At 33.0% G+C, this 72089-nt stretch overlaps 3 protein-coding genes across 4 annotated transcripts; 1 reads left to right on the top strand and 2 right to left on the bottom strand.

Annotated features, from left to right (window-relative positions):
* The first annotated feature begins 37296 nt into the window (after positions 1-37296).
* Positions 37297-44197, top strand: LOC133673189 (casein kinase 1-like protein HD16). 2 transcript variants are annotated; one of them, XM_062093900.1, is made up of 16 exons: positions 37297-37929; positions 40328-40465; positions 40564-40637; positions 40767-40836; positions 40944-41005; positions 41091-41162; positions 41380-41474; positions 41588-41654; positions 41779-41908; positions 42028-42246; positions 42406-42533; positions 42762-42936; positions 43094-43184; positions 43267-43424; positions 43528-43716; positions 43800-44197. In XM_062093900.1, the coding sequence occupies exons 1-16, from the start codon at positions 37522-37524 to the stop codon at positions 43857-43859; spliced, it is 2136 nt and encodes a 711-aa protein (XP_061949884.1). In that variant the 5' UTR covers positions 37297-37521; the 3' UTR covers positions 43860-44197. The 2 variants fall into 2 exon arrangements, with proteins under 2 accessions (XP_061949884.1, XP_061949877.1); XM_062093893.1 differs by having other exon boundaries at positions 42394-42533.
* A 334-nt stretch (positions 44198-44531) lies between these two features.
* On the bottom strand, positions 44532-49049 carry LOC133683514 (protein SAWADEE HOMEODOMAIN HOMOLOG 1). Its single transcript, XM_062106779.1, has 9 exons — positions 48902-49049; positions 48587-48672; positions 48408-48453; positions 48180-48318; positions 46872-46932; positions 45817-45868; positions 45583-45726; positions 44892-45011; positions 44532-44747 (listed from the first exon to the last, which is right to left on the bottom strand). The coding sequence occupies exons 1-9, from the start codon at positions 48926-48928 to the stop codon at positions 44703-44705; spliced, it is 720 nt and encodes a 239-aa protein (XP_061962763.1). The 5' UTR covers positions 48929-49049; the 3' UTR covers positions 44532-44702.
* An 18196-nt stretch (positions 49050-67245) lies between these two features.
* LOC133697763 (flavonol synthase/flavanone 3-hydroxylase-like) lies at positions 67246-69535 on the bottom strand. Its single transcript, XM_062120524.1, has 3 exons — positions 68912-69535; positions 67790-68150; positions 67246-67515 (listed from the first exon to the last, which is right to left on the bottom strand). Exons 1-3 carry the CDS (start codon positions 69448-69450, stop codon positions 67291-67293), a joined length of 1125 nt encoding a protein of 374 aa, XP_061976508.1. The 5' UTR covers positions 69451-69535; the 3' UTR covers positions 67246-67290.
* Positions 69536-72089: the final 2554 nt, after the last annotated feature.

The following is a 72089-nucleotide window of genomic DNA, read 5'->3' as shown; positions in this document are numbered from 1 at the left end:
CAAAAAATGGAACAAAATGGAACAAATTTCATCTCATTTTAAATCTCGGTCCGTTCCGGATTTTTCAGCTAAATTCCGCCCGGAACGTTCCGGTTTCATTCGACATGGTCCGTTCCGCTCTTGAAAAGCTATGAATCAAATTGAACCTTGTTCAATTTCATTAATTAAATCATCCAATTAGAAAAAGCTATTTTTCATTACTATTTTCAATAACAATGATATTAATAATAATATTGAAAATTATTATTACTATTTTCATTAACAATGATATTAATTTTTTAAAATTAGATTTATCACTAATATATATGGTTTATATTCATGTTGTTTTTTTTATGTTTATACTTTGTAGGAATTTGAGCAAAACAAGGGATGCTTTAGATTCCATTAGCCTTGATAACATTAACCTAACTTTATATTTAAAATATTTGTGTTAAAACATTTTACTTTTATAATATTTTGATATTTTGTTTAAGTTGAATTACTTTAAGTTAAAGATCTATTTAATCTTGACTATTTAGAAATATTTTAAATTTTGAAATTATATTTGTTTGGCATTGTGTTTGTATTGCATAATTTATAATTAATTTATCTTAAATTTGAATTATGTTTGTTGAATATATATATATATATATATATATATATATATATATATATATAGTACAACCCCGAAACGGCACGCCAAAACACTTCAAAACTGAAACATTCCATTCCAATTGAAAAAACAAAACACCTATTGAAACGGAATTGACAACCTTGGTAGAAATTATAGATTCGGGATACATGGAGGAATTTTAGCATGAAAAATTTATTTTTATTAATTTATTTATTTTTGAATAATTATTTTTAATTTGAGTTTGTTCTGCCCTATTAGACATTGTTTAAGGGTTTATTTCATTATTGGAATTATGTTAGTTAATTACTAGTTTAGACTCATTAGCTTGCAACCTAAAAGGGGTTGATTAGGGTTACTAGTTGAGTTATTATATAAGATTTTGTAAGTTGAAAATTTCAGCAGCCATGAATTTGTGAAATACACTTGTATTTTGCGTGATGCAACACGTTTTCTTTGCTGAGAGAGAATAAATTTGACTTATCGAAGATTAACTAGTTTTGTGGTGTCATTCGCATACTTAGGGTTCTTAGATACAAGATTATATCTAGGTGTAAGTTTTTTTTCAATACCTTTGATTTTTAGGTGCATGGTTACCTCTGGGTCAAGGTTCTATCAAACTTGATTTTTTATTTTCCGAGTTGTTATCTACTTTGTTAGAGATTGCTTGACCATGTGATCATAAGTTTCGCATCAATGACCATGACCATATATGATTGATAAGTGGTAAGTGATGAGGCTAATACTAATAGGCAAGTATCTTTATAGTTCTGAAAATGATTTAATTGTTTGTTATCCATTATGGAAAATTATAATGTGTTAGTTTTATTGGTCTATAGTTACTACTATATTAGATTTTGCGACTACATAATTGAATTTCATTCCCAGCTTGTTATACAATTGGGTATGCCATTTTACAATTATTGTTAAACTACATAGTTTTGGCTAGTGCAACGATTTTCATTTTTGTGATTTATAGTTATTTTGTCTAAATTATAGAAAACATTAAAAGACATGAGAAAATCATTGTAGCCTATGGTACTTTAGATTGCTACATAGCTTTTTTTTTTCCTTAGGCATTTTCTCTTTGTTTTCCCTTTTAGGACAAAATTGATGACCAATTTAAGTGAATTTGTTAAGAAATGACATAATTGAAAGTTTGAGGACCAAAGAGAAAAAAGCAGAGAAAATGGGTGGTAGTTTCAAAATTGGCGCGAAATGTTTACGTTAGTCCTCTTACTTTTTAAGTGATAATTTTTCGGACCCTCTAGATTTCAAACAATAAATCTTGCTCCAAAAATTCATTTTCCTACTTTTTTTGGTCCCTGATTTGAGATTGAAGAGAAGAGGAGAGAGTCATTAAATTATGGTGGTAGAGAGAGATAGTCGTTGGTTGACACTAATTCTGCCACAAAAAAGGTTGATTTCAGTGTCCACATGTTTCATTTGATTAGAGAAGTTTAACTTAGGTATTCTTTGACCTTAAAATTTCTTGAGAAAGTATCTCCGACATTGGAAAAAATTTTAGTTATAGATTTTTTTTTAATTTTTGGACCAATTTTTGGATTATTTGAAACCATGAAGGGGTTTATTTAGGTTTTAAGTTGTTTTTTAGGTTTTTTAGGTAAAAAAGATAGAAAAATGAATTTTTAGGATTAAAAAGTCCCCCAACTTTTCAATGACACCCTAGTATTTGATTTCTAGGTTGCAGATAATGCTTCGTTTGTTGATGCAAACAACATGTCATCTGCCTTATTCTAAATTTTTTTTGTTTTACACATTTTAATATTGAAAAAAAAGTCTGATGCTAGAACGAAGCCTTTTTTTAAGGGCCAAACGCATGGGTAGGCTCACGTGCCTGACTTGTTACTTTTTAATGTATTTTCAACCCCTTAAACTTTTACACACACACACACACACACATATATACACATTTGATTGTGGTGATTGTGGTATCTGAGGTTGGGTTGCTTCTTCAAGGATTCAATCTTCTAGAAGGATTATATCTTTTCATTGGATTGCTTTTGGGATAATAGTATTTGAGCGGGATAAATCTATTTGTAGGAGTGTTTCTACTTTTTGGGATTGGAATTTTTGTTTACTAGCAAAGGCAAAGAACATGGCTTTATAATAGATTTTGAATATAAGAGCAACAAGAATTAATCCTTCAAGCATATCGTAATTAATGATTTTTATTTATAGTAGCATACTTTGTAAGATATTTTTGTCTTTGAGCGATATAGTTAAGTTTGGATAGCAATCAAATGAAATTAGGTCGCTGCAAAGGCTAGACTCAATAGAACTTAGGAGTGAGTTTTGGAAGTTTTGGAATCTAGCATCTTGAGGACAACTAGAATGGAAGTGTTTAAGCCTTTTTTTATAAGGGCTTTTATCCCAACTTGGACAAGGCCAATGTGTATGTATTTGTAATTTCTAGATGTTTTTGTAGAGATTTTTGGGAGAGGAGTTGGATGGTTTCAAAATGTTTTTGTATGCTGAATATTTTTTTCCTCAGTTTTTATTGTAAAATTTGTGTTTTAGAGACCTTTCAAATTTTCCAATCATCAATGTTTTTTGTAAAATCCTTAATTGTTATTTCTTCACTTTATACAATCCTTCTACTTTTAGAAGTTTTAGAGGTAGAAGAAGCTGAAATAGAATTAGTTTTGTAGAAAATAGAATCCATAATTTGAAAAGATAAACTAGAAAACAAGCTACAAGTTATATGAATTTAGTGCCCTAATTACTCAACGGGACTTACATCATTCAGTGGCATTCACCTATTTGCTAATGGTCTCTCGTCTCACTTGGGTTTCTGTAACATATGTCACTATTTCTACCCAGATCCTAATATGCTCTGATACCATATAATTAAAAGAATAGGAAGAATTTCCAAAATCCCTTCTATCATAATATTCCTTATCGCACAAATCTTTCTAGAAAATCTACATTCGATATACTAAGAAAATCTACATCATATAATCAAAAGAACATAGAAATAGAAGAAGACACAATACGTGGCATTGTTACACCTGAGAATGATCTTTAGATCGGGTTACAGGTTTCTAGCCGATATACTGAGTTTGGAAAAAGTAACATATTTCTGATGTGAATAAAAAGGCAAGTCAAAGACAAGATCCTCTACCAAACCCAAAGCATACTTAAATTTGTAGAAATATAAATTTTGCAAGAATGTAAAGAGAAATAGAATCTTACTTAAATTCGTATTAGAAATCAATACATGAGATATTGATTACAAGGGAGATATTGTTTACCATATATTATTTTAGGAGGAAAATTGATGTTCTGATGTCCTTGATTACTTTATGAACATTAATCGTCTTGCCAAACCTTTACATGACAGGTTAAAAACTAACCCTATTCCATGGTCTGATACCAATATCAACCTTGTCCGCTAAATCAAAAAACAAGTACAAACTATCTCACTTCTCCATTTAACTAACCTCTTAGCTCCAAAAAATGAGTTAAATGTCTTGACTTTAGAAAAACAATTTGTTCTAAACAAAACTCATTTTAAAAATGATTTTTATGGCAACCACAATTCCGAGAAGCGATCTTGGTTTTTCGAACACTTTCTTCAACAAAGACATTATCCAAAAACAATTCAATGATTTTGTTAAACTAAATAGAATACAAATTTTATTCTTTGACTGGTTTGAACTTTATTATGCATCAGGACATCATGTTACATATCCATTTGCATCCATTAAATATGCATGTCCAATCACCACCAGAAGCAAAACACCAGTATGGAATCTCACTAGTGGACCTCCAGTTGAGTCTGATCATCCACCCCTAAGAAACATCCAACTAAACCACAAAGATCAAACTGTCGATGCAACACCGGTGATGATACCCTTACAAACACTAAACACATCATCCAACAAAATAACTTTACCAATACCAACCTGATGTGCATCATGGGAATTATAATCCATCTTGTAAAGCTAAATCTAATATGCAAGAGGATTCAGATGGTCCAATGACAAGAGCAAGAGCAAAACAACTACAAAAGACCTTGACGAGTCAAATTGGAATGATTGAAGTTGCGTCAGAGTTAAAAATTAGCAATCAGTTTGAAATTGGTTTAAGGATGTTTATTTGCCTACAATTGGAACTTGGAGATGGAAAAAGCCCTTAATGGTTCTTTTGATGCTGGGCTACTTGAATTTGGATTGATATGCAAATAAGTGAAGGAATTGATGTTGTTTATGGTCAGAACAACAAATGAATTTAAACCTGAATTTGAAGCCATCCATTGCATGTGAAAACAAGATTAATCTAGGTGGATTTCAAGTTCAGAACGTGTTCTTTCTAGATTGTCCAACCATGATTGCATTGGACTTTTGTGTAAGAAGTTATAGTAGTTTTAAAATTGGTCTGTTTATATTAGAAAGGTCAAAAAACATGTGCTAGTTAATTTGTCTAGGTTAGTTTGTCAAAGTCTATTTTTTGGGCTTGACTTCTACCATGTTGAATTTTTCCTAACTTGGAGGGATGTTCGAATTATAAATATAGTATCGGAATATGTAATAAATGACTTTTGGCCAAGATTTGAAACTTAATTCAGAGAATTAAGAGTTGTTCTTCCAAATTGATTTTGTGAAGAACCCTACCTGACTTATCACTCTTCAATCACAAAGAGTGTGGCGTCAAAATCCTAGATTGATCTTTATGGTGTCCAGATCGACTTATCAAAGTATCATTTTAGTCTATTCTCCATCTTATTTACCTTGAAATCACTATAATCCAGCCTAAACACCAAAAAAAAAACAACACAACCAAACCCATCCTTCATCCATTTTTGTTAGATTCATTGTTGCTGATTTTTGAACCATTGACGACACATCACAACCTCAATACCTTAGGTAAACAGCTTACCCAACTAGAAAAACAAATACAAAGAACCCCTATTACTTCGATTGATATCAAAACATCAGTTAACCTACAACTAAAAAACTCAATCTTCAAACCTTACCAGGTTACCAAGACAAGCCAAACACAGATCCAAGAAAATCAAATAGATTTCCTTAAAGCCATCAAAACACATTTACAACACCTTGACGGATCAACTCTAATTGTTCCAAACACATCTCAAACAACTAACCCTTCTAAATCTACAAACCAAGTAAATACCCTTCAAAATAGCCTTGTATAAACTTTTGATGAGGAACATTTCAAGATCCACCTTTTGAGCTAAATAGACTTACTTGGCAAAACTTTAAAACAACCAATGCTCCAGATATTTCTATGTCTATTGAACCAACTATCCTAAACCAACATAAATATAATGTCTCTTCCCTCTATAAATGAAACATGGATGGAATGTTCGAATACAACTTCTTAAATACCCTTCAACAAATGACTGTGGCAGCTAACGCCTATAAAACCCAAACAGGAACCCCAGATAAAGTCATAGCTGAACTTCTTATTGATGGCTTCTCTGGCCAGTTAAAAGGATGGTGAGATTACCATCTCACTAAAACAGACCATTTACAACTCTTAAATTTTATCTCAACCTATGAAGACCAAACACCCATCCTTGACCCTTTAGGAAACATCATCCAAGATGTTGTTTGAACCCTTATTCTTACCATTTCCTTATATTTTGTTGGAGATCCTTCCCATCTAAAACACAAGAACTGGATTCCCTTGCTAGAGATTACAATTAAAGAACCATAAACATACCAATGGAACAAACAATTTTGAACAGAAAATCAAACGAGAAGAAAACTTTCGTTTGAAAGAAGTAGGTTGAAAATTTTGTTTAAAATGGAGATAACCATTTTCAACCAAGAGGTGGTTTTTGAGGAAGTCAATTTGGCAACCAAAGTAATCCCACCATTGAAGGAACCAAATTGGAAGCTTTGTAGTAGTCATGGAATTATGAAAGTAGAAAAGTCAGGAATGGTTGTGTTTGGAATTTTGGAGAAAAAAGGCATTGAACCAGGCATGCTGGTAGTCCCAGTATGTATAAGAAAGGCTGGTGTTTGGGAAGGAAGTATGGAGGTGTAGAGGAAAATATATATATATATATATATATAAAGGATGTTATTTAAAGTCTTTTTTATTTGACTTGAAAAAAAAAAGCCTTGTTTTGTTATCAAACTTTAAAAAAAGTTAGCCCTATTTTTTTTCCAATCATATGCTCCATCTATTCTTTTTTTAAAAAAAATAAAATTATTATTTGATATAAAAGGCTTTGTACACATCTATTTGGGGTATAATTAAATGAAACATAATTTTGGAATTAAAAAGTTGTTAAATCTATTGAGTTGTCTGATCCGAAACACGGGTTTGACATGTTAACATGAGTCTTTTTATCATCTTTTGAATTAATTATTTTTATTTTTAAATTCATTCTTTAATATTGAGTTTATTGTAAATTGGGCTTCGCAATTTATTTCAGTTTATTTTTTTTATGAGATTATCACGGTCTCATCTTCCACTTCGCGATCTAATATTTAGTTTATTAACTCTACTTTACCCAAGTCAATTCAATATGTTAATGTCTCAATATTTTTATACAAAAATTTCATTCAATATATGTTAGATTTTGAATTCATGATTAAATTGTTTTCTGTTAGAAAACATATTAATGATGCCTAAACATGTTTTTTTTTTTTTGCATTTGAAAAAAGATTAATCTGACTCACCTTTCTTTGCATTTTTATTGCTAATATTAGATTCAATAAAAAGTTGATTCCAAAAAATAAAGTTATTGAATACAATCGAGTCCATTGCCTGTATTGCAAGATTATATATCTTGATAAACCTCTATTTTTTGGTTTAGTCTTTAGTAGATTTTTTTTTTCCATTTATTATCATAGATGATGTTTGATTTATTTAATTAATACATAAGGTTTTCAATTTGCGATTAGAATTTTTTCTTGGTAGGTAAAAACATGTTATAAACGCAAGCATATTTATATTTTTTTTGTGTTGAAATTGTTTTATCCATACATGATGAAGTGTGAGACACATAGCTAGTGAGTACTAAAGCTATTGAATTATGACTTGTATTTGTTTAAAATCTTATGATATGTATAATGATAAAAGCTAGAAGTTAGAAGTCATATTATGAGTTTAAACTTTGAAAAATTAATTGTGAAATTCAAATGCTTATTTTGTAGTTGTTGCATTTTAGAAAACTAATCTCCTTTTGTTTGACATAGCCTAATATTTATATAATTGAATTCGATCTTCACGAGCATAATAACTAGAGATTGTAAAAAATCAAATTAGCTTATGAGATGATAGTTTAAGAACATTCTTCATTAATGATTAATTAACATAAAGTAATAGAGAAGGTGAATTTACTAGCATAGTTCACTAGAATAGTGCTTTATTTTTTTTTTGTTTTTTTAATCTCATCTTTTAATAGTGGGATTGTTAGGAATTGTACTTTATAATTTTTCTTTTGCTTTGTTTTCTATATGGTTATTTTAGTTTTATGACCTATGTTGTTAGTTTATTAGGTTAGCTCGGGTTGACTCAGGTAATTTTTTTCTCTCTTTTTAATGGCTTTTCTTCAATTTCAACTTTCAACATTGGGATTCTTTTAAATTATGATTCATAATTTTTTTTAATTAATTTTATTGGGTTATCGTAGTCTCATAACCCAGGTCATGACATGACAGGTTAACTCGGGTTGACTAGGTTGATTTAATACATTGCCATATCGATATATGAAAAAAGATGTCATTGACACGATCAAAGAGTTGATGTCTTATCCCAAGTGCAGGAGTGTCAAAGTAATAAATAACCCGACAAGACCGGGGTCGAACCACAGGGAGGTGAATTATATAAATGATAAATATTAACAACAACAACAACAACAACAACAATGATGATGATGGTGATGATAAGTTAAAGAGGACTTTGAGATGTAAGATAAATGTGAAGATTAAACAATGATAAAAACAAATGTCAAGGTTAAAGGATCCACTAATAGTATTAGAGATAAGTAAAGTATAAACTCTTTATAAATTATCTACATGATCATATTAATCATCTTATTTACGTAACACCATACTTATAAATTTTATCAGGTATTCATGATGCTAACTTATGTTGACAACAAATCAAATTCCTTTCATAACAACGATGTCGGCTGAAGACTATGAAGGATCAAGTATTTGATGTACCAAATGTTATACAACACAAGTCTAGATTAACCATTTAACAAGCAAGGTATTAAGAATTAATAAGATAAAAATGTAAGACATGTTAACAACAAACTTTCTTAGCTATAAACATTAAAGTCCATGTTGAGTTTATATTATACATATTCTAATACCATTAGTGAAACCTTTTCACATTGACATAATTAACTTAGCTAGACATTATGAAGAAGAAAAACATAAATAAACAATATAAGAACATAAACAAGATATAAGTTAACTAAGTACAGTAAAGGAAATGAAAAGCATGAACAAGAGATTAATGAAAGTAAAACTTAAGCATTAAAAAAATATAAAGAGAGAGAGCAAGAACATGATCTTGATCTGAAGAACCAAGATTTCTAAATGAATGGCAAATGCCTCCTTTTATAGGCTAAAATTCAGAACTATTCATTTGGTAATTGATTATTGATGTAATGGCCAACTATTGATTTAGTGGACTTGGTGAACAACAGCACTCAAGCATTTTGGCTGGATGAAATAACATTGCTGCAATCAGAATTTGATAAAGTGTTCTTCATGAAAGTTCTTGGAAATCATCTTATCTTTCCACCCATAAAAGTTTAGAGTATTTGGATCACTAGAGCTCGATATATGGCTAAAATACTAAGTGGTGCTGCTGGTGGACATGGTGGATAGCCCTCAAGCTCTTGTCTAAATGAAATGTCATTGTTACCATCAGAATTTGAGTAGGTCTTCCCATGAAAGTTGTTGGAAATTGTCTTTTCCTTCCAACCACTAAATTGCATGCTATTTTGCCTTCTAGAACTCCAGATATGGGTACAATTCTGAGCAGTGTTTGGGTTGAATTGCAGGACAAATTCTGACTTTTCTTTTGTGGCCAAACTTTGGATTTGAAAACGACAGATTTGGGTCTTCCACTATTCATGAACATTGTGGGCCTATTTCTTAACTTTCTATCCATATAAATCAAACTGAAATCCAAGATCTACAGCTCCAGATATCACCCAATAACTGAACAGTGTTCCAATTTGAATTAAATCGATATCTCCTTTCTAAGCTTAGCCTTTTCTTTGTCCTTTCACTTTCAATAGTTAATCACATCAATCAATCCTTTGAATTGTGAGATATGCCTGCATTTAAATGAGCATTTACCATAAATTAAAGCTATCTTATATTATCGAACTTGTTATTATAAAACATGCTCTAGTTAAGGAGTTATTGATACTTCAAGTGCAAAAAGATGATATAAAACCTTGATAAAAATGTACTTTTAAGTACTAATCAGTCATCCAATATATCATCGTTTCAATATTAAAAAAATATCATCTTTAATTTTTTGTTAAGTCAAACTATATTGTTACCGGTTATCTAGGTTGCTTTTAAATCGGTCAATTCAACTAGGTCACATCGTGTCAACCCCTACATGGTTTAATTTAGGATTGAGCTTTAAGATTTGTTATAGTTTTCTTTCTATAGAATTATCATCGTCTTAAAAAAGATCCTAACGTTGGATTGATGTTTAATTTTGTGAAAACAATATATTGAGAAATGAGCTTCATGCATTATTTCAATTTGCTTTTAATGGAATTATTATGATCTAAAAAAAAACAATATTGGCATGAGGTTGACGCTCAATTTTGCAAAACAAAAAAAGATTTAATTTTATTTTTTATAGGCATTCTATTTTTCCAAGGTCCTTTGATTTTTTTTTTCATCCTTTAACATTATATTGATTTGAAACTGAGTTTCATAATTTATTTTAATTTACTTTTTATATGGTTATCGTGGTTTTGAAAAAGCATTCCATCATTAGGTTAATGCTCAAATTTACAAAAAAAAATTAGTTTTATTATATGTAAGTTTTCTCTTTTTCTAAGGCCCTTTATTTTTTATTTTATTTTCATACTTAATATTATATTGATTGAGAATTGAGTTTTTATAATTTATTTACATTTTCTTTATAAAATACATTTACAATACTTATACATTTTTTTTATGTTCAATTTATTTTTTAATCCGACATGCAATATAGTGCATGCTAATTATCTAGTTATTACTATAAGGTCTTCAAACATAAGTAGATTTTACTTATTATTATCAATTAGGTGGCTTGTGGAGTTGTGTTGTCATTAGTTTTCTAACTAATAAGTTTCATGTTATATTGATTTGAACTTGCTCAAATTATGACTTTATAATATAATATCATTGTCTGCTCGTAATGCTGAACAATTTTATTAGAAAAAAGTCTCAACAAGTTTCTTTAAATACTAGTGAGCTTTGAGTCCACTTATAATATAACATGGCCTTTTGTAAATGATTCAATTATAATTATTTATATTAGCTAAAGTTGTATTCTTAAGATTTAATAAAGAGAAACTTAATATCAATTTATTTCAAGTTGTTATGAAAATAACTTTACTAATGAGAACAATACCTATATAGAGTTTATACTCAAAATAAATAATTTCAAGTTAAGATGGGTTTATATTTTTAAAAACTCATGAGATAAAAAAAATGAGAAAACTAAGTTAGCTCACTCTTTGAAAAACACAATAATATGATGCTTTTACAAAGCATAGAATAAGAAAATGAGAAATGAGAGGGCTTAGCTCTAGGGATAACAATTTAATTTGAACCCAATGGATACCGATCCAAACTTATTTGACCTTGTAAACAATCATGCCAATGATCAAGCTTCTCTAGTTACAACTGAACAATCAACAAGAGAAGATTAGCCAACAATTAGTCAATGCCCAAGAACCTGCTGAGGAAATCAAGTCATAACAGATAATCAGTCAAAGCTAGAATTATGGAATACACACTGTCATTTCTATAAATAGACAACTTGTATTTTTGTATATAAACTCTAAAAGTGTAATAGATAAAATAACTGAAAAGATACATATACAATATAGAAAACTTAATCATTTTGTGGTGTTGTTTCTCTTTTATGGCATCAAAGCATTCCAACCAAATTTACACATCAATGGCACAAAAATTCTCTACCTCAAATGGTAATCTCATTGTTGTAAACACAAATCAACTGCAACAACTCACTCCTTCCATTTTTCCATCATGGAGTGACACCTTCAAATCACTCTTTCAAGGATTTAATATGTAGGTCTACTTGGATGGAATGATTAAGTGTCCTTCAGTTCTAACAAATAGCACGGAACCCACTACTAACACAGCAGCCATGTTATGGTTTTGGCAGGACCAACTCATTCTTAATGCAATCCTAGCCTCAATTTCTGACAGCATCTCACCTTTAATCGCCACTACAAAAACCTCAGCAGAGTCTTGGTTAAGATTGACATGACTTTATGCAAATCGATCTCGCACAAGGGTTATGCAGCTCAAGGAATCTTTGACTCTACTTCAAAGAGGAGATCGATCTGTTTCCAACTATATGCTGGCTATTCATACAGCTATTGATGAATTAACTATGATCGACATGCCCTTATCAAATGATGACATTACACTTTATACCCTTAATAGTCTTAGCAATGAATATAAGGATATCATACTCTCTATACGAACCAGAGAAACATCATTATTATTTGAGGGACTACATAATATACTCACAACACATCAAACTTACCTAAAGAGAATCGAAGCAACTCAATCACAACTCATGGCCATGGCTAACAATACTTAACACAGTGCTAGTCATTATCATCAACAACAACCAAGAAACTACCAATATAGAAACATGCAATGAGCTTGGCGGTATCAAGACATCGATCAACACCACAACAATCAATTCCAAAGGAAGCCAAAATGTCAATTCTGTGAATTATTTAGCCACATAGCAAAGAAATGCCTAAAATTACAACTTGTCATAGCTAATTATGTAAGCAAGTCAGTAGACACAAGAAAATGGCTCCTGAACACTGGTGCTTCACACAATATCACCTCTAATCTCTCAAATTTATTTATCCATCCTGAATATGATGGAATAGATGTTGTGGTTATTGGAGATGGCTCAAGTTTACCTATCACTCATATTGGCTCTCTTATCCTTAACCATAAAACTCACAAATTTTTTTTAACCGATACTCTTTGTGTTCTAAACATCCAAAATAATCTTATTTTTATGCATTGCTTCACTAAAGTAAACAATGTATTGATTGAGTTTCATCCTGACTATTTTATTAAGAAGAATAGGTTCACAATGGCGACACTATTGTAAGAATGGTGTGAAGACAAAGTGTATTCACTATCCACCCTCTCCATATTACATAAAATATTTGCAAACCTAAATAAAAGAGTATCTAAAAACCCTTGGTATTGTCGTCTAGGTCATCCTTCAAAACGAATAATCTCCCAAATAACAAAATCATTCCATTTATTTGTAACATCATCCTCTCTAAATCATGTTTGCAATTCTTGTTGTATTAATAAAAGTTAACAGCTTCCTTTTAGTATAAATAGCATCAAAAGCATAAAGACCTTGGAATACCTCTATTCAGATGTCTAGGGACCAACTCACACTCCTTCCTACAAAGCTTTTAAATATTATGTCATTTTTATTGACCATTACATATGCTATTGTTGGTTCTTTCCCATGATTCTCAAATCTGATATCAACATTATTTTTCCACAGCTTCATGAACTGTGTCGCACGTCACCCGCGCGGCGTTGGTTGACGATTTTTCACTTGTCGTTGATTTGATTGGTTCGTTGGAGTCGCCACCTAGTATTTAATTGAGGGCTACTAGGAAACCCGGGTATACTAGTCTTGTCAAAGATTCGCGGGTAAGGGACTGGTTGTGGTTAGGGAAGGTATTAGCACCTCTAACGTACCTTACCTGAGGTAAGCTGCTTCATGGCTTTCACATGTTAAAGAAGTTTTAAAATTTTATCTTTTCATCGGATATTAGAAATACAACTTACGTATAAGTTAATAATTCTGGACTGCAAGCAAATCAAAATATTAAATTCTTCTTTATTCTTTGCAATTTTATCATAAATAAAAAAACAAATTCATAAAAAATACAAACAACACATTCACTTTCACTATATTTTTTTTTCTTTTTTCTTCTCTTTTTCTTTTTCCTTTTCTTTTCTTTTTTACATCCACATTACAAATTATAAAAATTCAAAACTAAACAAAAATTACATTAAACCATTTAAAAATTACAAATCAACCCCTAAAACAACAGGAATTGCAGGGGAGTCCTTCTGGACCATAAAAATAGTGGCGGCACGTCGTCTCCACGCGCCACCGCCACTGGCGGTGTGTGAATTCACGCGCCGCCTCAAAAGCAACCAGGAAACAGGACAGTCGAGATTAGCTTCTTTTCCTCTTCCCTTATGCACTAGAGGCGGCGCCGTGACCTGCAAAACAACGAAAAAACACAACAACACAATCGATTCTCTCCTTCTTAGATCTGTTTCTTCCTCTTTCGGATCTGCTTCTCTCTCTTTCTTCAGATGGCAGATCCGCTGTGAGAGAGAGGTCATTGTGTTAGGCTAAGGTGGTGTGCCGCTGCTATTGGAGGGTCTGGCTCGATCGGGCAAACTGGCCGGCGACGGTGTAGAAGGATGAGCGACGGACAGATCTAGGGTCGTGGGTGCTGCTGTGCTTGGGCTACTGTTAGAGGAAGAAGGCGGACCGATTTGGGTTCTGGGCGCCGCTGTGCCGGGCTGCAATCGGTTGGTTATGGTCGAGGATGGCAGCTGGAAGGGAAATGTAGTGGTGGCCGGGGAAGAGAAGCCGATAGGTCGGCTGAGAGAGGAGAGTTCTGGTGAGGGGAGGGGCGGCTGTGATGTAGGTTGAAGATGAGAGGGACGGTGACTGTGTTCTTCTCAATCGGCTCAAGGGAAAACAAAGGAAGTGAAGGGCTTTCTAGTGGCGGCTTGAAAGGAGAAGGGATAGGGGAGCGAAGTGGCTGCTCTGGTTTGGGAGAAGAAAAATTCAAGCCAGGGGGCAGTGGCTTTAGTTTCTTGAAAGAGATAGGTTTAGGTTTAAGGTTTTTTATGTTTTTCTTAAAGATGTAAAATCCCCCCCCCCCTTTTGTGAATGGGTTGAAAACTCTTATTTATAGCAAAAAATGTTGCTAGATTTTCAAAATTGATCCCTCAACTTCTTGTTTGTAAATTTTGATTTTTTCTTATTTTTTTGGATTTTTCTTATTTTTTTGGATTTTTCTTATCAACATCACCTTGAATGAGGAAAATCGATGATTTTAAAAATAAAGCGTTAAAAGTCAAACGTGTTCCCAAGATCTTTGAAAATTTAAATTATTTTGAGATGATACTGAAAATGCTAAAAACGATGCAAATATATTTAAAAAACATATTTTTGTTGTTTTTTTTGTTATTTTTGAATTTTTCAAAAATTTTATCAAAACATGGGTCAAAAATTGGGTAGCAACAAACTGCTTGAAATGAAATTTGAGTTCAAAATCACACACCTCTATTTAGACAATGGTGGTGAATACACAAGCTTAAAACCTTCAATAAACATGGCATAAGCTATCTCACTACTCCCTCATACACTCCTGTATATCTGAACGTCAACATTGCCAAATTGTTGAAATAGGAATGACACTACTTACCCAAGCAAATCCACCCCAAAAATTTTGGTGTCTTTCTTTTCAAACAACAATTTACCTTATCAACAAACTTCTTACACCTATCCTTCAGAACAAATCCCCTTTTAAATGCTTATTTAACCAACCACTAAATTATAATAAACTCAGAATCTTCGGTTGCCTATGTTTCGTATGGTTAAAACCATTTAATTCCCACAAAACATAACCCAAATCCAAGTCATGCATCTTTGTAGGATACTTTACCTCTTAAAGTGCATATTTGTGCTTGGATCCTCAAACACATCGCACCTCCATATGTTTGCATGTCTCTTTAAATGAAGCAGAATCTCCATCCACATCTCTCTCACCAAAGCCTCCATTAGACCACTCCAATCACTTCAGTCCTAGCCCCACTATTCTGCCGTTACACACCAACATTACCCCCACTGTCACCGTTACTTCAGATGATACTACTTCTAATGTTAATCCAACTCTAGAAACCTCATATTCAGATATCCCATCTTTATTCGTTGATACATCTGCTCTAATAACATCCTTACCCATTGTTGCCTTACAACCGAGTCCTTCCATTGATCCATTTCCATCCTCTACTCAACGTACTCATCCCATGGGCACTAGAGATATAAATCACATTCACAAAACAAAAAAGTTCTTTACTGCTTGTTGCTATCCATTTGTTTACCCCATTTTTTAAAAAAAAAATAAAAAACCAAAACATAGCAAAAAAAACAACAAAAACCTAAAAAAATTATGTTTTTGACGTCTTTGCATCACTTATAACGTCTTTTTCTACGTGTTTAATTGTTAACGCATTTTTTAAGTCGACATTGAAGTTCTTTTTTTCTTCAAAAAAATCAAAATTTACAAAGGAACCAAATGTGAAAAGAAAGAAGTTAAGGGACAAAATTGTTTTTAGGTTGCTTGGTCACCAAGTTTGCTTGAAGACCAAGCAATTGAAAATAACAAACTTTTTTTACCATAAACACATAAAAAGGGGGAAAATAAAATAAAATTTCCACACTCTTTCCTATAAAACACAAAAAAAAAAAACATAGCCTCCATTATACCTAAAACTAGTCATAGCCAACATGAATCAACACCTACTACCCTTCAACCCCCGACCCCCAACCTCACCACTAATGACTTATAATCTTCCCCACATAGACTAACCCCTTTCTCTTTCTCACTTCCCTCCATCTTCTCTACTCTAACCACCCAAAGACCTCACAGTCCAAGATTTTCCTGTTTTTCTTTTACATCTTAAACAATCTCCCATAAAAATCCAAATTAAAACCAATCCCTACAAAAAAATAAAAACATTTATTGCTTCCACTCACCATCTCCACACACAAACCAATACCACACACACCCCAAAGCACTCTCCTAAAAAATCCAAAATAAAAGCATTAAACAAAAAGAAGCGAAGGAAACATGTCTTCAGCTCTCTCCTTTGGGAGAAGATAAACAACCACTCAAAAACCACCAACCACCAGCAGTGGAAGAGAGACGGTGACACCCACTGTCCGGCCATCTCCAGCTCTGTTCCCTTCACCATGGACAACAGTTAGCAAGGCCAGTCACCTCGAGTAGAAACATACTCCACCAACACTAAAATCCTGACAATAACACCAGCAATAACCACCCTCTTCATACTGCCAGCCCAGACATGGCAGAAACCTAGCTCCACCTCTTCTCATCTAGCATAGATGATTGCAACAAAAGCACCATCAAAGCTTCTCTCTTAGTCACTATACTAACCTCTACTCCAACAACCTGAAGGACATCTAAGACCACCATTCTTTACTCTTCTAAATCCAAAACCAATAACCCAGCAAGTTGTCCCTTCTCCTCCACCAAACCAGTACAACGTCGCTCCTTCCCACCACTATCGACCCTTTAGCAAAAGTGCCAAAACTGACGTAGCACCCCTTTCATTTATTCTCTCATCCCCAACAATTTCAACTTCTTCCTAACAAAATTGATAACCTCTCTCTCTCTCTCTTTTTCTCTCTCAAGCCTGAGCTCCTTCGCGTCAGCATCCTCCCCTCTGACAACCTAAAAGCAAACTCAAACACCAACCATTCTTTATTTTTTTTAATTATAATCACAGCCCTCATTTACAGCAGATAAAGAAAGAAACATGTCTAAAAAAAGGGACAAAAACGAACTGCTTTCAATTTTTGTTTTTGCAAGTGACAATGAGATTTGCTACCAATACAGGAAAACAAAAAAGAAACACTATCGATCAACATGATTTCCCTTCTCAATGATGACGACACATGGAACCACACGTTACTGGTGGTGGCGGTGCGTGAGACCCACATGCCACCACTATTCTTGCACTTCTAGAATTTTCCAGTAGAGTTCCTAGGTTTCCAGCAATTTCTCTAGATTAATTTCTGAATTTTTAGAGGCCTATTTTATAAATTATAAATGTTTAAAATGTGTGTGTTTGAATTATTTTGAATTTTGGTGATTTGTAAAAATATAATTGTTGGGTGTGTGAGTAAAATATAGTAAAAGGAAAACATGTGTGTGTGTTTCATTTTCTTTTTATTACTTATCTTCATTTTATGATAGAAAAGATAAAGAGATAAAAAAAAAAATTTCTAATTGCATTTGGCTAACAATCCTAGAAAATAGTTTGAGCATTTATTTTAGATTTGAAATACTTTTGCATGGATTTTACAACAAGTTTATAAAACTCCAAAAGATTTTGGCCTGCATTTCAAAAATATCAAAACAAATTGTTATATGTATATAGGATTATGAATTTATACATAAGATATATTTCTAATATTAAATAAAAAACAATTTATTTTTATATTGGTATTATAACGGTGAGGTTTTTAACTTGATAAGATAATGATATCCTTATCGAAGAAGACCTTTCTTAAACCTTAGATAGACAAATGATTAGAAAACACAATAATACCTTAGTTTATATTAGACAAACAAACAATGCAGCTTACTTTAGGTAAGGTGTAGTAAGGGTGATATATCCTCCCTATACACAACCAGTTCTCTTATTCAGATTTTGAGACTAGTTAGGTGGATATGTCATCCCTACATTACTATTCACAATTTGAACTCAAATAAGGATAAAAAGGAGGCAACATCATTAGATAAGGTAAGCATTCAACTTTGATTAGGGGGTGCAACTCATTGAGCACATTCTCTCGTCTCCTCTTCCATTCCAATTTTATTATTATCTTTTGCAATGAGTGTTCATTATGCATTCTTTTAAAGCCATTTACTAGTTTAAATGCAATATATGCTTTTTTTTGTTCGATCATGCCATGTTTTATTATGTATGTGTGTTTAAGTGTTGTCCAAGGTTTAGTGGAATTCTTGGGATTGCTATTAAGATGATAAATGTTAGGTTGAGATACATTCTTAGCATGTTTTGATGTTCAAGATAGTCAATGAAGTCAATATGGCAGTATATGTTGAAAGTTTGGTTATTTTCTGTCTCTAATGTTCTTAGACCATTGTTAGTGGTTAGTTGGGCTTGCTTAAGCCAAATACATGTTGTTTATGGTTAAGAATGTGAAAAACAACCTTTGAAATAGTATTGGAACATGTTTTTGGTTTGCTATAGGACATAGACTATACTTATGGTTTTTCCTTTGATTTCTAATTTCTTGTTGTTTTAATTGTTAAAATAAGTTGTTTTAAGCATGCTTAAGCTTTAGTTGTTAAGCCTAGTACATTTTTATGGGTTCCTAATGCATTGTTTTTTGGGTTTGGTTGCATATTTGTCATTCTAAGTCATCTAGGCATTTCTACATTTACTGGGCAGTGTTCATGGGAAGAACATTGCCTTGGCTACATGATTTGACACCTTTACTGTAATCTAAATTTCTTTTGCCTTAATAACATGTATTTCTTGATTTTAATCTTAGGGTTTCGATTTCAAATTGAAACCTTTCATGATTAAATTGTAATGATTTAGTGATAATCGAAGTGAATAAGTTTTAGATTATTGATCATTGCATGATTTATAATCTTTTTATGCCCCTGGTTTTGCTATATCTAGTCGATGATGAGAGTTATGTTTTCTTGGTTCACGAAGAACATTCATCATGTTCTTCATTCTGTGTGTTTGATCTGTTTTTGTTAAGAAATTTTATGTTTTTCATGTTTTTTTAGTTGAATTTATTTTTAGATATTTACTTTGTTTTAGGTTTGTTTTTGGGTTAAACCAAAGTTTTAGGTATGGTTCATGGTCAAACCAATGATTCGGATCAACCCGATCGATTTGACTTTTAGTCAATTAAGTTAGGTCTTGTTTGATTGACAAGTATTTTGATAAAGGATTTTTTTGGCTAAAAGACGTGTTTGGCAAACATGTTCTTAGGCCTATTTTGGTTGTTTCATTTAAAGAAAAAATGATTTTTTTTATCAAACAAGCCCCAAAATAAATTTCAAAAAATTCTAAAAATTTTCAAGGACCATTTTAAAATTATTTGTTTGTCCCTCACATATTTTCTCAATCATTTCACTTAATATCATGGTTGTAGACTTGTATTGTAAGATACTAACCTGGTATTAAAAATACCCATTTTTCACCAAAATTTTAAAAAAATCTAAAACAATTCCTCATTTAAAAAATACAAAAAAAGTATATGCTTTATTTTGTGTGCATATAGCCAAATTCTAAAATTTTCATGTAAAATTTATATAAAAAAAATAAAAATTGCATTTTCATCATACTTTTAAAAATACAAAAAAAAATTAGTTAATGGGTGTCATAACCCATTTTTGAGTTATTCCCAAATTCATTTCCTTTTCTTCTAAACCCCCCCCCCAAATTGTGCTGTTTTGAACGGCATTGTTCTCCTTCTTCCCCTGCACATGCAGAGGCAGGGAAGTAGAAGATTTTAAATCGTCTTTCCCCCTCTCTCTCTTTTCCCCTGATTTGACCACTCATTGACACCACCCATACCCTCACATACCCTACCACCACGCCGAAGAAAAGACAGGGGCGGCATGCCTTGCAAACATGCAGCCGCCCTACGCCATCCTACCCTACACCATGACGAGATAGGGCAGGGTGCCCTTTCTCCCTCTACCTATAAATACTGAGAGGTAGAGAAAAGAAAAAGGGGGAGGAAAAATTTGAAAAGGGTGGAAGAACAGAAAAAAAAAATACAAGTAGGGATGGGGGGGATTTGGCAAATAAAGACAATAAACAGGGGGTTTTAGAAGGAGAAAAAAGAAGAGAGAAAGGGAAAGAACAAACAACAGAGAGGAACAACGAAGATGGAAAGGAGGGAGATTGTTTTTGAAACTAGATAGGATAGAGGTATAGGGGAGGAAAAAAAAGACAAAGACAAGAGGAAGAATAATAAAAAACAGAATAATAGAAGGAAAAAATAGGGAGACTTGTGTCTTTACACAAAGGAGAAGAAGAACATCAGCAGAACAATTGTCACTCTGCTGCATCGCCGACAACACCGCCGCCATGAGTCACCAGCATCGCCAACGCCGTCAGCAAGTCTGCTCCCCCCTTATCTTTCTTCTTCTTCATTTCACCTTACCTCCACTATTCTGCAAAGTGGAGAGTGGAGAGTGAATTAATTCATTATCCATTGTTCACACGCAATGTGAGTAGTGGAGAGCATCTCCACTGTTTACTGGGTCGGACAGCATTGACCCAGACCAAAATGGTTAGGCTTGGTACGGTCCAAAAAAATTCAAAACAAATTCAAAAAAAAAACTACCAAAAATCCTTTTGAAACATTTATGATTTTCCCATGTATATTTTTATTAATTTTACTTAAAATTAGTTTGTATTTTTATACTGTAAAGATACAAATCCGGTATTAATATACCGGTTTTCAGCAAAACATTACAAAAAAATTATAAAACAAAAAAGCAAAAAAAAATGTCTTGTTTTCATGCATACAGCCAAGTATCTCAAAAAATCATATCGTATTTTCATACAACAAAAATTCAAAAATATGTTTTAGCATGCATTTTGGCTTTAATAATCAGTTTATTAAATCCATGAGAACTAGGTCAATATTTCAAAAAAAAAACCCAAAAAATATTTTGTTTTCTTTTAATATCTAGGATTATGAATTTATACGTGAAACATATTCCTGATATTAAAAGGTATTTCTTTTATAAACGTTAGACTGGTTAGGTTTAACTCGATAAGATAAATATCTCCTTACTGAGGAAGACTTTTTTTAAACTATAGACGGACTAACAATTAGAAATACAATAACACCTTCGCATATATCAGACAATTAAACAATGTAGCTTACCTTAGGTAGGGCATATTTGGGGTGCTAATACCTTTTTTTTACGTAACTAGTCCCTGTGCCCGATCTTTGAGACCAGTTAGGGTTTCTAATGACCAAAATACTAGGTGACGACTCTCATTCCCTCATTCCACTCATAAAAGAAAACAATTCCTTGTCTATCCCCTACTTTCCTGATCTTTCCAGGATAACAAAACCTAAGAATGGACGATCGTCATCGACGCCGCACAGGCACGTGCAACAATGGGTATCAGAATAAGTTTGCGATTATCCATTAGGATTTTGCCAATATTTCAAATAAAAAACCTTTTTTTTCTTGGGTTTTATAATAGTTAGTTTTTAATATGATAAGATAAGAATCTCCTTACCAAGAAGGACTTTTCTTAAATTTGAGACATACTTTTCTAGGCTTTTTATAATGGCTAGGTTTTAACTTGATAAGATAATGATCTCTTTAATAAGGAGGATTTTTTCTGAACCTTAGATTGACTAACAAATAGAAACACAACTTAGAGCAAATAACAAAATAACTTATTATGTCTTCCTCTTGTACAACTAGTCCTCTTACCCAGACTCCTGTAGACCATTAGGTTTCCTATTGACCATAATACTAGGTGGTGACTACCTTTCCTCTTATTTTATTGATAAAGGACATGAATTCCTTGTCCTTTCCACCCATAATATTGTTTTTTGTTCTTTCTTACTTATTTTATTTTCTAAATTCATCATTCAACATTGTTTTTTTTTTAAAATAGGTTTTGTGATTTTATCATTTTCTTTTCTATCGGTTATGCGAACCTCGTGATCACATGGTCATACAACTCATAATCAATATTGAGATTTGATCCTGGAAAGTCAAAATAGATTTGATAGGAGTGTGATACAATGGAAACCTGCCTCAAATGGTTTATTGGTTTACGCTCTAATGGTTTATTCACAATATTCCTGACTCTGGCGTCAGTGAATATTCAACTACGGATAACTCCAACTCTGGCGTTGGTAACTATTACGTAGTTATAAAATAAATTTAGATCAATATTTTTTTATTCCTGACTCTAACGCTAGTGAATAAACAAAATAACTAAATTTGTTTTATTACGCGTTCACATATTTTTTTATTTCTTATGTAGTTAAATAAAAAAACAAAAAAAAACAATTAAATCAGTGTTTTTATTCCTGACTCTAACGTCAATGAGTAAACCAATAAAATAAATTTTATTTTTCATACATGCACATATATTTTTTTTATTTTTTCTTGCTAAATAAAATAAAATATAACGAATAAAAATAATATAAATTTAAACTAGTACTTTATTTCCAACTCTAGCGTTGGTGAATAAACCAGTAAATTTATATTATTTTTATTCATGTATACATATTTTTTTCTATTTTTTTTATTTTTCTATTTTTTATTATTTATTTTTTTATATTTTATTTTTTTGGGGCTGGGCTAGACCCAGCCGGCTCATATGGGCTGGGCTAGACCCAGCCAGCCCAGCCCGGTCACTAGCCCAAGCCAGTGACCCGGCTGGGCCAAGAACGCACACTCAGCATGGTGGGCGTATTTAAAAATTGCAAGTGCACAGTGACTGTGTAATTAAAGATGGCAAGAGAAGGAAAGATGCTGGTGCAGTAGCGGGGGCGAAGATGAAAACGAAGTTGTATCAGAGATGCTCCCTCTGTTCCTCTTTTCGTCTGTTTTTCTCTCTGGTTGTTCTTTTCTTCTGCTCTGTTTCCTTTGTTCGTAATGTCTGGTCTCTTTTTTTATTATTCTTGTTTCCCTGTTTTCTCTTTATCTCTCTGCGTCCTGGTTTTCGTGTTCTGGCCCCTGCTTTTTCTGTTCGTTCCCTTTCTCTGTGGCCTTCTCTGGCTTTTATAAAGCCAGAGGATGGTCGTTGTTCACATGTTCGTGCCTTTTTTCTCCCCCTGGCTTTTTTCGTGTTTTGTCCACAGTTTTTCCTCTGGGTTCTGCTCTTTCTTCTCTCTCTCGTGGCTCTTTTTCTTTAGCCTCCTCTGTTTCTTTGAGAAGAAACAGAGGAAAGAAAGTCTGCTCGTGGCTCTCTTCTTGTCTCTGTATTATGTCTGTTCGGAGGGGGAAGGGGGTGGCGCAACCGGAGACGAGGTTGGCGCTCCTGTGTTGGCTGGCCAATGCGCCTCACTGTTTTTGTCTCTCCAGTCTTCTCTCTCTCGGTTCCCCTAGTTTTGCTCTTTTTTTTTCGTCCCTTGTGCGCATCCCTTCTCTGGCTTTTATAGTCGGAGAATGGCATCTGTCTCCCTTGATAATGAAGACTCAGGACCGTTATTGCAGGAGTAGTGATGGCAGGGGCGTCCGTTTTCTCTGGTTTGGTGAGCGGAAGAAGACGAACGATTCTCTTTGAAACGACGCCGTTCGATTGTTAATGGCCATTTGCGTTTTGGTCCTTGAAGGTTTGAAATTTTCATACGCAAGCCACTGGATAAACTTTAATTGGACCGCTGCATTTCAGCACCTTTTACAAAACAGTCCTTGGATTCTAATCTGTTGCAATTTGACCCCCAATTAACCCCAAACTTTGATATTTCTTTAACTGTCATAACCCAATTTTTTACTATTTTTATTTTTATTTATTTTATTTATTTTATTTATTGAAAAGGATAAAAAAATGATGAAAAAAATAATAATAATGATGATGGAAAAACAAGTAAAAAAAAAATAAAGAATGAATTAAAATTTGGTTTAAGGGCAACATGATTGGAAGCTTAAAGATTTAATTAATTTTTTGTCTTGTTTAATTAATCAAATCGAGGGTTTAATTGGAGAATTGATAAGTTTTGAGACTTAATTAAGCTTGAAATTAATGTATTTCATCCAATCAAGGGTTTAATTGGAGAATTGATAAGTTTCTAGACTTAATTAAGCTTGAAATTAATTTAATTCATCCAATCAGGGGCTTAATTGGAGAATTGGTAAGTTTTAGACTTAATTGGACTTTGGATTTAATTAAATTAGTGAAATCAGGGACTTAATTGAAGAAATAGTAAAGTTTGAGGTTAATTTAGGGTCCAAATTGCGACATTAAAATCCAAGGACTACATTGAAAAAGGCGCGCAAATGCAGGGGGCCAATTACAGTTTAAACTAGGGGTTTAATTATAAAAGTTTCGAAACTTCACGGGTTAAAACGCAAATGACCATCTCATATCCCAAATTGTGTCGTTTTGAAGGGACGCTATTCATCTTCTTCTTTAAACCAATGGCCGTTTTCCACAGTAAAGACCAAGAGACGTTGTAGCAGTAAATCGTCTGTTAGTCTTAGTTATGGGCGCCTTAATGGTATTCAACCCTCAGCCTACCGCTCGTTACCACCCGTCGAGCCCTATATAAACCGAGCAGCACCGAGAGCAGAGATTGGTTAGAGAGGAGAGAGAAAAAAACATGAAACAAGACAAACACAAATAAACCAGAGGGATTCATAAGTTTTCTGGTTAAACCCCAGACTAGGAGTGAGCCTTCCCCTCACCAATACTGACCTAAAACAACAAAAACAAAATTGATCGAGAGAGAGCATAGGTTCGTTCTGAAAACAGAGCAAAAAAAAAATGAAGGAAGAATAAATCGAAATAGAGACGCAGGAAAGGAATACAACGTGAAAAGCAAAAGGAGTAAGAAGAAATTCGAAGGCAGAAGCATCGTCCACAGCAATCACGCGCAAATTCCCTGCAAACGAACCGGGTAAGTCTTCTGCTTTGTTCTCCCCGTTTTGCCTTATTTCATCTTTCTCATCCGTGTTTAATTCCATAACAGGGCCATGCATGCGTGATTTAGATCACACGTGCCTAGTGTGGCCCAGCCGGGTCACTGGTTTGGACCAGTGACTGGGCTGGGTCGGCTGGGCTGAGCCCAGCCCATGTGGGCTGAGCTGGGCCCAGCCCCAAAAATAATAAAAAATTAAAAAAAGAGAAATAGAAAAATAGAAAAAATATGTTTAAGCATGAATAAAAATAATATAAATTTACTGGTTTATTCACCAACGCCAGATCGGGAGAAAAATACTGGTTTAAGTTTATATTATTTTTATTCATTATATTTTATTTTATTTAACAAAATAATATATGTGCATGTATGGAAAATAAATTTTATTTATTTATTCACTGACGTCAGAGTCAGGAATAAAAAATAATGATTTAATTTTATTTTATTTTCATTTACATAAGAAATAGAAAAATATGTGGATGCGTAATAAAATGAATTTAATTTATTTGTTTATTCACTAGCATTAATCTAAATTTATTTTTATGGCTACGTGATAGTTACCAACGCCAGAGTTGGAATTATCCGTAGTCAAATATTCACTCACGCCAGAGTCAGGAATATTGTGAAGAAATCATTGGAACGTAAACCAATAAAAAATTTAGCATTTTAAGACAAAAAACAACAATGCAGTTTGCCTTAGGCAGAACGTTTAAGGGGTGATAATATCTTTCCTTTTACGTAACCAGTCCCGAATCATAGAATCTCTGTTGACCAGTTAGGGTTCCTAGTGACCATAATACTAGGTGGCGACTCCCCAAACAAAACATTTTTCCCCTAAAAGAACAAGATGCCAGGAATCTGTTTTTTCCATAATCTAGAATTTTATTTTGTGGGCCGCCGCGATGTCGAGGGCGACAGAATGGCGACTCCGCTGGGGACCTAGGACTAAGCTTTGTTTTTTTTGTTTTCTTATTGCTAAATATGTTTTTTTTTGTGTTATTGGTGTTTATCAAGTTTTTTTGTTTTATTTATTTATTTATTGTTTATTATTATTTATTATGTATTTTTGTGTATTTTATTTTATTTTATTTTTTTATTTTTGTTCTTTTTATTGTTTTAGCATGCATAATTATTCATATTTATCACGCATATATGTTAATATGAACATCATTCAAGCTCGTTTTTTATATATACGTGTGGTACCAACTTTAAGATAAGTGGAGGAGTAACGACACCGCAATGGCTTTAGCCTGGGTAAGGCTCGCGAAACCATCCAACTCTCGCATGATTTGTTTGCTCGATAGTGGTTGATATGCCAAACTGATTTTACTCAGGGCCTCTATCTTCACGCTGCTTGTAAATCTCATATCAACCTTTCGAGGGCAATCACTGAGCATGCGAAAGACCTTTGAAACTAGATAGCCAAACTACCCAGATACATTTAATGGCTAGAACATATTCTTTAGGTTGGTCCCTGTATAATTTCACTAAGATAAGCATAACATTTAAGCATTTTCATTACAGGACTTTCGGGTGACATAATGATCGTTATTCGGGAGGTAACCACTGTTGAGTATGGACTCAAATCTGAATCCTTGCAAATGACCGAGGGAGACTGCCCTAGACCAACTACCAGTGGGACATCGCTACTCAAAGATGTCAGGTGCATAATAAATGACACTAGTAGATTGTTTTCACTCACTAAGTATCAGATAGATGAAGCAGAATTTGCTATGAAGTATGAGAGGATTTTGCACCTTTTGAAGGTGCCAGTTTTGCCATCAGTTATAAAAGCCATGATACATTTTTGGGATCCTGATTACCGTGGTTTTACTTTCCAAAATGTCGACATGACACCTACCATTGAAGAGTATAGTGTGTTGACTAAATTCCCTGAAGATGCCTACAAAGTGTACTTCCACCAGAGAATTGACGACACCATGGATGAGCTTGCCAAACTGCTAGGGATTCCTCAGCTAATACCATATAGAGAGAAAGATAACTCTGGGGGTCTTAGATGGAAACGACTAGAGGAGTTGTTGATTGCTAAAAAAGCTAACCTGGGTGCTAAATTAGAGAAACATAGAATATTGGCTTTGGGAATATTTGGTTTAGTATGTCCCTCTACTACGGGAATTATCAGTTTGGAAGCTGCTAATTTGTTTATGGAATGTGAAAAGACAAAGATCAACTCGTGTGCCTCAAGGCACCAACACTATTGAAATGAAGTAGAATAACGTCACGAAGCCAGTTAATATTCGCTAAATTAGATTTAGTTCATTCAAGAATTGAAGAACGCAAGAATTACTTTTACATGTTAAAACTGAAAAATTTAGAAGTAATATTTATCAATAACTGCTAAAATTTAGGTTACATGAGTTTAAATAGTTCTTGAAAAATTAATTTTAATGAATTTACCTTAGTGGAATGATTTGGCCCATTTACAAAACTGGCCCAAAAACTTTAAATTAAAAAAACTCATAACCTAATCCAAACAAACCTTAAATCGTAGCTGAAAACAAAGTATTAATTAAGCCTAATCAAGCCTTAGGTTGTAACTAACAAAATAAAATAAAGCCCATAATATTAAATCCATGTTCTGCCATGAGAATAAGAGAAGGAAATAAAATATTATAGATTTAATTCAAGGCTTATTTATAGCCTTCCATACAACCCATTAATCATAGAAACAAAAGGAAAAGGTAGCCACCCATTTTGTTTCCAAGTTGTAGTAGGATTCTTTGTTTCCTTTGTTGTCTTCACCTTATGGCCCAAATAAAGTTGGATTGGACCCCTCTTACACTTGGATAAGATGTATTAGGGCCTCCTCTTGATACTTCAATGGGCCTTTGAATCTGACTTGATCGAAACCTTCAAAACTAATGCATGCAATGCCTTTTTCAATGCTTTTGTCTTGGATCGAGTCATTGAACCATTTGAAACATATAATGGGTCATTGCTAGGGTTTTTGGGCTGGTCCATCTCATCCCATCTTTCTTTGAAAGGATTCGACCTCAAATCAAAACTTGTATCAAACAAAGTAAGATCAACAATATTAAAGATAACATTGACACCATACTTACCTGAAAGATCAATTTTGTATGTGTTGTTATTAATCCTCTCTAAAACCTGAAATGGACCATCACCACGTGGTTGTAATTTTGATTTACTTTGGTTAGAAAATTGTTTCTTATACACGTACACCCAAACCCAATCATTGAGTTGGAAAACAACTTGTTTACATTCTTTATTTGGTTTAGAAGCGTGCAATTTGTTTTTTTCTTTATTTACAGTTAAACTCCCTCATGAAGTTGTCTCACCATCTTTGTCTTCTTTTTACCATCTTACCCTTTTTTCAAAAGGTAAAGGAATTAAGTCCATAGGATTTAATGGATTAAACCCATAAACAATTTCAAAAAGAGAAAAGTCAGTGGTCAAATGCACAGTTCTATTATAAGCAAACTTAACAAAAGGCAAACATTTTTCCCAACTTTTCAAATTCTTTTGAATAACAACATGCAAAAGTTGGGATAAAGTTCTATTTACTACCTCAGTTTGTCCTGTTTGAGGATGACAAGTTATCGAAAATAAGATTTTAATTCCCAACTTTCCCCACAAAGTCTTCCAAAAAGTAGCTAAGAAACTTAACATCACGATCTGACACTATACTGCAAGGAATGCCATGCAAACGTATAATCTCCTTAAAGAACAAGTCTATGATATGAGATGTATCATCTGTTTTATGGCATGCAATGAAATGTGTTATTTTAGAAAACCTATCAACCACAACAAAAATAGAGTCTCTACCTTTCTTTGACTTAGGTAAATCTAAAACAAAGTCCATAAAGATATCTACCTAAGGTTTAGTAGGCACATGAAATGGTGTATATATAGTTTATGCGGTTGTACTCTAGATTTTGCCTTTGTATAAGCAATCCATTATTCATAGATTCGTTACACATCCTTTTTCAACTTTGGCTAATAGAAATGCTCATGCAATACATCTAAGGTTTTCACAACCCCAAAGCAAACAATTAAACCACCTCTATGTGCTTCACAAACAAGCAATTCATGCAAAGAACTATCAGGAACACACAATCTATTCTTTTTTAACAAGTAACCATCCATCAAATAAAACTTACCAAAAGCCGAATGTCTACATGCATTATAAATCTCGGCAAAGTCAGGATCACTATCATATAATTCCTTTATATTTAAAGCTTAGCAATCTAGTATTCATGGTGTTTAGAATAACATATCTGCATGAAAGTGCATCATCAGCTACTATGTTCTCTTTTCCTTGCTTATACTTAATTACGTAAGGAAAAGTTTTTATGAATTCAACCCATTTAGCACGTCTCCTATTCAACTTACCTTGCCCTTTAAGATGTTTCAAGGACTCATGATTTGAATGGATTACGAACTCTTGTGGCCACAAGTAATGCTATCATGTCTCAAGTGCTCTTACCAGCGCATAGAGTTCTTTATTGTAAATGGGATAGTTCAACGTCGCTCCACTTAACTTCTCACTAAAATACGCAATAGGTCGATCTTGCATCAAAACAACACCTATTTCTATTCCAGATGCATCACATTATATTTCATATGCTTTCGTAAAATCAGGTAAAGTCAAAACAGGTGCAGAGTATAATTTCTTTTTCAAAAGAATAAAAGCCGACTCTTGCTCCTCCCCCTATTTAAACCCAATTGACTTTTTAACAACTTCATTCAAGGGTGCAGTTATTGTACTGAAATCTTTCACAAAACGCCTATAAAAACTAGCTAACCGATGAAAACTCCTTACATCATCTATCGATTTGGGTGCAAGCCAATCCCAAATGGCCTTAACTTTCTCCTTATCCATCTCGATACCATATGCAGTTACAACATAACCAAGAAACACAATTTTCTCTATGCAAAAGGTATACTTTTTAAAATTAGCATACAATTTCTCACCACGCAACACATTAAGTACATTACGCAAATGATCAAGATGCTGAGTTAAGCTCTTGCTATAGATTAGAATGTCATCAAAATACACAACCACAAACTTACCTATGAATGTATGCAACACATGATTCATTAAACGTATAAATGTACTTGGTGCATTTGTAAGTCCAAACGATATTACTAATCTTTCATTCAAACCATGCTTCGTCTTAAATGTTGTTTTCCACTCACCACTTTCTTTCATCCTAATCTGATGGTACCCACTTTTCAAGTCAATTTTGAGAAAATACAGGATCCATATAACTCATCTAATACCCCGTTTTCCATCAGCTCATCAACTTGCCTTTGAAGTCCCTTCATCTCCTTGGGATTGTTTCTATAGACTGGCTGGTTAGGAATTGAAACTCTGGGTACAAAATCAATTTGATGCTCTATCCCCCTTAATGGTGGTAATCCGTTAGGAATATCATTGGGGAACAAATCATCAAACTCTTGCAATAAAGAAATAGCAACACTAGGCACAATATGATTAAGATTGTTAGTATTAAAGTAAGACTCTTTATACATAAGTAAAATTATTGGCTTGTTAGTTAAAAATACAGATCTAATCTCACCCTCTTTAGCATAAAAATTAGGTTGTTTATTTAGTTTTTCCACATAATTCTCATTACCCTTCCTGACTTTCTTCACTCCTCTTGTCTTACCTCTACTCTCGGCCAGATTTGAGTGTTTTTTAGTAGTGGTTGAGTGGTCTGATTTGTTTGGAGTGTTAACTGAATATTTGTTTATGTTTGGATGGGTGGCCAAATGGGTTGTAATGGTGTTTTGGGTTTTGGCTGAATCTGATGGTCTTCGCTCCCCTTGTTCCTCACTTTGATTTTCTCTCCTCATAGCCTCATGCTCACTTTTTAGCTTTATTTAATTACCATACACCTATTTGGGTGTAAGAGGTACAAGAGTGATGGTTTTGCTATCTTTTACAATGATATATCTATTTTTAACCCCATCATGAATTGTCTTCCTATCATATTGACATGGTCTTATCAACAACATATGACTTGCTTGCATTGGTACCACATCGCACAAAACTTCATCAACATACTTTCTAATAAAAAATGGAACAACAACCTGTTTAGTCACTCTCACTTCACTACAATCATTCAGCCATTGCAACTTATGTCACAACCCAATTTTTGACCTTTTTTATTTTAATTATTTTATTTACTGAAAAACAAATGATGAAAAACAAGTAAAATGAATTAAATGAAGAATGAATTAAAATTTAGGTTAAGGGCAATATGATTGGAAGTTTTGAGGTTTAATTAAACTTTAGAATTAATCTAATTAATCCAATCAAGGATTTAATTGGTGAATTGATAAGTTTTGAGACTTAATTAAGCTTGAAATTAATTTAATTAATCCAATCAAGGTTTTAATTGAAGAATTGATAAGTTTTGAGACCTAATTAAGTTTGGAATTAATTTAATTAATCAAAACAAGGGTTTAATTGGAGAATTGATAAGTTTTGAGACTTAATTGGACTTGAATTTAATTAAATTAATGAAATCAGGGACTTAATTGAAGAAATAGCAAAGTTTGGGGTTAATTGGGGGCAAAATTGCAACAGATTAAAGTCCAAGGATTAGCTTATAAAAAGTGCCAAAATACAGGGGTCCAATTACAATTTACAAAGGGGCTTGATTGCACGATTTCAGAACTTCAGTGACTAGATTGAAAATGGTCATTCCCATCGCACAAATGGCACCGTTTTGAGAAGTTGTTCATCGCCTTCTTTACCTTCTTCCTCAGGAGTCATTTCTGGCAGTAATGGCTTTGAAGCCATTTCAAATGGTTGGTATTCTCTGGCTATAAAGCCAGAAAAGATGAGAAAGCGCAGGAGGAGGAATCATAGAGGGGGGGAACTGAAAAAAAGAGCAGAACCGAGGAGAGGAAGAAGAAAATGGAAAAAGAAGAAAACAGGGGAGGCACTGGACTGGGGAAATAGGGAAGACTACGAACAGAAAATAGAGAGGGGGAGGAACACGAAAAAGCCAGGGGAACCGGCAGGAGAGATAGAGAGCGACTGAGAACGGGGGGAAAATTGGGGGGAGAGGAATGAAAAAACAAGGAGGGGCTGACTGAAGAAAGCTTCAACAAGGAGAGAGAATAACACAACAAAATAAGAAAAGGGACGTAGAGAGGAGGACAGGGAAACAAGAAACCCATAGACGAGAGCACCAACATCCCAATCAGCTTCCTCTTCTCTAGCGCCAGCTTCCAAAACCAAAGGAAGAAGCTAAAAAAACAAAGATAGGAACAACACATCATCGCCTCCATCTTGCTCCCGGGTAAGTGTCTCCACTTTTGCAAAATAATTCCCCAACACTGTGCATTAGAAATATAATTACATGATAACTGTAGCCAGCGTGCGTGAACAATTCACGCACGCTAGCGGGTAAAAGCCGCTGGTTCCATGTGGGTTGAGCTGGACCCAGCCTAAAAAAATAAAAAAATAAAAAAAATGGAATGTGTAGAAATAAAAAATTTGCATGTCTTAGAAAAAATGTATTTTTATCAATTTATTCACTGATATTAGGATCAGGAATAAAAAAAAGAAAAGAAAATATACTGATTTTTTAATAGCCATGAATTTTTACCAACGCTAGAGTTGGAATTATTCGAGATCGAATATTCACTGGTACTAGAGTCAGGAATATTATAAACAAATCATCATAGCATAAGCGAATAAATGTTTAGCAATTTAAGATAAAATCAACAATGCAGTCTGTCTCAGGCAGAATGTTTAAGGGGTAATAATATCTTTTCTTTTACCTAACCAGTCTCGAACTATAGAATCTCTGTTGACCAGTTAAGGTTCCTAGTGACCATAATACTAGGTGGGGACTCCTTAAATGAGAGATTTTCTCTTAAAAGAACAAGATGCCAGAAATCCGTTCTTTCGATGTTAATTCAAGATTATTTTTTAGGGCCGTCATGATGTCAGGTGCGACAACCTATATAGTTTAGCATGCTTAACAGTACATAAATTCAGTTTACTAACAAGGGTGGTATTACAAATATTAACACAACTTTCACTATGTATAATTAAACTACATACCTTGCTTTGTATATAACAACGCGTATGAAAGATGTTCTCCCTTTGTTGATTAGTTTCATCTTCATTGACCTGAACTTGAAGTGCTCACCTTATAAGCCTCGGGATCGTTTTTACCTTGAAAGTTAGGAATTTTCAGTTTCATAGAGTTCAAGTCCCCGTACACATCTTCATAATTCCCCATGCCACAGAAATTCACATTCCTCCTAGCCCTATTTGATCCAGACCTGATTCCTTGGCCAGCAGATGCAAAATCATAGTCATCTGCATCTGCATCTGCATTTTCATCAACAAACTCTTCAAAATTAAATCTGACATTCTATAAGACCCTATGGACCGTATTTCCTCGACGATCAACCCCACTATTTTATTGCTTTATCGAGTTCACCTTATCTTTCAGATTCTTGTACGTCCTAAACAAGAGTTCAAGTTGTTGGCCTATGGCTTGCAATTGGAAAGCGACGTCAGTGTTTTGTATAACTGATTTGTTGTTTTCAAACATTCTTTGAATATGTAAAATTTAGTTATTAGCATAAAATATATCTTTACACCTCTCATGTTTCACACAAAAATCAAGTTTTTTCACTCTACTAAGCTCATTATACCTTTTAACTAACAACTTGCTTTCTTTTGGTTCTTTAGGAATTGAAATCAACAAATTAAAGTCAGTAACCTCCGCAGCGCAATCCAATTATAATTTCCAGACTCAAGAATAAATAAGTATACTGAAAACAAAGCAAAACAAAACTACGATTACGATTTCATGAGTAGCAATGCAAATTCATATGAATTGTGGACGAAACGAAGAACAAAATAAAATAGAAGTAAATATTAGCGAAAACAATTACTTGACTCCTAAATAACCCAATTATAATAGAAATAAAAAGATTTGGACAAAAACTAACAATAAGGATCACGTTTTGGAACTTGATGCAAATTTGACCTATTACACAATTTTTATGTAACAAAATTGAAACCAAGACCAAACGATATTGGAATGACCTCAAATTCAATATTTAGTATTCTGATACCAAACAAACAACAAATCTCAGTTTATAGGTCGTTCTTTTATGTCTAGGTACCCAAACCCCTTGTATGATCAATTTGCGATAGAATTGAACCTCGAATTCAAACCTCAAGCAAACAATATCAAAATAAGTCCAAATTTAATATATGGTGTGATCTCACCCCTACTATACAGAATATGAAGTTTCAAGTGATTCTGAGGTGGTTTGCTTATAATCACTAAGAGTTGTGTTTATGCGGCATAATTAAACCTTGAATTAAAACCTCAAGTAAAACGATATCAAAATAAGCCTAAACTTAATATATGGTGTGATCTCTCCCCCAGTAGACAGGATATGAAGTTTTAATTGATTTTTAAGGTGGTTTACTTATGGTTCACTAAGAGTTGTGTTTATGTAGCAGAATTGAATAATCCTTCAAATTTCATCTAATCTCTCTCTCTTTTTTTATATGCTACTAATATGATTAGAGACAGTAATAAGATGAAATATAACATTTTTTTTTGCTTAGATGTCACAGACACAAAGAACAATAAGATAAACGATGCAAACACTAAAAAAGTTAAAGGAACACTAAAAAAAAAATAACAGAAGGATATGACCTTATTTCGGAGCCTAGCTCTGATATCAACTGTTGTGAACCTCATGATCATGTGGTCATGCAACTCACAATCAAGATTGAGATCTGATCATGGAAAGCCAAAATAGGTCTGATAGAAGTGTGACACAATGAAAACCTGCCCCAAGGTACCAAAACTATTGGAATGAAGTAGAATGACACCACGAAACTAGTTAATCTTCGATAAGTTAGATTCAATTTGTTCAAGAACTAAAGAATGCAAGAATCACTTTCACACGTTAAAACTAAAAAATTCAAAAGTAATATTCATCAATGGTTGTTGAAATTTACATTACATGAGTTTAAATAGTTCTTGAAAAATTAATCCTAATAGATCTACTCTAGTGGACTGATTTGGTCTACTTACAAAATTGACCCAAAAACCTTAAACTAAAAAAAACCCATAACTTGATCCAAACAAGCCTTGGATCCTAGCTGAAAACAAAGTTTTAATTTAGCCCAAATAAGCCTTAGGTTGTAGCTAACAAAATAAAATAAAGCTCATAATATTAAATCCATGTTCTTCCATGAGAAGAAGAAAAGGAAATAAAATATTATGGAATTGATTCAAGGCTTATTTATAGCCTTCTATGCTGCCATTAATCCTAGAAATAAAAGAAAAAGGTACCCATCCATGTTGTTTCCAAGTTGTAGTAGAATTTTTTGTTTCTTTTGTTGTCTTCACCTCATGGTCCAAATAAGGTTGGATTAGGCCCTTCTTGCACATGGATAAGATGTACTAGGTTCTTCTCTTGATACTCTAATAGGCCCTTCAAATTTGACTTGGTTGAAACCTTCAAAACCAATGCATTTAATGCCTCTTTCAATGTCTTTGTCTTGGACTGAGTTATTGGACTATTTGGAACATGTAGTGGGTCCTTGTTATTGTTTCTAGACTGGTCCACATTAATCAAGTTATCCCGATCTCATGATCTAATTGCGAGTTTTATAGGTTAACCCAGATTGACTTGATTATTACTCGAGTTAGAGGTTTGTATGCTAACTTGGGTTGACCTAGGCCGAGTTTTTTTTTGTCATTTTTTACCTAATTTTGTCTTTTTGTGTTTAATTGGCTAAGAATTGAGTTACATTGTTTTACCCGTTTTAGAAAAAGGTTTTTTTCCCCAAGTTATCGTGATCAATTTGTTTTTTGTCTATTTGTTGTTGCTGTTTATTTTTTTTATCATCTAATTAAAATAAAACCAAACCAATATTGAAAGATACAATAAAAAAAACTAATCTAAAAAACAATCAATTAAAAAAATCTAGGACTGGATCGAAGAGATTTTAAAAATCAAATGACTAAACTAAAAGAAGAAGGGAAAATGACAAATAAAAAAACAAAATATAGGACTGAACTGAAGAGATTTCCAAAATCGAGGGACTAAATTAAAAGAAGAGAAAAAGTTGTAAAGGATATGTCATGACATGAGAAAGGTCCGCCACCTTTAGGCGTCCTCTTTTCTATAGGCGACATGTGTGGCAGTATGAGGTTTGATGTGGCTCCAACAACCCATTCATCTTTCCTTTTTCTCTTTCCATGCCTCAATTTTTCTATTATTCAATTATAGTCCCTTCACTCTCAATCTTTAAAAAAAATTAAGAATTCGAACAATACTCATAAAATTGACTATCAACTCGATGTTAGGATATTTTTTTTGATATTGTGATAACCATATAAAAGGTAAATTAAAATAAATTATCTACTCTAAGTCCCAATAAATATAATGTATGAAGTAAATTTTTTTAAAAAATCAATATCCAGAACAAAAAGGATGAAAAAGCAAAAAATAATAATTGCTAAACATTGTGGATTATTATTGTAATCCAAGTGTTTATAGATGTGAGAGAATAATATTTTTTCCACACCATTTAGTTTATGTTTGATATTGTATTAATTTTTACGGTTACAGTTTTTTTAAATATAATTTTAAAAATACTTATGTTGGTTAAAACCGTTATAAAATTAATTTTTGCATGTAAAATAAATGAAAAAATATATTTTTATAAATAAAAATAAATTATAAAAATTTAAAATATAATTATATATAAAAATAAAAATAAAAATAAAAATTATTTGACGAACTAAAGAATTTTTTCTAGGTGGTTGGGTCAAAAGTAAAGCTATAGCAATAGTTTTTTCAAAAAAAAAAAAAAACCCAGCTATCAATTCTATCCAAATCAACGTATAAAATCTGCCACGTAATTAAATCACTTTTTAATATTCCAGTTAAACTAATAAAAATTTTCTCTTTCTGTTCACTGTCAACAGCTACGGATCCCTAATTGATAAAAGGAATCCCTAATTCCTCTTTCCTTCAATCGATTCGATTCTATTCGGTTACGCGATTCTCAATATTTCGATCAATTCTAGCAAGTCACTCACGACGTCGTTTCGGTTCTTGATTGTGATTCTTATTTTTACTTTTATTTTAAATTGTGGATGAGAATTGGAATCAAAGAATGAAAAATGCCTGTGCTGCGTAGTCGAGTGCGCAGAGGCCGAGGAGGAGCAGCAGCAACACTGGAGCCAGAAAAGAAACAGCTGGAGCAGAAGAAGAATCCAGTCGAAGTGGTAGAACCGATTGCGAAGAGGACAAGGAGAAGGAGGGCAGCAGCGGAGGCGGGATTGGCAACGCCTAAAACTAACGATAAGGAACATAAAACTCGCAATGAGAGGGTAGGAGTGGGTGGTGCTGTTTCAGGGGCGGTGAAAGAAGAGGAGGAGAACAGGGATTTAGAGGTTGTTAGAGAGAAGAAGGGAGTGTTGGGAGAAAAGAAGCCGATGGACGTGTTAGATAGTGGTGGCAAAAGTAATGATCAGCCGCTTGCTGGTGGCGGTGACGATGAGGGAACCGCTGCCCCTATACCCGACCAGGTTCTTTTTTTTTCCCCTGAATTTTAATTTTAAGCTAAATTTGCTAATTTGAAAGTTGCTTGATGGCGATCGCTATTGTCATTGTAATTAAAAAGTTAATTTTTTCCTTAAGAATTTCGATTCTTGAAGTTGTGAACTAGTATATTTTCTGTGGTTATTATATTATTCTCTACTTCTGATTGAACAACCAGATAGTAATAGTTAATGCAGATAAAATTTTAAAAGATTCTGTCGATTGCGTATAAGACTGAGACCGCTATAGAAACTTTTTTTTTTATCTGAAATGCTACTTGTTCAATCCTAAAATTCATAATTTTTTTGCCAAATCTTGAAATCAGCTGTGCCAAGACAGAATATTTGTAGTTTGTGAGATATTTTTTTTAGGAGGGTTGCAGAATTTTTTAGTTTTGTTATAGATTTCTTGAAGAACTATAAAAGTGTTGGAAAGATGTTTTTCCTAACAATAATTTTCTTTTTCATTTTGAAAAAGGGCTTTATCTTGTCTCAAGTACTGTTGTTTTTCGATGTCGTGGAATTGATATTTGGTAATTGTGTTTTATTTATTTTAATGAAATAAAAAAAAGGATTATGAAAATAGATCAGTGGAGTGCAGAAGAAAGTGAAAACTACTTCGCAAAAGTAGGCACACTGCACCCTGTAGCCCTTTTACTGGGGACAATGCCTAAACTCTTAAACCCATGTCCATATACAGTACTGTTTTTCATAAATGGAATTCTCTGTTGGATTGATGGGGTGGTCGTTGCACTGTTGGATGGCAGATTATAAAAAAGTTTAGGATTCAAAACTGGAATGTTTAGTATAATTTTCAAAGGTTTGAGAAGGAGAAAATTATTAAGTACTCCCGGTGCAGTGCATGTCCCTCACTTAAAAATGGGACCTATCATGATAACTCCGTGGATTCCATTTTTTAGCAAGGAGCATTGTGCCAGGAGCACCAAGTAATCTCTCTTCGAGATCAATGAAAGAAAATTAGGGAAATATGTTGTAATCTGTTGGCCCCATTTGTGAGATAGAAAGCAACAATTGAATGTACCACTTGTCATATTGACTAGCTTGTTTAATTAGATGTAAGATTCAGATGTTTCTATATTTCTCGACTAGATACTACATGCACATAAAATTATAGTTTCCAAATATTTCTGTCTAATCTAAATAAAAGTTATGGTTGCCAACAGATGGACAAGAATATAATCACATTTAAACAATGAAATACCAATTAACTGTTAAAGAAAATCAATCAATCAACTAGCAAAGAAAATCAGGTAATTATTGGCAGAGTTTTTAGTGAAAGTTTATTCAGTTATTCATGTACTGTCATTAAAAGTTCCTCCTAATCTGAATACCTTGATCTTTCTGTGACTAATTAACTGTTATTATGTAGTCAAAATTGCTATTCTATAGTCAAGAGTTTGCATGAGTTAGAGAGCTAATATAACAACTTCGGTGCATAACTCTGCTGCAAGTAATTGTCAGTCCTGATTATGAAACTTATTGTATTTTTCATCTGTCAGAAAGGAGTAAAGTTGTGGGATTATTTAAAAAACCCATGTTTGTCTTTAGTGAATGCAATTCTTTGTGAATGTTCATCATGTTTCTTCCTCTTGTAGAACTGATTCCTAGTTTGATTCTGCATTTCACTATGTCTACTAGTGCTGTAGAATAGGAAGAATGTTTTCTTTTTCTGACATTGATGGCAAGCATAATTTTCAGCTGTTATTGTTGACAGATTATTGTCTGTGTTGACCAAAAATTAATTCTTGTGTTTTTCCAGTCTCCATAGCAAGTCTCTAGGCCCCTGCTTGACTCTTTTTTGTCATTGCTAATGCACTCAGCTTGATTATCATTAAAAAAGATGAAATTTTAGTTCTTTTTAACACATTGCTATTACATTGTGCCTATTGTTTTTCATAGAAAATATAAGACTTGTTTCTAAATCACCTCATTATTTTTCTCCTTGTTTATTCGCTAAAAGTCAAAAGTTCTTTAGCTTGCTTCGAAGCACCTCATTGCTACTTTGTCTCCTCCATATGCAGTCTTTTTTAAAAAATAAAAATAAAAATTGAAGCTGCTGGAATCATGATCGGGTCACTAAAACTAATGCAGTAATTTAGGAGGCAATATGAAGAATTTGCAGTGTTGTCTGTTCATGATGGCATTGATCAGTTATCTAAATTGGGAGTCTTCCTTGAAAATACTTTTGTAGAGCTTAAAAAGGTAATGTGTTTAGACATGTAGAGAAAGAAATGATATGACCATTTTGTGCAGGCAGCAGCTGCTGAACTATGGCAGTGTTTTTATCCGCTCTCCCCTTTACTTTTTTATTTTTTTTTCTGAATCTCTTGTGGATGAATGTAATTTCTTGGCTATGGTGCTGCAGGTTCAGGTTGAGGATTCCCCTATGTACAAAGTAGAAAGAAAGTTGGGAAAGGGTGGCTTTGGTCAAGTGTATGTTGGTCGACGTGTGTCTGCTGTAAATACAAATGATAAAGCTGGTGCTGGTGCTGGAGCTGTAGAGGTATAGCTGTTGTGTTTTTATACACGTGTGATGATTGAGTGTGATCTGATCTTTGATCTCAATGTTTTATACTATCACCTCTGAACTTTGGATTTTAGGTGGCACTAAAATTCGAGCATAGAAGTAGTAAAGGATGTAATTACGGACCACCGCATGAATGGCAGGTTTATGAGTGAGTATTAGATTATATCCATCATGCTTTCTTATGACTGTTGCATATTAATAATACATATTCAAATCCCATTCCTTTTCTTTTTTGGAGCAATAATTTTGAATCAATGACTTTTTGTCCCTTGCACAGCACTCTTGGTGGCAGTCATGGTGTACCACTAGTACACTATAAGGGTCAGCAAGGTGATTATTATGTCATGGTATGCTATCTTTGCTTTTGTTTCTGGCTCGAGATTGGTGGATTCCTTTAGCTGTATTTTCATCTTGTTTTGGAATTGTTTTTAACAGCAAACCCTTGTACTTGTAGGTTATGGATATATTGGGTCCAAGCCTGTGGGATGTTTGGAATAACAATATTAACTCAAACTTGTGAGTTCAATTGCTCAATTTTGTTGTCTATTAGTTTATCTTTTGTGCATAAGTTTGCTAAATTAAGTCCTGGTCTTATTGGCAGAATGTCCACTGAAATGGTTGCATGTATTGCCATTGAAGCTATATCCATATTGGAAAAGATGCACCTTAGAGGGTAAAAGTTCTTTGCATATGTTATACTGCTCTCTAATTTTAGTCTTGATAAGATGAATTGGATTGGTTTGGTCTGGCATGTGGATTGGATGGTATACACTTCTATTTGTGGAACTGTTAGTTGGCTATTTATGTTGTGTGATTAATCTTGTGAATTTTTAATGTCATTTAAATGAAAAATATGTGATTCTCAGACTACATTACACAAACTTTTGCAGTTATGTCCACGGAGATGTAAAGCCTGAGAATTTTCTGCTTGGCACTCCGGGAACTCCTGATGAGAAAAAATTATTTCTTGTTGATCTTGGAATGGGTAATAGAAAAATGTCAATTCTCATCTCTTAAATTAACTTTAAACTGTTGATTTTTGGGTATTCTGACTGTCTCCATTGAACGACAATTTTCTGAATTGTTCTGGCCATTCAGCTACTAGATGGCAAGATAGTTCAACTGGTTTGCATGTTGAGTATGACCAAAAGCCAGATGTTTTCAGGTTTGACTTTTGATTGTATCATTTTTTATATTAAGAAATTAATTGAAATAATTTTTACTGTCTATAGATTTGTTTTAATTAAAATTTTTTGATTGTTGGCTTTGTGATAATTTTGTTCGGGCAGGGGAACAGTGCGTTATGCTAGTGTGCATGCTCATTTAGGGAGAACTGGTAGCAGGAGGGATGATTTGGAATCTCTTGCTTACACACTTATTTTTCTTCTCCGTGGTCGTTTACCTTGGCAAGGGTACCAGGTAGGCCATTTTTTTTTAGTTTGGGGAACATGTTTGTCACTTCTGCTTCACTTGTGCATAAACAAATAACTGAAAGTTCACTTTTTTTGCTTATACTTCGAACATTATTGTGTTCTTAGGGAGAAAACAAGGGGTTTGTTGTTTGCAAGAAGAAGATGGCAATAACCTCAGAGGCGCTTTGTTGCTTCTGTCCACAGCCTTTCAAACAGTTCGTTGAATATGTTGTGAACTTAAAGTTTGATGAAGAACCTAATTATGCAAAATGCATTTCCCTCTTTGATGGAGTTGTAGGTACAAATCCAGATATGAGACCACTTAACACAGAAGGTGCCCAGAAGGTTCACGGGTTGTTCCTTTTTTGTTGGAGTTATTAGTTTTTTTATCTTAAGTTGGACTTATTGAGCTATTAACTTTATTTTTAATGAAACAGTGCTTCAATTTTTGAATTTCAGATTTATTTAATCTATACTTTTGGTGTTGTGAAGCTTATTTATCAGGTTGGTCACAAGAGAGGTCGTTTGACTATGGAGGAAGATGATGAACAACCAAAGAAGAAGGTTCGCATGGGCATGCCAGCAACACAATGGATTAGTGTGTACAATGCATGCAGACCAATGAAACAAAGGTACAAAATATGCCTCAGGTCATTAGTCCTTGGCCTTTTTTCATTGATTTAATCGGCTACTGTTTTGAGTCTGTTTTGCACTGTGAATCTTTTATTCATTCCAAATATTTTAAAGTTCCATGTTCTCATGCTTATTCAGCATGATCTCTATATCGTGTTCTTAGGACATTAGAGTGGTCAAATTAACTCAAATTAGGTGAGGTTGAGAACTTTGGCATGCTTTCTTAGGTATCACTATAATGTGGCTGATGCAAGGCTTGGTCAGCACATCGAAAAAGGAAACGAGGTTGGCTTATTTGTTAGCAGTGTAGCTTCATATCAAAATCTATGGGCCATTGTTATGGATGCCGGTACAAATTACTCTGCACAAGTCTATGAGCTCTCACCATATTTTCTTCGCAAGGTACATGATTATATCTTTTTATCTACCTGAAGCATTTCTATCACTGTTATTCTGAATTCGTTCTTGTTCTTTTGAGAGTAAGTAGCTCATTGACATAACTTCTAAACATGTATAGTAACAATTGCATTATTATTGTTTTCTTTTTGGTTGTGTGAAGGAATGGATAATGGAGCACTGGGAAAAGAATTATTATATCAGTGCCATAGCTGGAGCCAATAATGGAAGCTCATTAATCGTAATGTCTAAGGGTCAGTCTAAACTGGTTGAATTTTTGGTTTTTTAATTGTCTCTACAATTTTGTCTGACTTGCTGTATTCCTTTTGAGTTCAGGTACTAGTTATATGCAGCAGTCGTATAAAATTAGCGATTCATTTCCTTATAAATGGATTAATAAAAAATGGAGGGAGGGCTTTTATGTGACTGCAATGGCTACCTCAGGAAGCAGATGGGGGGTTGTTATGTCCCGTGGTGCAGGATTTGCAAAGCAGGTCATCTTTGATTTTAATTTTTATTAAAATATATTGTATTCCATATAGTGTTTTAATATATTTTAGCATTGGATGGCGATCTAATTCTATGTATTAATTTCAGGTGGTTGAACTTGATTTCCTTTATCCTAGTGAAGGCATCCATCGACGATGGGATTCTGGATATCGTATCACGGCAACTGCAGCAACATGGGACCAGGCGGCTTTTGTTCTGAGCGTGCCAAAAAGGAAACTTACAGATGAAACACAGGAGACCCTTCGAACCTCAGCTTTTCCTAGCACACATGTTAAGGTTTGTCTCTCTACATAGCATCAATTTTTCTTAAATACTAGTTTTCATGTCTCAGGATCTAAAATTTGAGATGGACCTTGCAGGAGAAATGGGCCAAAAATCTATATATTGCATCCATGTGTTATGGACGGACAACATCATGAGCTGCATCTCGCCTGCCTCCCCCGCGATCGCATTTAAGCTATGATGGTTTTTGTCAAGTAGCGTTCATTTAGGCTTAGAGAAATTTTGATTAGTATATAGGTTATCAATTTTAATAAAAAATATAGAAGCTTTAGTTCTTCCTTAAGTCGTGTCTGTCAACCTGTGAAACTAAGTGGGCTTTCTCTTGTGCTGATTGTATGCCATCGAGCAAAAGCTAGGAGGATGGCGGTGCCTCTATTTAACTTTGTACAGTTTTTGATAATTGGCACCCTGATGAAGGCATTTTGTAAAATTTACGTTTCTATTTGGGTATGGATTCTTTCATTTTGATCTGTCATGTTGATGGTTTTTGTTTCCCAACCATGTTTAATCAATGCATTAGACGTGAATTCTATACAATTACAGTGTTACTTCAGAGAAAGTACAAGCTTCCACAATGCGCTTTGTGCAATTTGATTATTAAACTCGTAGATGGCTCAAGTGATAGGAAGCTGCATTGTCAGATGAGGCAAAGTTTCAAATTTAATGAGCATTCACTTGAAATGGAAGAGATACTTAATATCGTTCATTTGGGTTTGAGAGATAACGAGCTACCTGGTACTAATAACCCTGCTGACGGTGTGTTAAGTGCAAATTCAAAATAAAAATCAATATAAGATGAAAAATTATAATTGTTTAATTATGGTTTTATTTCAAGTTGGGAGAAATTAGTTTATGAAGGCCAGTATTTACTGTTATGTGATGAAAACGATAAATTACAAAAAACATTACAGGCACCCTTCTTTTTACAAACAAAGAAATGCAATTTCCACTTCTCATCCTCTGTTCCACTGCCTGAGAATCTATGGCGTTGGTCTGCCACATAACCTATCCAACCGAACTTCTTCCTGGTGTATCACATGACACCAAAGTCAGACACATCAGTTTTATAGCTTCTCCACGGCCAGTAAAGAAGAAAGATGAGGATGGGTAAAGACATGGAATTCTAGAACATCAGTGACACAAGCAGGTACGCATACACACATTATTACCTCGAAGTCGTCATGATCATAACGAACTACAAAGGTGCATCTACAACCATTTATATCATGTAATTTCCTGTTGATCTCTACAATATGGGCATCACAGTAGACTGCTCGTTCTTCTCTTTCCTGAAAATCATGCATGAGCCAAAAGCTAAGACTGGTATTACTAATAGAAACTTTAAAAAATTAAAACTAGTTCTGTTTCAATGATGGGTGTGCCTCCCATTGACTCAGGTAATTGCTCATAAAACTACATTAGCCTAAATGCAAATCAAATACAATCTTAACAGGTGGTATGATGGGGGGTGATCATAGCTGAAATCATTGGCAAAATAGATCAAAGGTGAGTCTGACCCAACATTTCCTAATTTAAGTACTTGTATGCATGAATGAATGTGTGTCTCTGTTGACCTTCTTGGAGGCCTGCGAATTGCAGAAGAGCTTGGATCCATCATTCACTGGAGGAAATGAGGATTTTGAGCTATATGGATTCATGCATGTATAAATTGATAGTGCATGCATGAAAATGGAGGATTGGACTCCAACTGCGCCAATAAAATGTCAATTGTAAGATAATATTAAACATTTAAGTCAACAAAGGGAAGACATTGTGTACTTGTTCAGCCAACAAGTTCTATTCCATAGCTTTTCATAGAATTTGTTTTTGCTTTTCTTAAAAAAGGTTAATAAAAGGTACCTGAAAGCACAGCACAAGATCACCAACTTTGACCCTCTGACATTCTGAAGATTCTAAAGGAATAGATCGTTCCCGCACTGCCCTTCTCACATTCACCCACTCATCATCTGTATTACGAAACCCAGCAAATCTTACTCGCACTTCCTGTATTGCAAAGCAAGACTCAAAACCTTCAGCAGGTTGAGTGTTCACATAACCAACAATGAAAATATAATACGTGTAAAATACTCTTACAAGTTCACCAGAGCAAACAACTCTATAGTTGAGGAAAGATGCAACATCATACCTAGAAGCCAAATACATATTTGTCACACGTGCCACATTAATATAGAATTATAACAAGCTTAAAATTTTTACATTGACAAATTTACATTCACAACCAAACGAGCACTTAAAAAGAATAGTATGCATATATATATCATTAAAAAACCTGGATTACAAGAAGAAAAAAGTAACTTTCAAGTGTATTTGATCTTTAGAGACATGAAAAACCAGAATATCAATATGTGAGATAAATCTGCAGAAGTTTATGAAGAAAGAAGAAAAATGGTGCATTTGTGTTGTATGATTGAATCTGACTTTCAATGCAGTTCATATATCCTCTCCATATTCCCAAAATGATGAATTTTGTTTGTCCAGTTTTTGAATTCAGAACACTAATGAAATATTTCATGCAGATATGTACTCCATGCTGCTACAAGAGATCTTCAAAAATTGAAGAATGGCAACTGGGAAAACAAAAATCACTGAAAACAATTTTATTGCTTGTTTTATGATAGTGGAGCATGCTGGTAACATAAAAAAAAATGCATATTGTAACCCAAGGTATAGTTCTTTTGGAATCTTTAAATTCACCTTTCTTTTTCTCCCAATTCAAGCAATATCCAAACTGGCATCTTTGGCTTCGTTCAAATTTTGACTAGCCTGCTCAATTTCTAACCCACATTCTAAATTTTATTCCATTTGAAAAATCCTACCCTTTTTCTGAAAAGAAAATGATAGAATGAATACAAGTACACATGCATCTGATATCTCATTAGAAAACAAAGATTGAGCTCTCAAGCAAATTGAAGAGACCAAAAAATGATATAATTATGTTGTTCTTCATAAATCTCATCTTTCAATGTGTTAAAATTTGAGAAATGCACATAAAGATTCCTTTTTCTTTCTATCTTTTTTTTTTAATTGAGACACCAAAGGCTTCTTCCAAATGACGTGTTTATGAATTACTGTATGTTTTCATTATTTGTACATATACAGCATTTAAATATAGACTTGTGCATCCTCACCAAGCATTATCTTTTGAGGACAAAGCTTCAAAAATCAACTCTGAAAGATCAGAGGCATTGCCTGTATAACAATTGACAGTGAAGATTACTAGATGCCATAACTTTATTTAGAAAGAGAGGAAAGGTTTCCAAATTTTACAAATACATGAAACAATTCTATCAACAACACAGACAAAGCATAGTGGCAATATGCTAAATGAAGATTCATAGGATAACAGGACCTGAATATGATGGAATATCGTATAAAATGTTATGAGGTTGAATCATGTTGCAACACTTTTTACCCTTGAATAACCATCCATAATGGTCAGAGTTAAAAGCAAAAGCAGTATGCTTCCAGTCAAATTGAGAAAACAATTAACACAGAAGGAAAACTCAGACAGGAAAGAAGTTATTGCTGAAAGCAAAGCATATAAAAACCTCAAAACAGACAGAAGATATCAACTACTGAATCCTGCTGACCAAAAGATAGATAGCAGAATGGAAAGCCACCCACACACCTGAATGATCAGGAGGTCAATCAGAAATTACATCACAAGATAGGTTACCTCTAAAAAGAGCAAGTCTTTGCCTGCTAAATATGAGTCTACACAAATAATATTGTCAGTGAATCACTCTTAACGAGGTTAGGCACCATGCAAGTACATGTTCAACTATTCTCACACAAGAATGATACAAAAGCAATTTGATTAGATTGTTGTCATTGAAAAGAATTCTAATCTAATATCAATTAGGATGAGGATAAGAGCCTGCTACTAAATAATAACCAATCCCACCCCATGATGATGCGGCACAGTTGCACTACTATGCCTCAATGGCTTATGGCCTAAGGTAAGAACTAAAAAGATGAAAAATTATTGATGCATGCTTATGCCTGTTTTCTTCTTAGATACCCAAACCAGAAAGCTAACTATTCTCACATAAGAATGATACAAAAGCAATTTGATTAGATTGTTGTCATTGAAAAGAATTCTAACCTAATATCAATTAGCATGAGGATAAGAGCCTGCTACTAAATAATAACCAATCCCACCCCATGATGATGCAGCACAGGTGCACTACCATGCCCCAATGGCTTATGGCCTAAGGTAAGAACTAAAAAGATGCAAAATTATTGATGCTTGCTTATGCCTGTTTTCTTCTTAGATACCCAAACCAGAAAGCTATAGTCACAGGCACAATAAACATAAGTATGCGATTGGATGATGGTGTAAAGACCCGCCATTAAGGACATCTAAAAGTTTTGAAATGAAAGACCATCACTACAATCTTAATTATAGTTCCACCAATGCGCGTTAAATGCAGAACCTTTGAGCTTTTGTGAACTCTCAGTTGCACCGAAAGAAGCACTTGCATCAGAGAGATCAGCGAATAATTTGAGAGCCATATTTGAAGAAGCAACTCGAGGTTGTGACTTCTTTAGTCTATCCTGGAACCAGCTTTTAACCTAGATCACAGCAAGAGTAAGGTAGGACTTGGGAGGAGACCAAGAAATTAAAAAGAAATGCCTGGAAGATTAAGAAGATTAAGAAAAACCTGTCGAGGTGTAATGGCTTGCTTTCCAGCACGACTTGGCGCTAAACTGAAAATGACACAGTAATCTTTCACATAAACATTTATTCTAGGAAGGCAAGCACATAAATACAACAATGCATGAATTCCTTCCTATAAATTGAATAAATGGTACAGCAAGAATACCCTAAAATAGATTTTACCTAAAGCTGCTTGCAAGCTTCTCACAAAACTGCGGAGCTAGTGGTCCCTCCTCTAATTCCTTGAACATATTCTCCATTTCCAGCATCTTTTGTAAAATGTAAAATAATTATTATACAGTAGGCTAGTCAGTTAGTAATTGAGACATCCTTTACAGCCAAGAGAAAAATATAAGCACAAAAATATATCAGAGAGCAACCCATTATTGAAAATCACAGAGAGTGAGAGAGAGAGAGGGTTTAAGCAGGAATTTGGAGCCTAATGTTCACAACTTAGGGCAATGATAGAAAAGAGCGAAAAAGGAAGATATATATTACCTCAGAAAGTGTGAATTCAAAATCCATGGCTGTGATGAAATGGGAACCAGAGAGAGTAAGGGTTTTGCCTTGCCTGGTTTTCTTTTGTTTCTACTTTCTACGGGATTTTGAGCTTTGAGTCCTTCAATGAGTGCTTGACCTTTTTCCACTTTTTTTAACTGTTTTTCTGCTTTTCAATTCTTCGCAACCAGTAAGATTATTTTTTCAAAAAATCATATTTAAAATATTTTTAAGTTAAAATTAAAAAAACTTATGCATAATTAAATAAATTGATAATTATATGTGTTAACAAATAAAAAAAACTATAAATAATAAATAAAAATTAAAATTAAAAAATATATGTAAATTAAGATATTTAATCTCATATAAAAATATATTTATCTGATTGTGTTTGATAAATTTTTTTATTAAATAATATTTTTATATAAGCAAACGATAATAGAAATAGAAAAAAAAATTAAATTGATTAAATAAAATAAAAGAAAAAAATTATACAAGGTTGCACATATTAGAAATATTATCTAAAAATATTTTTTATTTTAAAAAATAAAGTTCATCTATGTAAAAGATAAAAAAAATAATCATAAAAACTCTTCAAAATTTAAATGCATAACAAAAAATATAAATATAAATAATAATTTAGAGAAAAAAAATATAAAAACTTTAATTTTAAAAAAGAATTAGAAAAAATATATTTTAGAAAAAAAAAAGCAAAGGTCTGATATTTCTGGGCTTGGCCTATATCGTTAGAGCTCACGCGTGGGATTGTCTTGGTAGGCCCTCGCAACTGGACCCTTATTTTTTTATTGAAACTAGAGTGGACAACATGTCGTCCATCTATTTTTTTTTTAAATAGACTACAAATCGTCTAATTAAATCCAGATTCTGGCCACAATGATTGCTGGAAAATCATGACTTAAGTTTCTTTGACATCAAAACCAATTTTTTAACTTGTTGTTTACATAAAACACCTTTGAAACCATTATAAACCTATCAATGATCAAAAAACCATTCTAAAAACTGAAATCAACAAGAAATCAAAAATCAAATCGAGCTAAAATCTATTTTTTTTTTATAAACTTTAAAGGTAAAAAAAACACTTAATATGAACTCTCCTCATTAAATAAAACTATTTGACACAAATATTGATTTTTTTTGTGGCATAAATTGATGTCAACAATATTTTTTTCTTTTAATTAGGGACTAAAAAATAACAAAAATAAACTTTTGTATCAAAATTGCATTTGAAAACAATTGAGGGACCAAAATCATATAATTTGCGTTATTTTAAAAATTAGAGGACCAAAATATATTTTTTCTGAAACTTCTAGCACGCTACCCATATTTGGTGTCCTTCTCATTTCGATCTCTATTATTCCAATTTCACAATTGGCTAAGAAATTAGAAGCAATTGATCTTAAATTAGGATCAAATCGTTTAAAATAAAACTTTGAGGACCAAAATAAATTATCAAAAAATAAATAGGACCATCCATACTAATTTGTATAAATGCTTACATCTACAGAGAATATTCCACGCGTTTTAATATTTAGTATAGTATAATGTTTGCTTGGTATCCATTGCTGCTCGCTCACCTGATATTTATTTGCTGGTCTAGGTGATAAGGGAACCATTGATGAGCAGGGGTTCAGTTTGGTGGGATTGGCTCAAGCCCCATTCCATGAACCACAGCCTCCCTCATCTTGTGCAATTTACGTGATCTGATCATGTAATAGTTTCAAATCTTACCTTCTTGATCTGATCTGTCTGAACTTCTGAATAAATGGAGTGACTAAATTTTTGTGTGGAATTGTCTATGATGCAGAAATGTGGCTGTTCAAAGTATTTCACTCTCAGCTTTATTAACTGTTATGAGGTTCAGTGTTCACGATAACCCTAAAAGATTGCTCTATGAGACGGTGGTATGTGTGGAATTTAATGGGTAGGTTACTAAATCTGAAATTTTTGTCTGAAAGTTTTGATTTTGTGGATTTTTTAGGTTTCTTATCACAGTTCTTCATTCCTCTCTCTCTTATTTATTTAAGATTTTTATTTTTATTTTTTTAATTGTTGGTAATATATTCAAGATTGTTACTTTTAATTCATCTTCTGTTTGCAAGACTTTGAGCAATAATTAAATAGCAATTTCTTGATAAAATAGAAGGTTACACAAAAACTTAATGCCATAAATATTGTGGAAATTTAACTTAATGACAAATTAGCACCTCATCAAAATTAAATAATAAGTTAAAGGGTGTGAAAAATTTATTATTTATCCACACAAAATGCATTGTAGATTACAATAGTAATCCATAATGTATTCTTTTTTTTTTTCATTTTTTCATTTTTTTCCCAACATTCCCCTTTTTTCTTTTTTTTTCGTTTATTTTTTCTTTTATTTTTTTTCAAAATTACTTTCCTTTTTTTCTAACTTTGCCCTTTTTTTATTTTTTTTAAATTATCTTTTTTTATTTTACTTTTTTAATATTAAGCTAGTTAAAAATTTATTTTTTATTTTAAAACACTGTAGATTGCTACGGTGTTTTTCCACATGATTTTTCTATTTTATTTTTTTTATTTTTCAAAATTATATTTGTTGATTTTATTTTTTTAATATTTAACTGATTGACAATTTAGTTTTGTATGTTTTTTCTTTAAAACATTGTTGATTGCTACAGTGTTTCTCCGCATGGTTTTTTTGTTTTTGTTTTTTGATTATTTTCTCTGAAATTATCTTTTTCGATTTTATTTTTTAATATTGAACTGGTTAAAAATTATAGTTACAATATATGAGAAAAACACTGTAACTTTCCTCGCAAATTACTGTGAATTGCCATAATGTTTTTTCCCACATGGTTTTTTTCTAGTTTCTTTTGTGTTTTCTTTTTTTTTTGTAATATTTTTTTCCAAAATTATCTTTGCCGATTTTTTTTTTTACTATTAAGCTAGTTAGAATTTAATTTTATAATAAAGTTTAATCATGTGGGGAAAGCATTGTAACTTTCCTCGCAAAACACTATGGATTGCGAGAGTGTCTCTCAACATGGTTTTTTTTTTCTTATGATTTTTTCAAAATTATCTTTGTTAATTTTATTTTTTTAATATTGAGCTGGTTAAGAATTACAATTATAAGTCATTACAAATAAGGCTAAATCATGTGAGGAAGTGTTGTAGCTTTCATCACAAAACACTGTGAATTGCAAAGTGTTTCCAACATAGTTTTATTTTCCCGTTTTTTTGTGTTATTTTTTTTCTAAAATTATCTCTGTCGATTTTATTTTTTTAATATTGAGCTTATTGAGAATTTAGCTTTGTAATTTTTTTTCTTTAAAACATTGTGAATTGTTGCAGTGTTTTCCCATATGTTTTTTTTATGATTTTTTCCAAAAGTATCATTGTTGATTTTTTTTTAATATTTAGTTGGTTAAGAATTATAATTATAATAAAGTTAAATCATATGAGAAAAGCGTTGTAACTTTTCTCACAAAACACTGTCAATTGCTATAGTATTTCTCTAAATAGTTTTTTTTGTCGATTTTATTGGAGAAAGTATTGTAGTTTTCCTCACAAAATATTGTCAATTGCTACAACGTTTTTCCTCATGGGTTTTTTTCCTTCCAAAATTATCTTGGTTGATTTTTTTTTAATATGAAGTTGGTAGAGAATTTAGCTTTATAATTTTTTTTGTTTTTTATTAACATAAAAGCTAAATCATGTGGCGAAAACACTATATCTTTCCTCACAAAACACTGTGGATTATTACAAATCATTTTATTCAGTTTCTAAGTTTTTTATCACCAACACAACTTTTTTTCTGTCATGAAATATTGACTTCATCATAACTTTAGTTTTTATTACTTATCTAGTGCTGATTTACAACCAAGTATATTTGTTTTATAAACCTGCGGCGGCGGACGATATGTCATCTCATAACTATTATAATAGCTCACTGTTTTTCTATAAACAGGAATCAATCATATTAGATATTAGATGACATTTGCATAATAATTCTTTTCTTTTTCTTATTTTCTTTTTTAAGTACTTTTAATAATTCTTTTCATTAAATTTGTGTACATGCCACATGTGCACCTAGCAGGCATTCGATAAGAGATTCCGAAGGGGTAGACATTTGAGATGTAAACATTTTTATATTTGATATGTCTAGGAAAGTTGATTTTCCAAAAATGTATTCCTACGTGGGAATGTTATTTGTATTAAATTAACCTTTTTTTATTATCCATATTTTATTAATTTGACGAATATGTCCTCAAAACTAGTGATAATTGTTATCATTTTTTTAATAAAAAAATTACTATCCTTTCACTTTCATTTAGAATGAAAACTATATCATTATCGAGCTATGCTATAAATCAAATCAAATTTATTTTAAATATAAAAAAATATTAAGGTGTTAATGTGTTTTTTAGCAAAAATAATTATGGAAGTTAACCTAATGTGACATGATTGACTTGATAGATTAAAAAAATAACCATAATGACCAATAAGAATGTAATTTAGCTAAAAAAAACCAAGACAATATTTTTTAAAAATATTGAAACAACAAAATATTATATTGACTCGGATTAACTTAGATTAACCTATAGAATTCTTACTTAGGTCATGAGACCTTGATAGTCCTATGGAAAGCAAATAAAAAATTTATTAAAATCAATTCTCAATCAAACCAATAATGAAGGATGAAATTGAAAACAAAATTCAACTAAAAAATTGAGTGGAGTCAACTAGGGTTAACTTGTCAAATCTAGGTCATTAAATCGGGGCAATCTTATAGAAAGTAAATCAAAGCAAATTATAAAGCTCAATTCTCAATCAACCCAATATTGAAGGATAAATTTTTTAAAAAATTCAGTTAAAAAAGGACATAAAAAACCACCCGAGTTAACCGATTAAATCCATGACTTAGATCATGAGACCATAATAACTTTATGGAACGCAAACTAAAATAAATTATGAAACTTGATTCTCAATCAACCTAATATTACAGGATAAAATTGAAAAATAAAATAAAAAAGGACTAAAGAAATAACCCTAGTTAATCTGGGTTAACCTACCAAACCTCGGGTCAGGAGATTGAGATAACTCAATAGAAAAAAATAAAAATAAATTATAAATTCCAATTCAAAATCAACCTAATTTTAAAGGATTAATTTAAAAAAATGTATTAAAAAAGATAAAAAAAAAAGAAGCTCAAGTCATCCTAGCTAACCTGCAAATCTCATGACCCAGATCATACAATTATGATAACCCTATAGAAAACAAATCAAAAAAATAATTATGAAACTCAAATATCAATCAACTCATTGTTGAAGGATGAAGTTGAGATTAAAATCAATTAAAAAAATAGCTCAAGTCAACACAACTAACTCGCAAAACTCGTGATTTAGGTTATGAAATTAGGATAATACTATAAAAAAATAAATAAATTATGAACTTCAATATTTACCAAACCCAATATTAGATAATAAAATTAAAAAAAATAAAAATATTTAAGAACTAAAGTGAAAAACCTTAACTTTTCACTGTTCACTGTTATAGTAAAATGCCATAACTTTTTAGTATATGTTAATTTTTATTTTTCATGTAACAAGAATTCCTCAACCTGATACATGACAATTAGACATGCTATCATATGTGGATATTATTAGTTATTTAATTGAAAAATGGGTAATTATATCACATTATGATTTAAAAAAATCAGAGAAAGCTTAAAAATACAAAGAAAGAAAAAAGATATGATACTTGGATAAATTTAATTAATTATTTGATAATTGAACTTTTTTATATTTTGACATTAAATTAAAAGAATTCATATTACCAGGGTAAATACAAATCCAAACCTAATTAAAAAAATTCAAATTTAAATATAATTAAAAATCTAAAATCTAAAAACCATAAGGCTTTAATCTAAACCCAAACTTGAAAATAAGAGCTCGTTCGAAATTACGGTAGTGATTGTTTTTTAAAGTGCTTTCGCTTAGAAATGCATTGAAATAATTTTTTTATTTTTAAAATTGATCGGAAAACACCAAACAAATTTAATTTGAAGCAAATAAAAAATAAAATTTTTAAAATTTTTCAAAAGCGCTTTTAAAATGAAAAAAAAAGCTTTAGGAATCCATCATCCCAGAATCAAATAGGTCGTTATAGCCTCTCTCCGCAAACTAAAACCCTTGCCTCTTATTTTTTCTTCCTTTCTTGGGGTTGTCATTGGCTATTTAGTGGCTAGACCCAAAACCTTCATCTTTCTTGTCGCACCCGACATCGCGGCGGCCCTAAAAATTCTAACATGGAAAAAAAAAAATAGATTTCTGACATCTTGTTCTTTTAGGGGAAAAGGTCTTGTTTGAGGAGTCACCACCTAGTATTATGGTCACTAGGAACCCTAACTGGCCATCAGAGATTCTATGGTTCGGGTCTGGTTACGTAAAAGGAAAGATATTAGCACCCCTTAAACGTTCTGCCTAAGGCAAACTGCATTGCTGTTTTGTCTTAAATTGCTAAATGTTTATTAGTTTATGCTATGATAATTTACTTATAATATTCCTGACTCTGGCGCCAGTGAATATTCACATAAAAAGTTATTTTTTTTTATGCATGCACATATTTTTTATTTTCTAGCTAAATAAAATAAAATATAACGAATAAAAATAATATAAATTTAAACCGGTATTTTTATTCCCAACTCTGGCGTTGGTGAATAAATCAATAAATTTACATTATTTTTATTCATGCATACACATTTTTATTTTTTCTGTTTTTATTTTTTCTATTTTTTTTGGGGCTGGGCCCAGCTCAGCCCACATGGGCTGGGCTAGACCCAGCCAGCCCAGCCCGGTCACTGGCCCAAGCCAGTGACCCGGCTGGGCCAAGTCAGCAGGAAGCACGCGTGGATTGGCTCCACGCATGCATCATGCACAGTGCGAAGGTAATTAATTTACCTTCGCACTGTGCAACATTACATTCAAAATGAATGTACAAAAACGAAAGCAAAATGGCTTACCTGTTCTCTGGAGACGGTGGGGATGGTGGCAGCGCGGTGCCCTTCGTCTGCTCACAGCCTTCCCTCCTGCTTTCCTTTGCTTCTGTGCCCGCTGTTCCTTTTCTCTTTTTGTTTTTCCCTGCTTTCTCAGTCCTTGTGATGAAGCACCGAGGACGGTGCTGGCTTCTCCTTTCAAACTTGGGTCTGGATTTTGTGTTATGTTTGTGCTGATGTTCTTTTATTCCTCATTTACTATACCCTCTTTCTCTCTGGTTTTTTTCTGCTCGCCCCTCTGTTTTTTCTGTTTTCTTCCTTTTGTTCTCTGTGTCTTTTTTTCTCTCCGTTTTGCTGGGTTTCTTCCCTCTGTCTTGCTCTGTTTTTCTCCTCCCAGTTTTTTCTTCTCCCCCTCCCTTTGCGAGGTTGCATTTACCCGGGTTTTTATAGGGCTGGGAGATCGATCGGCGCTGTAACAGCCGGCAGTAATGGCGTGGGGCGTTCCATTCAATGGAGAAACGTCCCTGCGTTTAATGGCGGAGCCGCTACAGGGGAAGAAGACGAGCGAACAGTCGCCTCCTAAAACGACTCCGTTTTTACAATTCCTAAGGCTGCTTTCAATTTGGTCCTCGGAATTTTGTAATTTTGCAATCAAGCTGCTGGTTAAAATGTAATTGGATCCTTGCATTTGCGCGACATTTTCAATGTAATCCTTGGATTCTAATTTTCCAATTTTGACCCCAAACTTTAATATTTCTTCAATTAAGTCCCTGAATAAGTTAATTTAATTAAATCCAAAGTCCAATTAAGTCTAAAACTTATCAATTCTCTAATTAAACCCCTGATTGGATTAATAAAATTAAATCCAAGCTTAATTAAGTCTCAAAACTTATCAATTCTTCAATTAAACCCTTGATTGGATGAATTAAATTAATTCTAAGCTTAATTAAGTCTCAAAACTTAATCAATTCTCCAATTAAACCCTTGATTGGATTAATTAAATTAAATCCAAAGTTTAATTAAACCCCAAAACTTCCAATCATATTGCCCTTAACCCAAATTTTAATTCATTCTTCATTTATTTCATTTTACTTGTTTTTTCCATCATTATTATTATTATTTTTTCATCATCATTTTTTTTTCAGTAAATAAAATAATAATTAAAATAAAATGGTCAAAAATTGGGTTATGACATTTCTTATTACTTCTTTTTTTCTTTTTTTCTTCCTTTCCCTTTCCCTTATCCTTATTTTTCTTTTTATCAAATCCAGATTTATATTTCTAGATCTTTATGTGTTTTTTTCTTAATAAAAGTGATATAGATCTTTACAGATCTAAATCTTAAGTTTGTTTACTATTATAGATTCAAATATGGGTTATCTGGATCTAGATCTTTATTTAGTTTCTCCATTTATTAGGGTTGGTTTTTTATTAAATAAAAGTATGGTGCTTGTTTATAGATGTGTTTGAAGATTTTGATAAAGGTTGGAAAAGATTTTCATCAATGCCATCTTATTTGTGAATACATTATGTTTGCAAAGACAACTCAAGCTTGGAGCTCAAGCTTGGAGAGTTTTCCTGTCAGGAATAAAAATGACAATTGCATTGCAATAATAAAGAATCATAAGCTTGGATATTCTTCGAGAGAAAATCTGGTGCTGAGATGTTCTCTAGGAGTCAAACTACTATAATGCTATTTTAATGGAATCATCTATAGTTATTATAGTCATTAAGGAGTTGTTTTGTTAGTTGCATTTTTAAGAAAATTATAGCTAATAAGAGAGTTTATTAGTTATGAGATTGTGGTCTTATTTATTTATAAGAGTTACGTTAACTCCAAAACTTGTACTATTTATTTAAAGATGAAATTCAATTAATAATAAACACAAGGTTTGATGGATACCTTTATTGTCAAATTTAATCTAATAGATTATGTTCTTATCAAAGAATAAGAATTAACATATGATATTAGAGCCTAAACTTTTAAAGGGAGTGAAAAACAAGAGGAAACTTATTAAGAGAGTAAAACACAAGAGAAAAGTGGAAAAAAAAAACCCACTTTAAAATTGCAGCAGCAATCACCAATGGTATTTGATAACTTTGTACAACCTGTAATTTCATGCTTCGATGGTCATTATGACCATTGGAGTTTGTTGATGGCAATGTTTCTAAGATCTAAAAAGTATTTGCATCTTATAAAGTATATCCTGAAAGATAAATATCAACAAATGCAACACAAAAAAAAGATTCATGATGAATAAAAACTAAAGGACCTCAAAGCAAAAAAAAAAAACTACTTATTTCAAGCTATAGATCGTTTTATAATTTGAGACTATTCTTTAGAAAGATATCTCCAAGCAGATATGGGACTCCATGAATAAAAGATATCAACTGACAACTAGAGTGAAATGATAACATCTTCAAGCTCTTTACAAAGAGTTTGAAACTCTTTAGATGAAGCCAGAAAAATCAGTAGATGATTATTTCTCTAAAACACTAGCTATAACTAGTAAAATGAAACTTCATGGAGATAGAATGAAAGATGTTACTATGGTAGAGAAAATTCTATGATCAATGACAATAAAGTTTAACTATATTTTTTGTTCACTTGAAGAGTAACGACATTGATTCTCTTTCAATTGATGAACTATACAATTCATTGCATGTTCATAAACAAAAACTTTAACACCAAAAACTGCAGAAGAAGATCATACATTACAAGCTACGACATTCTAAGAAAGAGGATGAAGAAAAGGTAACACCAAAAATAGGGAAAGAGGAAGCATAGATGAAGCCTATGATCCAAAAGAAAAATAAAAAGGATACAATGACAAGTTCTAGGCAAATAAGTTTTATAAATCTAAAATTAAGTGTTTTTGATATGATTGATATGGTCACAATTAATTTGAATGCTACACTAAATTGGAAAGAAATAAGATTGAAAAGGTAAAATTTGAATAACAAAAAAAAAATGAAGATGAGGCTACATTACTGATGGTATGTCAGGAAATAGAAGAAACAACCTCAAACCTATAGCATATGAACACATGTTGTAGCAACCATATGTGATAACTCAATGTTCTCACAGTTAGATGACTCATATAGATCAACTATGAAACTTAGAGATGACTCAAGAGTAACTTTAATGAGAAAAAGAAACATTAGAATTCAAGCTAAAAATAATCAGTTGCACATCATTATTAGTGTCTTTTATATTCCATAGTTGAAATGCAATCTTTTATGCCTTAGATAGTTCCATGAAAAAGGTTATTCAATCATCATAAAGGATGAAGCCTATTACATCCAAGATTAGGAGAAAGGGTTAATCACAATGGCTTAAATGACTCGAAATAGAATGTTTCCTTTAAACATTCAAAGCTCACAACATTCATATTACTCAGCTAAAGAAAATGAAACTTGGTTGTGGTATGTATGATATAGACACTTGAATTTCAAATGGTTAAAAACTCTTCATGATAAGCAGATAGTAGTTCGACTCTCTCAAATCACATGCATAGATACAATTTATGAAGATTATGTTATAGACAATCAACACCAAGATTCATTCATACAAAAAAAAAATAACAAGAGCATGCAAGCCACTACAAGTTGATCCATTACAATATACATAGTCATATTCATCCAATTTCTAATGGAAAAAAGATATACTTTAATATGTTCATAAATGACTTCAATTAGAAAAATTGGGTGCAGTTTCTACAAGAGAAATTAAAAGCATTCAAGAAGTTTAAAGCTATAATGGAGAAGAAAAATGCTTTAAGATTAAAACCCTTTACAGTGATCAGGTAATAGAATATACTTTAACAGAACTTGAAGATTTTTACAATATACATTGAATTCAAAAACATCTCACAACATTATATACACAACAACAAAATTGTGTATTAGAAATAAATAATTGTAACATTTTAAATATGGTACGAATCACGCTAATAATGGAAAAATACCAAAAACATTATAGCCTGAAGTATTTACAATGAAGAATATGACTCCTAAAGAGGCCTGGAGTGGTCAAAAGCCCACTACAATCAATCATTTTAGGATTTTTATATGCTAGATCAAAATTGATAGAAACTTGATGATAATAATGTGAAATGTATCTTTTTTGGTATAAATGACTTCTAAAGCATACAAATTGTATGATCCAATTTTTTAAAAAACTTGCATCAATAGAGATGTAGTTTTTTATGAGAAGAAGAAATGAAGATGGGATACAAATAAATCAGGGCACCAATCATACAACTTATCTGTTAACTTTGATAAAGAAAAAGAAAATGTTTAAATTGATCATCAGACTACAACTTCAGATTCCTTTAAAGAATATACATCAATAGAATTTGTAAGATAAAGAGAATCACGTATAGAGACAAACTTGGATGATAGATTATATTAGTGGAAGTGAATTATCTGATGAAAAAACAACTACATATTATGTTTTACTTGCTGATAATGACCCTATCACCTTTAAAGAGGCAATCAAAGAAACAAAATGGTAGAGGACCATGTCATAAGAAACTCAAGCTATAGAAAAGAACCAAACATGGGAATCAACAAGACTTCTTAAAAGGCAGAAAGTAATTAGTGTAAAATGGATTTACAAGACAGGGGTGAATGAAGTTGATATTATGGAGAAATATAAGGCTTGTTTGGTAGCAAAGAGATACAATCAAGAATTGAGAGTTGATTATAAAGAAGTATTTGCTCCAGTTGTCAAACAAGATACCATCCAGTTAGTTCTCTCAATTGCAACACAACATTCATGGTCCATTTTTCATATGGATGTAAAATCATCCTTTTTGCATGGAGATTTACAAGAGTATGTGTACATTAAGTAGCCTTCTAGTTTTATATAAAAAAGGAATGAAGATAAAGTTTACAAATTAAGAAAAGCACTATATGGATTAAAATAAGCACCTCAAACTTGGTATAGTCGAATAGAGTGATACTTCAAAAAGAAAGGCTAACACAAATATCTTTATGAACATGCATTATTCATAAAGACTAAAGAAGATGGGAAGATTCTAATAGTTTATATATATATATATATATATATATATATATAAATGATCTCATTTTCATAGGAAATGATGAAATAATGGTTGCAGAATTTAAAAGCTCAATGAAGACAAAGGGTGAGATGATAATATGGGATATGTGCACCAATTTTTTGGCATTGAAGTAAAGTAGTCATCAAGAGGAACTTTCATTACTTAGAAGAGGTATGCACAAGAAATTCTAGATAAATTCCAGATAAATTCCAGATGAAGGACTGCAACTTTATCATCACTCCAATGAACTAGGATTGAAGTTGTATAGAGATGTTGAAGGAAAAAAAGATAAAGGCCACTCTTTACAAATAAATTGTAGGAAGTCTAACGTATCTAACTACAATAAGTCTAGATATTATACATGTTGTGAGTATCATAAATAGATATATAGAGCATCCAACAAAGCTTCATCTTGGTGCATTAAAAATAATATCTAGTTATTTGAAAAGAATGATTGATTATGGAGTTTTATATTCAAATGAGTCATCAATGACAATGTGTGGATATAAAAATAATGATTATGCATGAGATGTAGATGAAATGAAGAGCAATTCTAGTTATGTATTTATGATGGGATTAACAACAATTTCATGGTCATCTAAGAAACAATCAATCATGATTTTATCCATAACAAAAGCTAAGTAAGAAGAGACTAAGAAGTTTACTTAGGGTATATTCCACAAAAAAAGTTCTGAAATAAATATGTAAACTGATGTTTGAAGACTTTCAGTTTAAAGGAGAGTACGTTAGGAATAAAAGTTACAGTTGCATTTCAATAATAAGGAACCATAAGCATGGATATTTGTTAGGAGGAAATCTGATGCTGAGATATTCTTTAATAGTCAAACAACTATGATGTTATCTTAATGGAATCATTTGTAGTTTTAGTCATGTTTTGTTAGTTGCACTTTCGGAAAATTATAGTTAGTGCTATTTTTTTTATAAGAGTTGCATTAACTCTAGGACTTGTAATGTCTATTTATAAAAGTTTTGTGTTTGAATGAATCTTTGTCTTTTACCATTAGAATGAAAGAGATATAAATAATATAATGAATGGAACAGAAGATAGGAACTAACTCTTATATCTCAACAAGGATCAAGCTAGCCTATCTTCTTTGAATTACATTCAAAATTCAAATTTGATGTAAATTCAAATAACTTGATCGTAACAACTTCTATATGGCCACTCAAGATGGGCCACGAGTAGAGATGTCTATCTTGTCTTGTAACAACAAGAACTAAGAAGTAGATAATGACTTAGTGAGAATATCGGTAAGTTAATCGGTAGAAGAAACATAAGCCACTTGAAGTAAATTAGATTGAACTCGATCTCTAATAAAGTGATAATTAATAACGACATGTTTCATGTGAGAATAAAAGATAGGATTGGAACTTAATTATTTTGCACCAACATTATCATAATATATAACTGGAGAATTTGGCAAGCCAATTCCAAGTTCTAAAAGGAAAGAGCAAACCCAACGAAGTTCAACAACAGTGGTAGCAACAAAGCGATATTCTGTTTTTGTGGACAAGCGTGCAACAATTAGTTACTTCTTTGAGCTCTAAGAGATAAGGTTGCGCCCTAGGTAAACCAAATAGGTATTGGTTAAAGAATAATCATCTCTATTACCAGCCTAGTCCGCATCTGAAAAGGCATGAAGTGAATTAAAGAAGCCATGAAGAGAGAGGAGAATCACGATATGGTAGTAGGCCTTTATCTAGTGTACCACACAAGTAGCGTAGAATACGCTTAACAAGAACCTAGTGCTCATTAGTTGGCTTGTGTGTAATCTGAGCCATTCTAATGACTGCAAAGAAGAAGTCTAGTTGAGTTAAAAAGAGGTATTGTAGGCTAGCAACTGCTGCACGATATAGAGTGAGATCTGACAAGGGTGTGTCCAATATTAAAAGGATTGTTGCAGAGCTTGTTGATAAAGGAGTGAGAACAAGTTTTGCATCTTTCATATTGGTCCGTTTGAGTAAGTCCTGAATGTATCTTCTTTGTGAGACTAAGATGCCAAGATGATATGGGATAACTTCAACTCCAAAAAAATAAGAAAGAACCAAGTTTTTTTTAAAGAGGGCCGTTAAGCAAGACATTCAACAAACTATGAAACAAAAGCATCATTATTACTAGTTAAGATAATGTCATCAACATACACTAAAAGATACAAGATATGATGGTTGCTGTGAAAAACAAAGAGAGAGGTATCTGAGTGTGAATTCCTGAAACCAGAATCTAGTAAAAACTAACGCAATTCATGATACCAAGCTCGAGGAGCTTGCTTGAGGCCATAGATGGCTTTATGAAGCTTATAGACATATGTGGGATGGTTAGAGTCTACAAAGCTTGCTGGTTGAGCCATAAAGACATTTTTAGAGAGCCTATTTTGAAGAAAGGCTTTGTTAACGTCCAACTTGCAGAGAGACCAACCATTACTTACTGCAATACTAAGCACAAGTTTCATTGTGGTAGTCTTAACAATGGGACTGAAGGTTTTATGTTAATCCACACCCGGTCATTGATGAAAGCCTTTGGCTATAAGGTGAGCTTTAAACCTGTCAATGGAACTATCAGAACGTCTTTTAATATGGTAAATTCACTTACAGCCAACCAGATTAGAAATGCCATAAAAGGGAACTAATGTCTAAGTTCCATTATGAATAAGTGCATCATACTCTTTGGATATAGCTTGACACTAATTAAGGTCTTTGAGAGCTTGTGATATGGATGTAGATGCAATAGTTTGGGAAGTGGTTTTGAGGATGTGAATGTTAAGCTTCTGAATTGGTTTGGTGATGTTGTTCTTGGCTCGGGTAGTCATACTATGTTGGGTGAGAGGTGGAACTGTGATTTGTTGTTTGGTGGTTTGATGGGAAGGATTATGTGATAGATGGTTTTCAGGAGCTTTTTATTGTGATGATAAAATGGTTGGTTGGGATATGGTCTCGAGTAGAGGCAATTCCTAAGAGCTAATTGCAGATGGAGTGTAGTCTGTTTGCTAGGATGATGTGGGAATAAAAACAGTAAGGATAGGTGGAATCCAAGTGTTTAAGGTAGTGAAAGTGGGATGGGGGAGAGTGTTATACAAAGAGATGTATGGAAAAACTATTTCAACAAATTGAACATGGTGAGAAACATAGATTTTTAATGTAAAGGGGTTAAGACAGAGATAAGCACTTTGAGATAAATAGTACCCAAGAAATACACGGTGTAGATCGTTGACTAAATTTGTGAGATATATAGGGGTGAAACCAAGGGTAATAATATAAACATTCATAAACTTTGAGCTTAGAGTAATTGGGAGTTTTATGGAAAATTAATTCATAGGGAAAGGAGAAATTTAGTGTAGTGGTTGGTAGTATGTTAATTAGGTAAACAATAATAGCAAAGGCTTGAGGCTAAAAGGTGATTAGAAGTGAAGCATGAGAGAGTAAGGTGAGGCTAATTTCAACAATATAGCGATGTCATCTTTTAGAGTAGCCATTGTGTTAAGGTGTATGTGGTGGAGTGGTTAAGTGGGAAATGTCATGGAGAGAAGGATAATCTTTGAGTGTCATATATTCTCATTTATTATCAGAATAGAAAGTGATAATTTTATGAGAGAAATAATTTTCCATAATAGCTTGGTAACGTATAAAGACTTTTTGAACTTTATATTTTCTTTTGAGGGGCTAAAACCATATGTATTTGGTGAAATGATCAACAAAAATAACATAATATTTGAAACCATCTAGTGACATAATAAGAGAGGTCCATACATCGAAAAAATTATTTGAAGTGGTTGTGTTAAGTAAATGGATGAAATTGAGAAATATAGCTTATGACTTTTATTACTAAGACATGAATTACATGAGAAGTCTTTTGTTAAAGGTGAAGAGGAAGCTAATTGATTATTAGAAATAACATGTTTTAAAATAGGAAAAGCTGGATGTCCTAAGCGATGATGCCAATTTGATGATGTAGTTTTGACAAGAGATAAGGCTAGAATTGGAGAAGATCCAAGTTGTGCAACCGACCACTCGTACACTCCATCTTTAGTGATGCCTTTTAAAAAATTTGCCCCCGTGCGAAGATCCTTCACATGAAAAGAAGAGGAAAATAATTCAACAGAGGCATCATTAGTAGCCCAAAATTGAGAAATAGAAATTAAATTCTTTTTCATGGTTAGGATGTAAAGAATATTATCCAAGGTAAAAGTAGTGGTTGTTGTGGGAAGAGAAATAGAACTAGTATGAGATATGGATAGACTTGTACCATCGTTGATCATAACATCATTTGAGCCATTATATGGGATATAAAAAGATATGTTGTTTAAGTCAGTAATGACATGATGGGAGGCGCCACTATCTAGTAGTCATGATGGTTTACTGGTAGTTGCATTTGCTACATAATGAGCTTGTGGCTGCCAAGATCAGTGGAGTTATTTAGTGGTGGAACGCTTGTAGTAGTTAGGTGAATTGGTATAAGTTGAAAGGATGGGCAGCGCTTGACGATGTGACCTTGAATGCTACAGATTTGGTAAAATCCCTGATAAGGATAGGGTAGAGGGCGATTGTTGTGATTTGAAGTACCTGAATTAATGGCCATAGGTGGGCGGCCAGTATTGGTTGGATGTGGATGCTAACTTGTGGAACTTGTAAAAGAGAAATGATTGGGATGCCAACTGGTGTTGGTCTTGTGTTGCCACGAATTTATGTTGGTGATATTTGTCTTGTTTGTAGAATTAACAAGGATAGGAATGCATATTTCAGATTTGGCACTGAGAAAGGCTTTAAAGGATAAGAGTTTCTTATAGAGTTCATCGAAGGTTATTGATGTGTCACGAGCTTGAACAGCATGAACAAGCTCGTTGTATTCATCACCTAATCCATTCAAGATCTTCTCTGTAAGATCTTCTTTGTCCATTGGTGCACCTAGGATGGCCAGTTCATCTACACAAGCTTTGACAGAGTGAAGAAAATCAGTGACAAACATATAACCTTTAGTGATATTTTTTAGAAGGTTCTTGGTTTGTTTGATACGGACTGGGCTAGTAATAGAGATGATTAGTCTTCAACTAGTGTCTATCTAGTTTACTTAGGGCGTAACCTTGTCTCTTAGAGCTCAAAGAAGCAACCAACTGTTGCACGCTCGTCCACAGAAGCAGAATATTGCTCTATTGCTACCACCGTTATTGAACTTCGTTGGGTTTGCTCTCTCCTTTCAAAACTTGGAATTGGCTTACCAAATTCTCCAGTTATATATTGTGATAATGTTGGTGCAACACAATTAAATTTCAATCCTATCTTTCATTCTCGCATGAAACATGTTAATGTTGATTATCACTTTATCAGAGATCAAGTTTAATTTGATCTACTTCGAGTGGCTCATGTTTCTTCTGCCGATCAACTTGCTAATATTCTCACTAAGCCATTGCTTACTTCTCAGTTCCTGTTGTTACGGGACAAGATAAGCCTCAACGGTCATGAGATGGTTTGGGATATGTATTTGCTCGAGAAATGAATGAAATAATAGTGGGTGATAAAGAACCGATGAGAGCATTGAGGATTAATTGATCTTGGCGAACCCAAATGTTGTAAGCAACATTTGGTGTGACAATATTGTTTGTAGTTAGAGTTTTGGATGGACATGGTTTGGATCCATCAATATATCCAAGAAGATCATAATCAATGAAAAGTGTTTCAAATTGGATTTTTCATGAGAGATAGTTAGAGGACTTATGTAGCTGTGTTAATTGTGAAAATGTGGAATTTATTGATGTCAGGGAGAATGTATGAGCTAGATGGGGGAGTCATCATCGTATGTGAGGAGGAAAAAAAAGAGAAGAAAATTAATAGGATAGGAAAGCAGCTCTGATATCATGTAGAAGTTTTGTGTTTGAATAAACCCTTATCTTTTACCATTAAAATGAAAGAGATGTAAATAATACAGTGGGTGCAACAAAAGATAGGAATTGACTCCTATATCTAAGTAAAGATCAAGTTGATTTATTTATTTGAATTACATTTAAATTTTAAATCTGATGTAAATTCAAATAGCTTAATCATAACATATTCTATTCTTATATATGTATAAAAAAAAAAACAAGAATTAACATTTGCTTTTTATCAGTATCGGAAGCTAGTTTTAACTCTTGTTTTTTATATTTATTATATGAAAAAAATAATGTTATATCTGTGACTTTCATCGGTATTAATTAATAAAATACTGTTGTACATAAAAAAAAAAGAAGCCAAAATCCAAATGAATGGGAAGCACAAACCCAATACCTATCGAACCAAAACTGAATGGATGAGCCCATCAGCATTTTTTGATAGCATCAAACTTCCTTATAAAAATAAACTAAGAAATGGCATACAAGAGTCAAAATTATAGCCAAAATAGCTTGTTGGCCAAGCGAAACAGTCTTCCCCTTGCTGGTTTTGGAGCTGCTACTATTGCTGCTTGGAGGAGAATAGAGAAAAGCCATTGAAATGCTGTCCTTATCCTCACCTTTAAAGATTGGCCATCCGAAAACATGCTTGTACTGGCCGCCACTCCAAACCTGTTAAGAGAAGAGATATGATTAGATTTAGCTATCCCATCATTAAACAAAAGGAGGAGGAAACATAATGAACCGGAATTCATATTAAAGGTTGGTTTTTCATGATGTTGAGGTTAATTTCCACACTTGTCATATCATTACTATCACAGTTGTAAAGAGGGCATGCGTGGCTTCATAATGAATCGCTTCAAGTTAAAAAAAAATGACATACAGGAACAAAAGCTACTCCAATTATTCTACTATTTTAAGCAATTTATATAACAGTAACTAATACCTGTGTTCGATCTCCAACTGTGACAATCAATGCATCTTTATCTGGGCAGAAAGACACCCAGCCTTTCTTGGAGTAAACATGAAATTCAGATGAACCATCACATACATGCAAGCACAAGGCATGAGAGTAATCAGTTCCTCTTATTAGCATTCTCATCACATCATATCCCAAGGAGCTAGCCCATTGATCAGCCAGAAAGTTACGTCCATGCTTGTATAGGCAACAGACTGAGCCAATGAGATCTTGCCTCTGCATCATATCATTTCCATACATTGATTTCCTCGCACAATTTTCATGGAGAATTTGGAGGATTTTCCTGGCCACTTTCTCTATATCAGATGAAAGGGTCTCCATTTTCTTGCTGCGAATTATGAGAACTTGGGCATAAGATGTAGCTTCATTGTAAGTTTGCAATACACTGGAATTCATATTTGAAAATCTGTTGAAGAGATAGATACAGATACAGCAAGTCTGCAAAACTGAAGTAAATGCAATGAAACATATTTCCCAGTGGCAGCTCAGCTCTGCGCTCCATGTTCTTTATCCATTGCTTTTTACCTTGTCTAAAACTGGCACTGGCTGAGACCAGTAGGAGTTCAGGCTTGTGTTTGGATATTGTATTATGTATAACAAGAAAACCTTCATGAATTCATCGAAACAATCTCCAGATGAAAGGAAGAAAAAGGAACGAATATGGATTAATAAGATCGTTAGTACAATTTTCATGTGCAGGTTAATTACCAAATTCAGAGATTAGTATTGACCAGAAACCATGCAACATTATGGAAGCATGCCCAACATTTTTAACAATAACGGCAAATGCAGCACTAGTTAAAAGATTCCCATTTACAGATGCACTCATGGACTTATTGTTTCTGTGGTAAGAAAAATAAAGAGAAACAAGAAATACTATTTAGATCGCTGAAAGATTGTGGTCAAAACTACAACAATATTCTATGTTTGACAGACAGGAAGAAGATTGTCCAAACTAGAACTTGGAGAGATAACCAAAAAAAAAACAACATAAATTCACACAAACATACACACACAAGAACAAATAATGCCACTGCCAAAAGAAGAAGAAAATATAAAGACCTTTTTTTTTTGTTGGCTAGTTATTACCTGAAATTTGAATATCCAGTTGGCCATATTCCCTCCATATCCAACTTCAAACTCTCATCTTTACACCACACAAACTCTTCACTTACTTCACTCTCGGCCTCCTGATGATCACCATGAACTTCCTCGAATCCATATGGCCTCTCCAGTGACCTCGAGACTGCCTCCTTCTTTTCAGGAGGCAGCTGAAAGATTCCGGCTGCTGTGACCGACGCCAACCTTATAAATTCACTTGAAATTCCAAAGTTAACTAGTTGAAAGCACCCAATTCTTGCTATTGAATCCAGCATCCTCAGAACTGAATCACTTTCCCCAGCAATCAGTGATTGACAATCAATTCTTGGGGGTGTTTCGACAATTTTCTGTCTTGGAAATATCTTATCAGGTAAAATCAAATCCGGAACACGTAGTGAGTGCTCAAGAAACTCAGTTAGGACTTCATCATTGGTCACGGATGATCTTCGGCCAGAGGCGATAGGAGAGGGCGGCGGGGCTCGGAAATCAATTGGATTTTCTGGCATGGATTCAGGTGAAATAGCCATCAAAATGGCGCAGTATTTGCTGCTACTGCTTAAGACGACCGATTAAGTTTGCTAGCTTGTTAAGTGTACGAATCTCTTTTTTGTTCCTTTTTCTTTTTTAAGTAAGGAAAAAAAAAAGTCTTAAGCAGCAGCAATGATGGCATGTCATGAACATTGTAGACATTTAAAGAATCATAACTGGCATGGTTTAACTTTCTTTTGATATACTTTACTTTCTTTTTTCTTCTATCTTGCTTTACAACTTTCACATTGATGCTTCATCTCTTTCATAGCTATTCAATGGCCTGGCTGATAAGGGCTCACCGTGTTACTATGCTGAACCACATTCCTTGGTCCGAAAGTTTGTTCTACAAAAATGTACAAATATTAGACTAATTAAGTGCCGCAGCTGGCAGCTGATACGATCCAGGAAAGGTCAAATTCTGATTTTAAAATAAAAAATGCAACTATCCAGTTTTACGGCAACAATCATAATTCTCAATTCGACCGTTGAATCAGGGTGCAATTTTACATGGAGTCTTTTGACATGTTTTCGGAATCTCCTAATTCTCCAAAGATCTTTAATGGGCTGCAACATAGTTTCCATATGTGGCAAGGATTCATAAATGTTCAGAATCATTTTCTTACAAGGATTCCTTATTCATCATAGCTACAAAAAAGGAAAGAAGACTTCAAAATAAATTCTACATTCAGATCAGATTTCCTAGTCTATTTTATGACTTCTTAATGGTGACAAATTTGATTCTAGCATATTTAGGATGGTAATTTTTGGATTTTTATTATTATTATTATTTTTTGCGGCAAACAAGAAGTTTTATTAATCTGAATTATTTAACCTTACATGTCTGCTTTTGCCCTTATTTATAGTGACTCCAAACTAAAATAAACCCTAATGAACCCCTTATGTGGACTTATATGATGCCCACTTACAATTAAACCCAAATAATATAAATAAACCCTAAACTAAGAAGAAAATAATAGTAACAATAAGAAATCCAAAATTAATATTCTAAATATGCGAGCATTAGATTTGTCACCATTAAGAAGTCCCAAATAGACTAGAAAATCTGATCTGAAGGTAGAATTTATTATGAAGTCTTCTTTTCTTTTTGTAGTTAGGATTAATAAAGAATCCTTGTAAGAAAAGGTTTCTGAACATTTATGAATCCTTACCACACATGGAAACTATGTTGCAGCCCATTAAAGATCTTTGGAGAATTAGGAGATTCCAAAAATAAGTTGCCGCATCCTTTTAGGAAAAGAATCCTAGCCAAATAAGAAGTCCACAAGTCAAAAGGAAGTAAATAACAAAATTCATACAACCTTTGTTGACCCATATTACGATGACTTTCCAAACTCCGATTGATCTGAAATTTTAACCCAAGGTTGTATGAATTTATTCTGAAGTCTTCTTTCCTTTTTGTAGTTAGGATTAATAAGGAATCCTTGTAAGAAAAGGATTCTGAACATTTATGAATCCTTGCCACACATGGAAACTATGTTGCAGCCCATTAAAGATCTTTGGAGAATTAGGAGATTCCAAAAATAACTGCAACAAACCACGATAACTCCCTACTGTAACATCCACGTTTCTTTTTCCTCCTCTAACGCAATTTCCAACAACCACCGCAAACCCACATAACAGCACCATTAGCTCCACCAGCAGGCCACCACGCCATGTTTAAAACACAACTACCTAGCAGCACACCTTTTTGGCCAGGTAAGTTCTCTGACATTCCTACATTTTAACCTCCCCTTTTGTTTTGTTAAAAGCATGCAGAACATGAATTAATTAATGTTCTACAAGCTTTACATAACTTGATTACTGGGTTGGGTCAGTAACCAAGTTATGTGGGCTCGATTAAGCTTAGCTCATATGGCTGGGTTAGGTCCAGCCCACATCATAAAATTTTTTTTGTTGAACTTGAGCTTAACTTGTACAAGTAGGCTTGAGCCTCAAGCCTAATAGCTCAATCCAGACTTAAAGGCGTGTTTGGTAAGCTATATTTTTCCTTAAAACATAAGGCCTTATTTGGCTACTTATAGCGTGTTTAACAAGCATAACCTTGAGGCATTTTTAATGCATCTAACTTTATCCAAACATGCCCTAAGCCTCTTCGTTTTATTTTAATTTATCTTTATTTGTGTGTCTAGCCAAATAGGCCCTTAAAAATTTCAAAAAAAAATCTAAAAAAAGTCACAAACTATTTTGAAATTATTTGTGAGTCCCTCACATGTTTTTTAAATAGACTTACACTATAAGATACATACCAAAATACTTGATTTTTCTAATAAAAATCAAAACATTTTCAAAAATTCAAAAACAAAAGTCCTTTATCTCAGAAAACACACACACACACACACACACATATATATAAAGAATTTCATTTAATATTGGGTTATAGACTTACTTTGTAAGATATGGACCGGATATTAAAAATACCCTATCTCTGAAATTAAAAAATACAAAAAATTAAAAAATTACTCATTTCAAAAAAACATTTTCATGCATATAGCAAAATCCTAAAAGTTTTTCATGCATATTTTTTTTTTAAAAATAAAATCAAATTTTATCAAGTTTTAAAAAATACAAAATAAGTATCGTAACTAGTTTATAATTATCCATTAATGTTTAGCCA

The sequence above is a fragment of the Populus nigra genome, chromosome 1 (genome assembly GCF_951802175.1).
Source record: "Populus nigra chromosome 1, ddPopNigr1.1, whole genome shotgun sequence".
In the NCBI taxonomy this organism is placed as follows: Eukaryota; Viridiplantae; Streptophyta; class Magnoliopsida; order Malpighiales; family Salicaceae; genus Populus; species Populus nigra.
Note: the sequence above shows the minus strand (reverse complement) of the source record. Positions and strands in the feature narration are given on the sequence as shown.

Coding starts and splice junctions, on each gene's coding strand:
- LOC133683514 (XM_062106779.1), bottom strand. CDS start 48,928: ATGGATTTTGAATTCACACTTTCTGAG. Junction 45,012..45,582: donor ATCTTGTGCTGTGCTTTCAG/GTACCTTTTATT, acceptor CATGATTTTCAG/GAAAGAGAAGAACGAGCAGT. Junction 44,748..44,891: donor ATGATCATGACGACTTCGAG/GTAATAATGTGT, acceptor GTGATACACCAG/GAAGAAGTTCGGTTGGATAG.
- LOC133697763 (XM_062120524.1), bottom strand. CDS start 69,450: ATGGCTATTTCACCTGAATCCATGCCAGAAAATCCAATTGATTTCCGA. Junction 68,151..68,911: donor ACTGGATATTCAAATTTCAG/GTAATAACTAGC, acceptor CATAATTCGCAG/CAAGAAAATGGAGACCCTTT. Junction 67,516..67,789: donor CAGTTGGAGATCGAACACAG/GTATTAGTTACT, acceptor TTCTCTTAACAG/GTTTGGAGTGGCGGCCAGTA.
- LOC133673189 (XM_062093893.1), top strand. CDS start 37,522: ATGCCTGTGCTGCGTAGTCGAGTGCGCAGAGGCCGAGGAGGAGCAGCA. Junction 41,163..41,379: donor GAAAAGATGCACCTTAGAGG/GTAAAAGTTCTT, acceptor AAACTTTTGCAG/TTATGTCCACGGAGATGTAA. Junction 41,475..41,587: donor TCTTGTTGATCTTGGAATGG/GTAATAGAAAAA, acceptor CTGGCCATTCAG/CTACTAGATGGCAAGATAGT.